A 72,089-nucleotide genomic window follows, 5' to 3' on the forward strand; every position below is an offset into this window, starting at 1 on the left:
TGCAACTAGAAACACTGGCCTGGCCTGCTTCTAAGTTCAGTGGCCTGACTGCATAAAAAGAATTAGAAAATCCTTTTTTTGCTTATTTTTTTGGAAATCATCTGGCGACCCCCCCACTTTGGGAACCACTGGAGTAGACGATAGAGCAGGGGTGTAGCTCCAGATTCTGGGCCCCATGAAAGAATGTATTTGTAGGCCCCCAGTGAATGCGAGCGCGTGTCTAAGCGCGCAAGCGAAATATTTTTTGGTCATTTTTTTATTGATGAAAACGCATAATATGGTTTTTACCTATACATTCGGATCAGCAGTTCAGCACCTGCACTGTTGGTGGGTGAGCCTAGTAAAGGATGTCGCATTGCGTTCATCTTCAATGAATGGACCAATGCAATAGTCTACCAAAGCTCCCCCTCTCTCTATATATATCTCACACACACACACACACACACACACACACACACACACACACACACACACACACACACACACACACACACACACACACACACTTCAGAAACAAACATAGTATCAATGAGAGCATCAATAATACACCTGAGTGATGTCTAGTAAAAAAAAAAAAAAAAATTGGGGGCCCCCCCCAGTGCTGGGCCCTTGGAATCATCCTAAGCTACCCCCCCCCCCCCCAGCTACACCCCTGCGACAGAGTACAGCAACTTGCAATGGGCCTGGTCTACAAGATACACTACACCACTAAGATACCCATGTACATGATGTGTGCCTGGTGCCAGTGTATGGCAGCCATTGAGCCTGCATAGCCCAAGGTTGGGTGCTACCAGTGGTGGTGAAGGAGGCAATTTCCACCCTACATTGTGGGGAGCGCTTTGAGTGTCTAGAAAAGCGCTATATAAATGTAATGAATTATTTATTAATAATTATTATAATGTCGAAATACTTCCCAAAGGTCAGTGAATTCCACGACCACAACACCAGAGGGAGTTTCACAAATCATGTTCAACCAAGATTCGGCTCGAACAAGGGACTAAACACGTTTCGCAATTATGCCACAATAATGTGGAACGCCCTACCCACAGCTGTAAAAGAATGTGAATCCCTACCCTCCTTCAAAACCGATCTCAAAGAGCACCTACGGGAGGCTGCAATTATAAACTGGCCCTGGTAAATGTCCAAAACCCCCCACCCACCCCCCTCCAATGTACAGTTTCTTCCCCTTCGAATGTATATATTTTTTATGATCTCTCTCTCTTAACACTAGCACAGCCGACAAGGGGTCAAATGACCCCTAGGCATTTTCAATAAATGTATCCTCGTCACTCGGTCGAGCTCCAGCTCTGTCACTCAATGACTTTTCCTAAAAGTACCCGTTTTATCTGGCACGGTTTCTGACATTTCTTTTTTTGTATCAACTTTTTTCTCCTTATTTTCTATTTTTCTCCCATCCCAATTTCGTATTTCCAATTCTCCCCTCCCCTGTCTTGAACGTTGCTCGACTATGCCCCCCACTGGTCGGTTGTAGGGAGGATAGAAGCCTTGCATCACGTGTCCCCTCCGGTACACAAGGAGGCAGCCTGTCGCATCTTTTCACCAGACAGCGCGGACTCTCAGTGGCGAGGTGTAACGCATGGGAGGCTCACACTACCCCCGCTACTTCCTGTCTCTGCTGTGCAGGTGTCCCTCAACCGACCTGTAGGAGTCGCTGTCCACAACGTCCAAATCCCCACCCATCGACTTCCACCCTCTAACTCTGCCAATGAGTTAGTATGATGGCTGGCCCAAGCCGGAAGCAATGCTGACACCCGGATTCGAGACCGGAGTCTCTTGCATTGGTGACGAGCGCAATCGCTGCTGCGCCACCCAGCCGCCCTGGTTTCTGAAATTTCAAAATGACTTCAGGAAAATGTAATTAGAACGTTATTCCACATAATGGGCCGTTGGAACAGACGAAAAAAATTGATAAAATAATAATAATATTTTTTTTCTTTCTTTTTCTTTTTTTAATTATGTCACTCAAACCTACATTTTATTGTGGTAAGCCTCATATTTTTATATTCAGAGGTAATTATATAGTTTACACTGTTTATTTTTCTCATATTTCTGTCCGGTCATCTGACCCGTTCCCGGCGGGAATCAGTGGCATTTTCTCCAGGGCTGTGCTAGTGTTAAACAGTACTATATATTTGTATGTCTTGTATGTCATAAATGTCTTGATGAAACAGTACTCTATATCTGTATGTCATGTATGTCATAAATGTCTTGATGAATTGAAAATGCCTGGGAGTCAGAAGTCTCAGGGAGCTCAATCTGAGAAAGAAACAACAACAAAAAACCTATGAACTATAGGCAGAGAAACTCTAAATATTTCATTAATTTAGATGAACGAATCTAAATGGACTAATTAAATTGACTATTAACATGCAAGGCAGTGGCGCCGTTAGCCCTGGGCTTCCGGGGCTTTAGCCCTGGGCTTCCGGGGCTTTAGCCCCGGATGTTTTTCTCCTAGCCCCGGATCTAAAAAAAAAAGAATTGTTAATTTTTTTTTATTTATTTGTTTTTTGATGGCAGCATCCCCATTGTCTGTGCTGAATGTTTGTTAGTGTTTGGTATTTTTCTTTGGTTTTTAGTACTTTTAAACATCGATTTTTAGCCTTGAAATCTAGTCTTGAAAGGCGCATTATAAATCAAATGCATTATTATTATTATTATTATTATCATCCAGGAGGGAAAAGACACTTTGGATAGTAGGGACTGCATCTCTGCCTGTCCTGGCCAGGAAACACTTTGCAACTGTGATCTCCTCTGGCAGTAGCTGGATATTGTAATGTGTGGCGAGGGGTTGCAGCAATTCCACTGAGAGAAACTGGTCTGAGGCTGGATAACATGCCTGTATGCCTCTCATACGTTGTTCTCCAACTCATGAGAACCTGCTCTCAAGCTCTTGCAGCATTCTGTCGAGGACTGGATAGAACAGTCTCTGTCTCAGCTGATCTCCATGAGGTCTGAGCTTGTGCCACAAGATGACTCAACTACATACTCGTTCATCCTTTTCTGCTTCCTCCTTTGGCTGGTAGTATGTTCCTCAATCCCAAGGCCATTACATATGGCCTTTGTCCTGTCATACATGTCCACTACCATCTCTGAAGTGCGATAACCTTTGAGTGTGTCCTGCACTGTGCTTTTAAATAGTACAGATAGGTATTGAAGATGTGCACTTTAACGCAGCAGCACCTGGAGCCATCCATACCCATGTCCAGTGTCTGTCACGATGGGGTTAGGTAGAATGCAATAATACAGAAAGGGAAGGAATGGAGGAGGCAGAGGCGAGGAGTGAAGCTTGGAGAATGATGTTTACTGTAGAATCCAGTGCAATACAAGGAAAATACAGAAACTAAATAACAAACTTCACAATACAAAACAACAAACACTAAGACTTACTAGAGGGAGAACGGTGCAACACGACGTGGAGGAACAGGGGGTAACTGGAGGAATGTCGCCACACAGAAGGGAGGACAGACAGAACCCTATATACCCCAACTAATTAACAATTAAGAACACCTGGCCAACACAGAATCACAACAACACCTAGACAATAAGCAAAGCACAACTAAACACAACTAAACACAAAAGCAACTCCTAACAACCCAAAACAGTGTATGACATCACACCAGGGAAGGGAAAGACAATGACAGTACACACCATGACACCACATTAATCAAACTATTAATTATAGTTAACACAGTAGTCAGGATGTCCAGTGTACTGGAGCGCACCGATTGTTTGTCACCACTAGAGGGTGGTAGGGCGCCAATGTCAGGCCGAAGGCCAATGTCAGATAGAGGGCATTGCCCAAAGTTAGGTGGAGGGTACTGCCCAGTGTTACCATCCTGCCCAGTCCAGCCAGGACCGGGCCTAGGATCCTGACAGTACCCCCCCCTCAACGGGTGGCTTCCAGACACCCGAAAACAACGTCCATAAGCAGGTGAGGGAGGAAGCCGGAACCCCGGAGAGGACCCAGGGAGAGGACCCGAAGACGAGGGACCAGGAGGCTGAACAAAAAACCCAGGAGGGGCATAGCAGCCAGGGGGGTAGAAAACGGGCGCAGATGCCCGGAGAGGGGGGGTGGGGATGGGAACAGAGGCCCGGGGAGGAGGACTGGACCTGGGAACAGAGGTCCGACGAGGGGGGGTGGGGATGGGCACCGAGACCCGGGGAGGGGGGCAGAACCTGAGAACCGAGGCCCGACGAGGAGGGCTGGACCTGGGAAGCGAGGCCCGACGAGGGGGGGTGGGTACAGGTGTAGAAGCCCGGGAAGGGGAGCTGGACCCTGGAGCCGGATCCCGGACGAGAGGCCCTCCAGCCGCCGGACTAGGGACCGGTTCAGGAGAGCCGGAATGGAGGTGCGGCGGCGACGACCCCCGGAGCAGGATCCCACGCAGGCCCCGGCGAAGACCACGGCGAAGACCACGGCGAAGACCCCGGCGGAGACCACGGCGAGGACCAGGACGGCGATCACGGCGCAGAGCTGGACCAGACGGGGAGCCAGGATCCGTCGAAGAGCCGGGAGCCGGCACGGCAGCCGGACCAGGTGGAGAGGCCGGGCAGGGCGTGGAGACCGGATCGGTCTCGGCGGCGAGGCGTGGTGTAGGATCCGGGGATGAGGAGCCAGGACCCAGAGCTGAGGCTGGACTGGCCGTGGAAGCTGGACCAGCTGTGGAGGCCTTACTAGCCATACTAGCCTCGGGGGCTAGGCTAACTGTGGGCCCTGGACTCACTGTGGGAACTGTGCTAGCTGAAAATGCCTGGCTAGCTTGGGACATCTGGTCCGTCTCAGGTACTAGGCTCACCCTGAACCTGGAGCCTAGTCTGGCAGTGGAGACTGTGCTAGCTGGAGACAGCTGGTCTGTCTCCGCTACCAGGCTCACCCTGAACCTGGAGCCTAGGTTGGCAGTGGGCGTCTGGTTAGCTACTGTAGCGGGGCTAACAGGCGGGACTGTGCTAACTGGGGACGGCCGGTTAGCTATTGGGACGGGGCTAACGGGCGGAGCTATGTTAGCTGGGGATGCCTGGCTAGCTTGGGACATCTGGTCCGTCTCCGGTACTAGGCTCACCCTCACCCTGAACCATTGCCCAAAGTTAGGTGGAGGGTACTGCCCAGTGTTACCATCCTGCCCAGTCCAGCCAGGACCGGGCCTAGGATCCTGACAGTACCCCCCCCTCAACGGGTGGCTTCCAGACACCCGAAAACAACGTCCATAAGCAGGTGAGGGAGGAAGCCGGAACCCCGGAGAGGACCCAGGGAGAGGACCCGAAGACGAGGGACCAGGAGGCTGAACAAAAAACCCAGGAGGGGCATAGCAGCCAGGGGGGTAGAAAACGGGCGCAGATGCCCGGAGAGGGGGGGTGGGGATGGGAACAGAGGCCCGGGGAGGAGGACTGGACCTGGGAACAGAGGTCCGACGAGGGGGGGTGGGGATGGGCACCGAGACCCGGGGAGGGGGGCAGAACCTGAGAACCGAGGCCCGACGAGGAGGGCTGGACCTGGGAAGCGAGGCCCGACGAGGGGGGGTGGGTACAGGTGTAGAAGCCCGGGAAGGGGAGCTGGACCCTGGAGCCGGATCCCGGACGAGAGGCCCTCCAGCCGCCGGACTAGGGACCGGTTCAGGAGAGCCGGAATGGAGGTGCGGCGGCGACGACCCCCGGAGCAGGATCCCACGCAGGCCCCGGCGAAGACCACGGCGAAGACCACGGCGAAGACCCCGGCGGAGACCACGGCGAGGACCAGGACGGCGATCACGGCGCAGAGCTGGACCAGACGGGGAGCCAGGATCCGTCGAAGAGCCGGGAGCCGGCACGGCAGCCGGACCAGGTGGAGAGGCCGGGCAGGGCGTGGAGACCGGATCGGTCTCGGCGGCGAGGCGTGGTGTAGGATCCGGGGATGAGGAGCCAGGACCCAGAGCTGAGGCTGGACTGGCCGTGGAAGCTGGACCAGCTGTGGAGGCCTTACTAGCCATACTAGCCTCGGGGGCTAGGCTAACTGTGGGCCCTGGACTCACTGTGGGAACTGTGCTAGCTGAAAATGCCTGGCTAGCTTGGGACATCTGGTCCGTCTCAGGTACTAGGCTCACCCTGAACCTGGAGCCTAGTCTGGCAGTGGAGACTGTGCTAGCTGGAGACAGCTGGTCTGTCTCCGCTACCAGGCTCACCCTGAACCTGGAGCCTAGGTTGGCAGTGGGCGTCTGGTTAGCTACTGTAGCGGGGCTAACAGGCGGGACTGTGCTAACTGGGGACGGCCGGTTAGCTATTGGGACGGGGCTAACGGGCGGAGCTATGTTAGCTGGGGATGCCTGGCTAGCTTGGGACATCTGGTCCGTCTCCGGTACTAGGCTCACCCTGAACCTGGAGCCTAGTCTGGCAGTGGAGACTGTGCTAGCTGGAGACATCTGGTCTGTCTCAGATACTAGGCTCACCCTGAACCTGGAGCCTAGTCTGGCAGTGGAGACTGTGCTAGCTTGAAACGGCCGGTTAGCTATTGAAACAGAGCTAACGGGCGGAGCTAGGTTAGCTGGGAGTGGCTGGTTAGCTCTTGACACTAAGCTAACCGGCGGAGCTATGTTAGCTGTGGACGTCTGGTTAGCTGTATGAGCGGAGCTAACGGGTAGAGCTGTACCAACTGGGGACGTCTGGCCATCTATAGTGGCGGAGCTAACAGGAGGAGCTGTGCTAACGGGGAACAGCCGGTCAGCAATTGGCACGAAGCTAACGGGCGGAGCTAGGTTAGCTGGGAGTGGCTGGTTAGCTAATGGCATGAAGCCAACGGGCGGAGCTAGGTTAGCTGGGAGTGGCTGGTTAGCTCTTGACACTAAGCTAACCGGCGGAGCTATGTTAGCTGTGGACGTCTGGTTAGCTGTATGAGCGGAGCTAACGGGTAGAGCTGTACCAACTGGGGACGTCTGGCCATCTATAGTGGCGGAGCTAACAGGAGGAGCTGTGCTAACGGGGAACAGCCGGTCAGCAATTGGCACGAAGCTAACGGGCGGAGCTAGGTTAGCTGGGAGAGGCTGGTTAGCTCTTGACACTAAGCTAACCGGCGGAGCTAGGTTAGCTGTGGACGTCCGACCGGCGATGGACATCCGAGCAACCTCAGCGGCTGTGGGAGGATCTAGGCTGACCGTAAGCCTGAGAACAGTCGGCAGGCTAGCTACACTAGCCTTCGGCTTATGCTTCTCCATGAGGACCGCAATATGTTCAGCCATCTCCCACATCGCCGTCTGCAGTGTCGGGTTCTCAGTGGCGACCTGGTCGATCTTCCGGAGTAGGAACCCCCATTTGGCCAGTGAGTAACTCTTCATGTCACCGGCCATCAGGGCCAGGACAACGGTGATGGTATCGCTTGCCTTTCCTGCTGCATTCGTTAATGTTGGTGGCGACATTCTGTCACGATGGGGTTAGGTAGAATGCAATAATACAGAAAGGGAAGGAATGGAGGAGGCAGAGGCGAGGAGTGAAGCTTGGAGAATGATGTTTACTGTAGAATCCAGTGCAATACAAGGAAAATACAGAAACTAAATAACAAACTTCACAATACAAAACAACAAACACTAAGACTTACTAGAGGGAGAACGGTGCAACACGACGTGGAGGAACAGGGGGTAACTGGAGGAATGTCGCCACACAGAAGGGAGGACAGACAGAACCCTATATACCCCAACTAATTAACAATTAAGAACACCTGGCCAACACAGAATCACAACAACACCTAGACAATAAGCAAAGCACAACTAAACACAACTAAACACAAAAGCAACTCCTAACAACCCAAAACAGTGTATGACATCACACCAGGGAAGGGAAAGACAATGACAGTACACACCATGACACCACATTAATCAAACTATTAATTATAGTTAACACAGTAGTCAGGATGTCCAGTGTACTGGAGCGCACCGATTGTTTGTCACCACTAGAGGGTGGTAGGGCGCCAATGTCAGGCCGAAGGCCAATGTCAGATAGAGGGCATTGCCCAAAGTTAGGTGGAGGGTACTGCCCAGTGTTACCATCCTGCTCAGTCCAGCCAGGACCGGGCCTAGGATCCTGACAGTGTCCACTGACAAAGACATGCTCATGATACTGTGATAAACTATAATAAGCTTTAATCGAACCCTGGTTCATTTCCTCGGATAGTCCGGTTGGTTTGGGGTGGTGTGAAAGCTCATTCACTGCAGTTCATTTGAGATGTGAATGCAAAGCGGACCAAAGGCAGGAAAAGACACCAAAATCTAATATTTTCTTTATGAGGAGAGTGAAACATTATGTATATAATTTTTTCAATCGCTTAAGCACGATTTTGAAAACAGGGCTCGGTGTTTCAAAACACTACACACAATTAGCACAACCACACACACAATTATCAGAACACCTCAGATCCTTTGCTAAATTAAACACAAACTATACACTAATTTATAAAAAACTACATTTTGTTACCATATGAAACACACGTTTCATATGACTTAATTCTGTTTGAACCAGTTACACACTGCTGTGCTTAACCTAAAACACATTTAGCAATTCTACTTCTCAGTGATTAGAGTACTGTAAGTGAAGTACACAGAGAATCAGGGGCGGATTTAGGATTGTAGGAGATCCGGGGCTTAGCCCAGATAGGTGCCCTTTTTTTGTATTTTTTTTTTATTATTTTGGGCAGCAAGGGGTGGTATGGCATTTATTTTTTTAATTTAATGAACCTGTACGTGCAATTTCCTGCAATATAGAGCCTTCAATCTTGACCAATAAAGCTGCTCTTTTCACTATAAAACTCAGTTAACCATAACGTAGTTATGGTTAGATTTATATATTGGGGGGGGATATATCATATTTTTCATATGATCAAAAAGTGGTGGAGCAAGAGCATACCTTTGCTCCCCCAAGTTCAATAGTGGGAGAGCAAAGATGCTCCGAATGCTCTTATGGCCAGGCGTCTATGATTCACTGATACAAAGTAAAATAGTGCAGTGCAATAAAATAGTTAGTAAAATAGAATAAAATAATGCAATAGTGCATTGCAATAAAATAGTTATCATCGTATTTTTTCGGGAGGCCGGTAAGGAGTGCATTACAGTAGTCGAGTTGGCTTGAGATAAAGGCATGGATCTGGTTTTCAGCGTCCTTTTGATTTATAAATGGCCGTACTTTAGCTATGTTTCTAAGGTGGAAGAATTAAGTTTTTGTCAACTTGTTGATTGTGATTTAAAGCTTAGGTCTGAGTCTACCATAACACCAAGACTTAACTCACTCAAATACAGTTAGCAGCTGGATAGACCACAGATGGAAATTAGCTTCTGCTAAATCTGGTGCAAACATATTTTCATGTAACAATGATGAATTGTCAAAAAAAAAATAAAAATAAAATATTTAAATAGATTCTGGGCTTTTCAGAAAACATTCGGGGCTTGAGCCCAAGTAGCCACCCCCTAGCCCCGCCCCTGCAGAGAATGTGCAAATATACAATAAATTCACCAAACACTACACAAGACCAATGCTGTGTAGACTGATGAAAATATTATTTATTTATCTCCATATACCCAAATCAATGATGCAGACTGATGAAAAAAAAGAAAATTTCTCTCCATATACCCAAATCAATGATGCAGACTGATGAAAATATAAATGTTCTCTCCATATAACCAAATCAGTCAACATTTCAACATGGAGAATCACAACAAGTTTTCATGCATAACACAGTAAGCTCAGCAAATATCAGACAAACATAAAATACTGTATCCAGTACAGGTTAAAATTACAGTCAAACAAAAACAAAAATAGAAAAAATTTAAATAGAATACAGAAAATACTAGACATTATCTCTTTGCCTAGCTGGATCTGGCAAGAGATTATTTTGTTGTGATTCTCCATGTTGACATGTTGACTGATTTGGGTATATGGAGAGAAAATGTATATTTGCATCAGTCTGCATCATTGGTTGTCTTGTGTAGTGTTTGGTGAATGTATTGTATATTTTCACGTTCTCTGTGTAGAGTACTTCACTCTCCTTCCATTTTGGTTGAAGGCAGGTGAACTCACCTGCTGCATTTTTATAGTGCTTAAACCTGATTGATTAAGCAATGGTGTGTTTGTGCATCTGATTGCTGTGTTTAACCAATTGGCTCATATGTGTGGTAATTTGACATTCTATGTGTAATGTAATGCAAGTGTGTTTAGTGTTTTGCAAATCACTGTGTGTATTGTTTTGCAAAAAGTGTGAGGCTGACTTTGTGCTTATAGGGGTGCAAATCTGGGCCTGTTTTGCTCATTGAGTGTAAGGTTTTGATAATTGTGTAATACTTTTGATTTGAGTGTTTATGCAATCGAAGAAAACTGTAAAGACTAGAGATGAACTGTTTATTTCTTTTGTACATAGGCTGTGCATAATGTTTGTTTGTTTATTTGCTGATTCTTAACTGTGTTTTTATTTTGTTATTGGTGTATATGTGTATGTATGTATGTATGTATGTATGTATGTATGTATGTATGTATGTATGTATGTATGTATGTATGTATGTATGTATGTATATATGTATGTATGTATGTATGTATGTATGTATGTATGTATGTATGTATGTATGTATGTATGTATGTATGTATGTATGTATGTATGTATGTATGTATGTATATGTGTATATATGTATATTTGTACCCTCGTTGGGGCCTCTTGGACCATATCAATGTTTTATCTGGCTAAATAAAGGTTAAATAAATAAATAAGAAACTGATGATTTGGTCCTGTTAACTTTGAATTTTCTATGGGGACTGCCCATATCCCTCTTATGGACCTGGACCTCACTTTAAAAAACTTGAATCTAGTTCTTCAGTATTCATCTCTAATTACTCAAAAATTGCGTATTTCTGTGTGAAAAAAAAATTACCCCCCCCCCCCCCCCCGGCTAAAGCCCCCAATGTTTTCTAACCCTAAAAACGCCCCTGATGCAAGGGGCCACATGTTTTTAGGACGATTTGCCCACCGGCACTTTGACAACCACTAGTGGCTTGGGTGTGCATATTTTGTAATACAATATATATATATCGAATTGAAGGCTTATTTGTTGCCTGTCGATAGCGACAAAATCAGACAAAATCCGTTCAGCGGTTCTCGCGTTACATGCCAGTATTTAAGGATTGTGCAAAGTACACGGTATTTACCACTCCCGACTCGTGGGGCTCTAGTTCCGTTCTGCTGGCGATCTCGAAAATGATTGTGAAGGGTTGTAGCCAATGAGTGTGGTTTTCCAATGATACCCCATCTGGTGAAGTGTGAATCAGGGATCTACGTGAAAAACTAACGAGCAAAAAACAGGAAGAGAAAAACAGCCGAATGAATTGAAGTCTATGAGAAAACTGAGTTTTTCTTTTGTACACAGTTTACCAAAATCACTCCTAATCACTCATTTCTGAATGGGTCTTTATGAGATGTGGACATGTACTACATAAGGCTTCAGGCCATACCACCTTCTGGGGAAATACTACCTCTGGTCTACTAACTACTACAGAAAAACTTGAGTAACAAGTTTTTCTACAACTCAAGTTCAGACCTATGTTACTCTATTTCATTAGCACTAAAAGTGAATTTTAACTTTCTGCAATCAGAAACTTCAGAATGTCTTCTTTCAAAAGAGACCAGGCTCATGCATGTGCTATAAGTATAAAGTATGTTGTTTTGGTTTGCAAAAAAAGTATGCAGTCCTCAAAAACTAAAACTAAAATGGCCAATTTTGGGGGCGCAGTTCTATTTCGTTATGGCTTCGCTCAGCACCAGTTGCATAATATCTCGCATCAGTGGATATGCACTGAATAAATTTCAAAATGTACCTTTACATACCAACATCCGTCTGACCACACCCCCATCTGCTGCCTACATAAGCAGGGGTGGGGCCACACACTCATCTCCTTCTCAAATTTCATCCACAATATAGTGCCTGTATACACCACTTGGCGAGGAAGAAAGTATTAGCTGGAGAAAGGAAAACAGAAGAACAAGGAGATGCGTTGACATTATATCTTTATTTTCTCTCTCACTATTTTCGAGAAAATACGGCGATATTGTCTTCGTCACTGAAGTGTCTGGAAGATGATGATCATTCTAAATCTCCACAGTTTTTTTTCGTATTAGGGGCTCGCGTCGCTGATATACTCTCCACCGGCAGTCCTCCTTGCTGCGGCTGGATAGGGAATGAACCTCCGGTTATACAGCTGGACTGTGGAAAACACTGTCTGTTGTGAGAGACTGGTTGTTTTCGAGCCTGGTGAGTAATGTTTTGCTTGCGAGCGCCAGTTGTCTGTTAGTGCTATGGGGGCTAGCTGACAATTTTTACGAAAGCCGGCCCCAGATTGAAGTCCTCTGTTCGGCCTCTTAGGCGACGGCGGAGGATCTTGGTCTGACGCCCATGATGGTCAATCTAGTGGGCCGCGACCAGGACCTGGGGATCCCAGGATTCTCGAGCGGATGCTTCTCTGTCCCGTGCAGGCCCCATCTTTCATATAAAAATGAAAGTACACCCTAAACGAGGAAATGTGGGCATAGGATCTTCTTTATCGGGAGTTCCATGCTCAAAGTCGGCTGCAGCCCGAAATGGGAACTGTGCTGGCCCCGCTGTATGTCTGGATCACCGTTGTAAACTGTGTTTTGACATTCTTTTTCTTTTCCCTCTTAGGGGAGGGACTTGGACAGCGGCCTGTCTGAAGTGTGGCTTGTTATGTCATTGTGTACAGTTCAGGTGATAGCTGCTTAGCTGGCGTGCTAGTTGTGGCTTACTGTGTTAGCCAGTCAGCTGTTAGCTGCGGCGCTAGCCCGCTGTGTTACCAGGCTAGTAAAATTAGCTTGTTACTATCAGTCGTACGGCTGTTAGCTTAATGCTACACTGTTGAACGTTTTCTATGACTATAACATGCCTTAAACACTCTGACTACGACGTCATCTTTGACAGAGGAGGATGTTAGTCGAACCTACACCGGGAGCCCTGCCAGCAAGGACTGCGTCAACATGGGGAAACGTAGCGGCTGGGTGGCGCAGCGACGTCACCCTCGTCGCCGACACAGGAGAGTGTCCCGTTAGCCAGATTGCAGTTCTCTTGGCCTGCGCTCAGGGTAGGAAGGTCCCGACCGGACTTTAAACACTTCTTCTTTCCTTCCCTTCTAAATGTTTTGTAATAACGATGTTTTCCAAAACGTGTGTTGCTGCAATACATTGAGGATACGACGCGTGTTGTGTGTGAAGTGTCTTGTCACTGGTATAGCTTCTCTCTCCATAGAAATCGGGTTGTTGTTTACATGTGTAAAAATGATCTGGTTAGTTGTGATGAGAACATGTGTGTTCATGTAACGTGAACTCACAACTAAGGGGGTTAATTAACCTATAAAGCTATGCTTAGTGACATGTGATTGAGGAATGAATTCTTTTCTCAGCCTGTAATGACAATGAACAGTGTGTTCACATATTAACAGGGTTACCTGTTCAACTTGGTCGTATCAAGGGTAAGGAAGGAGGGGTGATCCCCCCGGTTTCCCTGGGGCTTCCCCACCCTCCTCTCAGACATGTTGTTTACAATATATTGTGTCACTGTGTTTGTGGGGATACGATGTAACCCTCAGCTTAATTGCTGGGGTTGTGCTTTCCGCTTGAGAAACTATATTTTCCTAAAGAAAAGATTGTTTGGTCACTTATCATGTGTGCTTAGCAAGGCCTGTGGCCAATACATAATCGAGGATTCTGTATTCTCTCGTTATGAAAAACGGCGTTCCTCTGTAGCAAGAGTGTACTTTTGCCATTTTTTGTTGTGATGAAGGGTTGTGTGTGTCTTGTGATCTACAACTGGGTTAGGTTTGGCCACAGAAGCACATGTGTAAGTCTGGTACCGGGGCTCTTAAAGGGGGCCCTCTCTATTCTGTGTTTTTTCCTTAGATACTTCATGTAGCAGACTATGACTGTGTCATGCTCTATTTGTCATTACATCGTATCATGGGTGTGGGGTCGTAAAGGGGTGAACTGGTAATCCTTTCCTCCCCTTTTCTGATTGGTCAGGGGTTAAAACCTACTGTCCTTCAAGGTTCCTGTCACGTTGCTGTTCGGCACGTTACAGGGTAAGAGGGGGGGGGGGGGGGGAGGGAGTTTCCTGGTCCCACGCCCTGGAAGATTGGGCGTGTGCACCGCAGAAATTCCCTCGCCATAGAGTACGTCACTGAGCGCGTCTCTGCTGGTAAGACTTCCGTAAGTTGTTCAGGTCCATTATGGTTAAGGTTATGGATCTGTTTCAGGGAGTTGTCAGAGCTCCTCCTCACGAAGCTCCTCCTCGGGCCTTCTGTGAGTTCGGACTCTCCTTCCCTGTGAGGGAGCCTCCTCAGAGTTCAGAGCCTCCTCCTCAGATTGTCAAGGTGAGTAGAACTTCAAAAAGGAGTTCTGCTCTATTGTGTGTGTATTCGATTCAATTCGATTATTGATTGTGTATTGGTTCAGTGCCTCCTCCTCGGAGTGCCCTGACCCAAGTATTACATAGCTCAATGTTGCAATATATTCTTTTCAATCTATACAGCTCGCGTGTGAAGTCTCTCTGGGGTTTTCCGTCTCCTACCTATGGCGAGGGTGGTGGGATGTAAAAATGTAAAACAAATTATCCTCAGCTGCGTCACGTGGGATTCATGTCAGTCTGTGTTTCTTTCTCTTTTTTAAATAAAAAGAGGAAGGAACATGAAGCACGACGGCTCCGTGTCGTTCTCCCAGGCGACTTGGAGGAACAATGTTTGGTGTCTTGCTAGACTATCCATTGATGTGTTTGGGTCTCGACGCATACATAGTGCTGGCTCGGTGTGTTTCTGTTAAGAATCACGCAGGGGCTAAGTGCGCCTTGGTTGCTTGTTATTAAAACAGCGTTTTTATAGGGCAACTGGGATGGAGTTTTGTCTCTTCCGAGCGCCTGTTTACTAGGTTGTCTCGATGAATTCTTGTTCATATCTGGGGGATGTTAACGGAATAGATCTGAACATAGGTAGAGGGGTCTCACGCCCTTGGGGTGGGTCACCGAGCACGGTTCACACCGGCCCGTCTGGGTGGCGCCCTCTTTTCATGTTTTAGATCAACACGCATATCTGCCCCTTCTCCTGGAGTAGGCATGTCGGCGTGGTTAGGGCACGGGACTGGTTCTGGTCACGCTGGTCCAGGTCAGTTAACCCGTTTGTCCGCCGGGGATGCAGATCTGCTGTTCTGGTACCCTGAGGGACTTGGGCTTTTTTCAGGGGGAAAAATGCCGGGTCGGCCCGGGTGTCACACGGTTAGGCGTTATGGAGACCCTTGTTGGGTACATGTGGTACTCTGCACTATCATAAGGGGCTGGTTCTCTTTTCTTCACTCCTCTCTCACGCATGGCGAAGAGGAGGCTGTTGGGGTGGTTTTTTGGACCTCCTCTGGTAACCCTGTGCTTCCCGAGCCGCCGGGCCCGGTCCGAAGTAAAGTTTCGTTGATACCGTAGGCCTGGGATAACCCTTTTTTCTTGAGGGGTTATAGGAACAACCACCGTCTGTACCGAGAGGGTAGTTGATTCCCTGGTATGTTGGAGCAGTGTCAACTCCCGGGTTGCCCGGTTGAGTGTGCCCCTGCACGTTCATGACGTCTGCCAATCATGTCAGCCTTCTCTGCCTCGACCCTTCTGCGTGGGTTTTTTTTGATGGAGGCTTTGTCATGGTGATCAACAACGCCAGCATACGGCCCTTCCGCCGGAGGGGGCTGTTTTCAGCTGATTCCTTTGGCGCCTGTCTCGTCCGCAGTGCTCCAGGCTCAGGTTACAGCCTGCTGCCTGGTTTCCCCGGTGCGCTGCCTGCTTTCGTTGGTTAACCTTTTTTGAGTGCTTACGGCCATGCTGACTGCCTGTTCTGCAGGGTCAGTGTGCCAGGCGGTGTGCTATTGGGGGGAAAGGGCCCGCTCTTGGAGGGGCCTTATCCGAATACGCTGGCGATGTGGGGGGCGGTGTCACTAAGTGACCGCCTGGTGGGGTCTTGATGCCTGGCGTCATTGACCTCTCCGGGCCCCCTTTTTCCAGGGGATCCAGTCCCTTCGGTGGGTCTGGGTCTTCCTTCGCGCTCCGCTGCTACAGCCTTGCCACGGGGTTGGGTTGCTCTTGACCCCGTGATTTTGGGGGCAGTAACGAGGTTTGTTCCTCTTCGCACGGTCGGATCCGTCTCCCTCCCGTAAGCCTGCAATAGGGGGGGTATCCTCCATTAGGGAGGGTCGGGCTATGGCTCCCGCTCAGCTCCTGTTATGCAACTGGTGCTGAGCGAAGCCATAACGAAATAGAACGTAAGGTTATGTATATAACCAAGTTCTATGAGTTATGGTGCGCTCAGCACCAGGACGCCGCTGCGGCCCTTGATCTGTCATTGTGGTGAAATTTGTTGGGAAGGAGATGAGTGTGTGGCCCCACCCCTGCTTATGTAGGCAGCAGATGGGGGTGTGGTCAGATGGATGTTGGTATGTAAAGGTACATTTTGAAATGTATTCAGTGCATATCCACTGAAGCGAGATATTATGCAACTGGTGCTGAGCGCACCATAACTCATAGAACTTGGTTATATACATAACCTTACGGTAATAATCGGACTGCCGATCACTACTTTGATTATGAACCAGGCTTCTCTTTTCTCAACACCCCTGAACTGAGACACACACACCCCTGAACTGAGACACACACACCCCTGAACTGAGACACACACACCCCTAAACTGAGGCCAGGGTTACACGACAGGAAAACAGCGACGTTGCATTTTTGAATGATTTCGTGTGCACGTCCAAGTCGAATGGCAACAGCGTTTCAGCTGTGGCCCAGCGGCAACGCTAAAAAGGTACACATCTAATTATGAAAATGTACATATCTGGAATACACAGGTCCCCTATACTGTATGCGTTCAAACCAGTCATTTAGTCTAGAGGAAAGACTCTCAAGTGCCTCAAGTCAACTCAGGTCCCACTACAGTACAGCACAGACATCACGCATGGCATTTTATGAAGATTGCTAGGAGGCGCCAAGAAAACAAATGAGCAGTATTTGTACGCCTGGTTGAATAACCAAATAAAATATTTTGTTTTGTTTTTATAAGGATTTAATTTACGCCAGATGACATTACATTTATGGGAAAACAAATAAAAAGTGAGGTGCAGTAAGGGGAAGCTGACCATAGGGGGTGCTGTTGCACCCCTACTTCCAATGAGCCTGGATGTTTGACATAATGATTTTATGTTTCGAGGGGCCCTCTGATTGGCTGACTGACCTCCCTACAAGAAATTATATAATTCTTATAATAATAATTCTAATAATTCCACTACTAATGTACTAATTCAGCAGTCATAATGATATTTGTTTTTGTATCCCCATTAACTCTTTCTCTGCCAACAACGATTATATACGTTATTGCGCGCCATCCTTTGAACGCCAACCACGTATATATACGTTATTTGATCGGTTTTCCTTTTTTTCTATATTTCTATTCATTATTCATCCAGGGACCTTGGTGTTACCATAGGGAATGAGTCTGAGATTGCAAAAGTCCAATACTGCTTCCTGGTAATAATAATAATAATAATAATGACTTGGATTTATATAGCGCTCTTCATGAGACCCAGATCGCTTCACAGAGTCCATTATTCGTTCATACACAGTCATACCGGTGGTGGTAAGCTACAATTGCAGCCAGAGCTGCCCTGAGGCAGACTCACGGAAGCGTGGTGAATAATCATTGCCTACGGCCCCTCCGACCACAACCAACATTCATTCACATGCATACACATTCATACGAGGCAAGTAGGTTAAGTGTCTTGCCCAAGGACACAACGGCAGTGGGATGGACATGGGCTTGAGCGGGATTCGAACCACCAACCCTTCGATCATTGGACAACCCGCTCTACCCCTGAGCCACGCCGCCCCACATCCTTGCACATCCTTTGAAACTCTGTGTATTCGGATGTGTGTCAATTATATTGGTCCGGGCAGACATTTCTAGTAACCTAAACCTAGTGCTTCACCCGATCGCATTGAATCGTTTTCGGGACCCCTGATTCATTATGCTGTGGTGGGTTATGTCGTGGGCCAAATGGACATACGATCTACCAGATGGCAATCAAATAATTGGAATATTCTTTTTGGAATCCCACCGGCCACAGGTAAGAGCAATTTAACGTAGATTTCAGCTTGATTGTGCCTTGTTTTCATAGCCATCGCCCTGATCAGTGTATGTGGTTGTACTAACAAATGGCGTTATTGACAATCAATTAATCAGAAACGACCCCCCCCCCCCCCTTTCATGCATTCATGATGGAACATATACCGATCATATGCATTTACATTTTTTATTGTAGCGTGTGTAGGGACGAAATGCCAACATATTTAGTATAATATACTTAGGAATTACCCTAAACCGCTCTAAAACCATACTTATATTCACCACGGTATAAAACGGGAATGTATAGATGGAAAATGTATTTCTTTTTCACATCTTGAACGATAGATACTCGTTGTCAAATGGGCCATAGTATTGCATCCATAGCTATAATATAGAATATAGTTATAGCCCTGCAAACAAGGTGACTGACTCCATTGGTTTAATGCGTGGCAGCCATATCCCGGAAACAGCGTGGCAGAGAATGAGTTAAAGTTAAAATCTGTGTTTATGTAAACAAAGTGCAACAACAAGTGGGGCTTCTGTGAGGTCACTGTTTGATGGCATTACAGATTATACCTTTAAATGTAATCTCATGGGTACAATACAAAAATCCTAAGGTTAGAAGATTGTTACCACTGTCAATATGTCAGAGTTGCGGAACTACTACTATGTGATGTTTTAGCTTGCAGTGTTTGAAAGTGGAAGACAGAATTTGCAAATGCATTATGGTGGGATGCTGTATTGTCCTACAGTATGTTCATATTCATTGTATGCATTTATTATACATCACAAATCCCCCTTGATTCTCTCTATCCATCCCTCACAGGCTTATATTCTTTCCCTCAGAGGGCATCCGTCATCAGGTTTTGAGCGGTGGGCTAATTCTGTTGGCCTTTGATGCATATTTGCCTCCCCCATTGTTGCAGTATATTTCACTTAGGATTTAAGCTTGTTAGGGTGCTATTGACAGGAGCGAATTGATTTTGTTGTAGCTTTCTCCTTTCGCAGTTGCCCAATTGATTAACTTGTTTTGATGTCGGACAGCGTTGTATACAATAGGCTACCATCTCTCCACTCCGCTGTCATTCATAATGTTTATCTTCGTGGAGTGAAATGGAAAAAAGTCAGCCTGAATTTGGACATGTGCAGTAGCCTAGGCAGGCACATAACTTCAAAATGTAGTCATTAACCCTTCTTGCTGTACAATCCCCCGTGAGAGAGGATTTTGAGAGCTGTACGTCCTAATGACGATACCACAATGGCCACTGCTCATTAAAAGCTTTTTTCCCCAACAACATACAATGAAAAACAACAACAGAAAAAGGAGAGAGTGGGTGGTGCAATGGTGAAGCCCTAAACCTGCAAACACATTCAACTATTGTAAACAAAACAGGCAAGTGCATCAATTAGCATTTGGATCCTAGCATTTACATACATTACATAGAAGAAGAAGACTTTTTCTTTTAACAAATACAAATGATTGATTATTCTTCTTTGGTTGATTACAATTTAATCAAGCATAGCAATAGACACAATATTTCTGACACTAGGAATACATTCACTGAGGTCCATAGATGTCCCTAGATACCAAGAACATGCAATGTTCAGCAAGACCAAGCATTCCTCCAGCCACGAATCCCTAGAGAAACAGGCTGGTTTACGCTCCTTCCAGTTTAATAATAATTAGTCTTTTAGCACAGTAGTCTCCAGGTTGAAATGCACACCTTGATGTCAGTGTGCCTCAGAGCAACTTTTAGTGACTTTTCAAATCCAAATGCTTCAAGGACAGAACTCACCCCAGTCCTTAACCAGTTTGCTAATTAAAACAGGACAGCTGTTTCGATTGCCAATTGCTGTTGGTCGTTGCTACAAAGAACATCCCAGTGGTATAATGATCACAATTACGTGGGAAGGCACCACTCATTCTTCAACACTAGAGTGAGTGTTTGAACTGGAGACGACTGTAGATAAGCTACTATGTGTCCAGAGCTAGTTAACAGTAACTCCAACACTGGTTTCTGGCTATGGGACATTGACACTAACATACTCATTATTATGGATATTACTTCTACTTCTACTAAGTTTGTTGTCCATCTTGGATAATCGAATAGGGGTAATATATGCTCTATTCATATTCTTATATTGTATATACCCAAATATCATTGTTACTCAGCTGATAGAGTTTTTGCCCTTCCTGATGACTTGTCCTACAGAACTTGTAAGTCGCTTTGGATAAAAGCGTCAGCTAAATGACTAAATGTAAATGTAAATGTAAATGATATCACACATTTAGATGAGGTCAATCTCCAAATTGTATATATTGTATTGAGGAATATGAATTAGGGGCAGGACTAAACATTAAACTATACATATTTGAGACCTTAAGAGCTGAGCCCAATGCGACATGAGGCAGGCACATCTCCCTCATTACATTTCTTATTCATAACAGATGATAATTGTGCATAATGTTAAAAAGGAAGAGTCCAAAAGGCCAAACTGATGTGATTTGTTGGAATGAAGTTGTTGGAATGGTAAGATTGTATCGCTAAAGTTCTGTCTGACTTGTAATGCCAAGTTTGATTACTTAAAGTGCTTCCTCCGGCTGAAAGGATTGGAGTAATACCAGATGGGACTAGATGGAAGAGAAAGCCCCTTTGTGCTAAATCTCCTGTGCAACTGCTTCAAGATATAGCATGAAAAAACCTATTAATCATGTTATTCAATAGAGGTGGTGGTTTTGGACAATACCACAATGAGATCTCTTATTTCGAGATACGATGGTCTTCACTAGTCATTCACAGCTGCCTACCAGAGAGCCCAGGTTTATAGGCCCAAGTCAATGGATACTTTGCATTGTATGAAAGATAATAATGAAATATATCTCGGACTCCTAGACCAATGGTTCCAAAAGGTGGGTGCCATCAACAATGTCCCACCATGAGCTCTATGAACCCCTTCAATCCGGTTTTAGAGCAAATCACAGCACAGAGACTGCCCTAATTAAAATCACAACAACCTCCTCATTTCAGCTGACTCTGGACACATCAACATTAAAAATGTTCTCGACCTGTCTTCTGCATTTGATACAGTCTGCCACACTACCCTTCTGGACCGCATGTCTGACTACCTCAGCGTCACCGGCACAGCTCTCTTCTTTCTCCAGTCATATCTCGCAAACAGGAAACAGTTCATCACCATCAACAACTCCAGATCCCCCCTGCCCCAGTCAACCAAGGAGTACCGCAAGGTTCTGTCCTTGGCCCTTCTTTTCATAATTTACATGCTTCCCCATGGCCAGATCATCCGCCAACATGGTCTCAACTTCCACTGCTACGCTGACGACACTCAGCTCTATCTCTACACCAAACCCTCCACACAGCTCCCTCCCCATTCGCTGTTGAACTGCCTGCACAACCTCAAAACCTGGATGTCATCAAACTCTCTCAAACTCAACAGTAACAAAACAGAGCTCATGGTTGTGGCTTCCAAGGCACTGCTCAGGAAGGTTGGGGATCTAGTCCTCACCATCAATGGCTGCTCCATTCTCCCCTCCTCAGAAGTCCGCAACCTAGGTGTCATTCTGGACTCCACACTCTCATTTATCCCCCATATCAAATCTGTCAAAAAAATCTGCCTTTTTTCACCTCAAGAACATTTCAAGACTCCGGCCCTCACTTACAGACTCTGTGGCTGAGACCCTCATCCACGCCTTCATCAAGGCCAGATTAAGAATTCAGAGGCCCCCGGGCCAGATTCTTGTGGAGGCCCCACACCCACACACAGTGGCGTTTTTATATGTCACGTAAAAAAAAGAAAAAAAGCTGGATCCGTAACATTGTCCAACCAATCCTCCTGGTTTTCATGTTCAAGCACCGCCGGCGGCGGGCTGTCATCATCGCGGTCTGCCTCTGAGTCAGAGTCATTCGTGTTGGTGTTGGGGCTGGGCTGTGGAGATGCGGCAGGCGTATACGAACAGGTGGCAGCCACTGGTGGTGGTGGGCCGGCTGAACTAGAGGCTGCCGCTGCCTCTTCTCTGTCGCTAGCATCAATAATAATAACGTTAGCATTCTTGTCCTCTCTGCCCACGGCGCCTGGCTCAGCCTCTTTAACGTTGCTGCTACTACTAGTGCTAGCCAGGGGGCTATCCTCCTCCTTACCTGACGGGGTGAAAAAAGTAGAGATAGTCGGTATGCTTTGCCGAAGTAACGCGCTCTTTCTGTCCCTTTCCTGTTTAGATTTTAACTTAGCAGCTCCGCTTTCCCACCGTTTAACTTTTTTATCCATGTTTTTTGAGTCTCATATGATCATACAGTACTACTCGAGTCTTAGCCTACTTGATCAACTTGCAAGTGCAATTCTCGTGGTCAGTGGTCACCTGACCTGACCAGACAGTGACCCCTGGACCTGGACGTCAGTGTCACGTAGACTCAACGTCTCTCACCCCTCATTATCAAACAATCAATCATATTTTTATTTGCAATACAATTTTTTTTATAAAAATAGATAGAGAAGAGATGAGATGATACTAGTAGATAGATGCACTATACATGCTGTGAAAGTAAACGCTGGATGAGGATCTGATTATATATATTTTTTTTTCGTATTTCTTTTATTTTTTTTACTAGTGTGTAGTGGAGGCCCCTAGTCACTAGGGGGAGCTCGATGATATCCGCTATCAGCACCGGCGTGTCTCTGCTGTCTGTCATGAATAATGATCCCAATCTGCCTCATTCGTGTCGGTGCTGGGTCTATTCTTTTACCAACGGATTTCCAGTTCGCGCTCTGCGATCTGATTGGCCACTGACGTTTCTGGTGCGATCTGATTGGCCACTGATGTTTCTTAGGCAACTCTTTCGAAGTTGGTTAAGGTTAGAGTATGGAATCAGGGCTAGTGTTCTATCGCCCTGCTCTAAGACAAACTCTAACCTTAACCAACTTCGAAAGAGTGCCTAAGCTTAACCGGTGAAAGAAAGAGGCGTCACACGATTGGCGCTACCAGAAACGTCAGTGGCCAATCAGAGCGCAGAACGCGAACGCGGAACTGGAAATCCGTTGGTAAAAGTATTCAGGCGTCGGGGGTTGGGATGTGGAGATTTTTTTTTATTGCTGTTTTGACCTCAAACGGAAAACCTCAAACTCTTATGAAGAGGAGAAAAAATACTCAAGATTAGCCACTTGCAGACGGCAGGGTGTGACGTACTGTATATTTTAGTTGATGAAATATTTTTGTTGACTAAATATTTTAGTTGATGAAATATGTTTTCATTTCAGTGTCACAGTATGACATCGATCTCCAAAATAAGAAAAAAAAGTAAAATAAAATGTGGGGCCTCTAGTGACGAGGGGCCTCCAAAAAAATTTTAAATAAAAGTTAAAAAAAAATAAACAAATATTGCCTCTAGTGACGAGGGGCCTCAAAAAAAATAAAATAAAAGTAAAAGAAATAATTATTATAATTTGGGGCCTCTAGTGACCAGGGGCCTCCAAAAGGCCTCTAGTGACGAGGGGCCTCCAAAAGGCCTCGAGTGACGAGGGGCCTCAAAAAATAAATAAAATAAAAGCTAAAAAAAAAAAAAAATTATTTGGGGCCTCTAGTGACGAGGGGCCCCCAAATTTCTTTTTTATTTAAAATGTAAAAAAATGTATTATTATTTTTTATTTTTATTTTTTTTTGAGGCCCCTCATCACTAGAGGCCCACGGGCCACGGCCCGGACACCTGTATCAGTTCCGCAACCGTTCCTATTTCCGGGGTAGGCCTGATTGGCCCCGACAGGCACGTGACCCGCCGCGGCCACGCCCCGCGGCAGCCCCAGGACGCGGCAACGAGGCTGCCGTGGTTCACCGCCGCTTTCCGCCTTCAACGCCGCAGAGTTACCATACGCTATACAATATACTATGCAATGTACTAATATACAATACGGCTCACTTTTCCCACTTCAATGACAGAGCCGCTGTTTAATAATATTGTCGCGGCGGAGCTCCGTCGCGGCAGCATTATGTAGCAGTAATCCCCCCTTTTTTACCATCAACAACTAGCTCAATTGGTAACGCTGCTTGGATGTGGATCCTATGGTCCGCAAGTTCAATTCCCTTAATTTTTTTTTTTTTTTTACGTGCATTCTTTTGATTGTTTTGATGTGAAAAGTGATGCTGCATGTACTTTCTCAGTCAGTGCTAAGTGCAGACGCCTTATGCAGCATCACTTTTCACATCAAAACAATCAAAAGAATGCACGTTAAAAAAAAAAAAAATTATAGCACCGCCGCGACAATATTATTAAACAACGGCTCAGTCATTGAAGTGGGAATAGTGAGCCGTATTGTATATTAGTACATTGCATAGTATATTGTATAGCGTATGGTAACTCTGCGGCGTTGAAGGCGGAAAGCGGCGGTGAACCACGGCAGCCTCGTTGCCGCGTCCTGGGGCTGCCGCGGGGCGTGGCCGCGGCGGGTCACGTGCCTGTCGGGGCCAATCAGGCCTACCCCGGAAATAGGAACGGTTGCGGAACTGATACAGGCGGCCCGGACGGCCCGGTCGTTAATCCGGCCCTGGCCTTCATCACCTCCCGTTTGGACGATTGTAATGGAGTCCTATCCGGGGTGACCCACAAAGCCCTGGATAGGCTCCAGTATGTTCAGAACTCTGCCACCAGGGTTCTCACCAGCACCAAACCCTGGCAGCACATCACCCCCACCCTCATACACCTTCACTGGCTTCCCGTAAAATCTTGTGTCACTTTCAAGATCCTCCTGTTCACATATAAATTCCTACACACCACTGCCCCTCAATATCTATCCGACCTTCTCCACACCTACACCCCCTCCCGGAATCTCTGCTCCTCTGACACAGGCTTACTTACTTACCATACTACAAGCCAGGTTGCGGACCATCGGGGACAGGGCTTTTAGTGTCGCTGCCCCCACCCTTTGGAACTCCCTCCCTGCTGAAAACCCACCTCTTCACCCAGACATAAGTCTTTGATGCTCCTATTCATTCTGTTTGTTCTATTTTGTTTTGTTCTTTTGTTGTTCTGTTCTGTTTGCTCTATTCTGTTTTTGTAATTTGTTTCTCAGTGGGTTTCTCAGGCCACTATTATCCCCCCTCCCCCTTTTATTGTAAAGAGCCTTGGGTATGCGAAAGGCGCTATATAAATCCAAGCCATTATTATTATAAGGGGTGCCGTGCACAATCTGCCCATTTCACATTCTTATTATCCCTAATACATTTGACCACACAGCTTATAAAAACTTGATTTCATTACATGTTACATTACATTCAACCAAAGATGGTTTCTCAACTTCCATCAAGCACAAGTGGGCAATAGTGTTTCCCGCGCAGGTCTCTTTGTTCTAGAATATTCCCCCATATTAATGAAGACTGCAACTAGCTCCGGGATCCATTTAGCTCTCTCTCCACAGCACCAGCTGTTAGTTTGGCCGCTAAAGCCCAATATTAACTTTTTATTTTTTATTTTGTAGTATTCTATCTATTCATTATTTTTCTATATATATAATTGTGTTTTTATAGGCACATTCTTCTTGTTGTATCAATTCATTCAATGGAATTTTATTCTTAAAATGGTGTGACTCGTTAATCAGTTTGAAATATGCTACAAACAAAATTATGGTGTGTTGTTCTATATCATACTAGCTTCCGCTCAGCGTCATCTGCACTAACCTCACTTCGTGCATATGCACTGAATAAAAACTCACAATGTACCTTTACATACCAACATTCGTCTGGCCACACCCCTATCCGCTACCTTCATAAGCAGGTGTGTGGCCCCACACTCGCCTCCTTCTTCACTTTCACCACAAGGAAGTGCCTGTATATCAATCACTTGACAAGAAAGTTGAGTTACGTGTTTACATTTTTTCTTGCTTTTTTCTTTCTCTCATACTTTTTACAAAGAAAAAAGCGAAGTAATAATGTTTACCTCGGAGGGTCGCGCTAGCAACGTTACCCTTCACCAGCGGTTCTTCATTTCCTCCTCTGCCGTACGTCTTGGAGCGGGGTTGACGCCACTGTCGTGGACGGCATCCACGCCCGGTAGGTAGTTTGCCTCTCCAAGGAGATGGTGCACCAGCGCCGTCTCCTGTGAGATGGCCTGGTTCCTGCTCTGGTTCCTTTGCCGCCGGAGAGTCGTCCGCTGTTGGGCGGCCGGCTCCTCTGGTGGCGGAGGATTTGAGATGCAAACTTTTTGCGTCTGCTCGCTCCCGTCGTAAGATGGTGGCTTGTAGACGCGAACGGCCTGGTTTTGGGGAGTTGCTGGAGCCGGATGAGGATGCGTCTGCTTCTCCGTGGCCGATGGAAACAGAGGACTACATGGTAGAGGCAGACGGGTTCTTGTTTGACGCCCCGGTGGAGACATGTCCGCCTCCCGTCCAGGTTACACTGGCAGGGGGTGATAGGTCTCCTTGGGGTCCCTTGTATGCTGATGTTGGGTTAGAACCTCCGACTCAGCAGCGGGATGCCCTGCTATCAGCCACATCGGAATGTGGCTCTGTAACCAGTAGTCTGCCGCATGTGAGGGACGCGAGCTCGGTGGGGGAAAGTATGCAGGGGGAACTGCATGCTTTGTTCCCCGAGCTCATGGCGGCGGCGGCAGTCGCAAACGGCGTGCCGCTGCCGCAGCCACTGCCTGTTCCTGTCCCTGATGATCTCATAGGTCATCTATGGCAACGTCGTCCTGTGAGAGAGACGGGCGTTGTCTGCCCTTTTTTCCCCTCGATGGAGGCCTACGTCCGTCAGGGACAGGTGGTTTCCCACATCACGGGCCTCACCCCCGCCTACGTGCGAGTCACGAGGGTGGTGGGTTTGGTAGATGGTATGAAGGAGGGGGTGCCTCGGCTTGATAGGCCGATGGCAGCTCTCCTTTGTCCTGAGGTGGTGTGGGAGCCGTTATGGAAGCCGGTTCCCCAAGGGAAATCGGCGAGGCGGTTGGCTTACTGGAGTGACCAGTCATTCATCTCCGCGACTCAATCTCTGGCTGCCACGTCTAACAATGCGCAGCTGGCGAGATTCAAGTCCGAGATAATGACGGGCGGTGCGGAGCTGACCGAAGTGCAACGTGATCAGCTCGCCCAGGCGGCAGGAGCCATCCTGCATCTGATCCAGCTGCAGGCCGTCGCCGCTGGGAAAGTATGCGCCGTGGCCACTCTAGCCCAGCGCCACCTTTGGCTGGAGCAGGCGCGTGTGCCGGAAAGGAAGAGGACTCCACTTCTGACGGCACCCCTCTCCGATGCTGGGCTCTTCGGGTCGGCGTTGCAGCTGATGACCTCAACCTGCAGGGAAATGCAGGAGGAGCGTTCCATGCTCCAGCCTCATTTCCCCCCGCCCGATGTCGCCGGTGGAGTCAGACGGAAGGCTCGTCGTCAAGGTTCCGCCGCCGAAGCCGCCGCTGCTACCACCGCCACTGCTGGCCCTTCAGCGAAGAAGGCCAGGAGGAGAGAGGGCACCTCGGCCACTGCAGCCGGCCCATCCACGCTCGGAGGTGACGGTAGGGATCGTCGTGACCAGCCTCCAGTCCTTTACCGTCCCTCCGGGGTCTTTTTTTGGACTATCTTTTCATTCGGTCCGGCCAAGCTGTTAGGCAGCTTGGCACGGGGGGGGGGGAGGGTTTCCCTGACTCCGCACCTATCACGGGCGGTTGAGTCATGGGTTTCCCCCCGTCATAGAAAACGTCACTAGGCACGTTTCTATTGGACGACGGCTTCCGTGAGTTTTTTCAGACCCGTATGTAGGGTCTGTCATTGTCAAGTTGTCGGGGCAGAGCGTAGGAACTTACTGTTCTGCTACGCTCGATATACGTGTAACTTGAGTCTGTTGGTCACATGGCTCAATGTTATGGGATGGAGGTTTTCTCTTCCGAGCGCCTGTTACTAGGTCTCGACGGATTCTCGTTCATATCTGGGGGATGTTAACGGAATAGATCAAAACATAGGTAGAGGAGTCTCACGCCCTTGGGGTGGGCCACTGAGCGCGGTACGAATGGGACTGTCTGGGTGGCGCCCTCTTTTCATGTTTAAGATCGACACGCGTACCTACCCCCTCTCTTGGAGTGGGGATGTCGGCGTGGTTAGGGCACGGGACTGGTTCTGGTCATGCTGGTCCAGGTCAGTTAACCCGTTGTCCGCCGGGGACGCAGATCTGCTGTTCTGGTACCCTGAGGGACTTGTGCTTTTTTCGGGGGGAAAAATGTCGGGTCGGCCCGGGTGTCACAGGGTTGGGCGTTATGGAGACCCTTTGTTGGGTACATGTTGTACCCTGCGCTATCATGAAGGGGCTGGTTCTCCATTCTTTTCGCTCCTCTCTCACGCATGGCGAAGAGGGGACTGTTGGGGTGGTCTTATGGACCTTCTCTGGTAGCCCTGTGTGCTTCCCGAGCCGCCGGGCCCGGTCCGAAGTTGTGTTTTGTCGACCCGTAGGCCTGGAATAACCCTTTTTTGAAAACTGAAACACTACTGCGGTGTAGCCAGTGTATACCTGCAGGTGTGTTTTGGAGTTTTTTCTTGAGGGGTTATAGGAACAACCACCGCATGTGGTACCAAGAGAGTGGTTGATTCCCTGATGTGTTGGAGCAGAGTCAACTCCCGGGTTACCCGGTTGAGTGTGCCCCTGCACGTTCATGACGCCTGCCAATCGTGTCAGCTTTCTCTGCCTCGGCCCCTCTGGGTCAGGGTTTTTTGGTGGAGGCTTTGTCATGGTGCGCAACAATGCCAGCATACGCCCCTTCCACCGGGGTGCTGTTTTCAGTTGACCCCTTTGGCGCCTGTCTCGTCCACAGTGCTCCAGGCTCGGGTCAAATGCCTGCTGCCTGGTTTAAGGGATCGACCCCCTCTGGGGTCGTCTCCCCGGTGCACTGCCTGCTTCCGCTGTAGTGTAGCCTTTTGAGTGCTTCAAGTTACGGCCATGCTGACTGCCTGAGTTTGCCAGGGTCAGTGTGCCAGGCGGCGTACTAGTGGGGGGAAGGGCCCGCTCTTGGAGGGGCCCTGTCCGAATACGCTGGCGATGTGGGGGGCGGTGTCACTAAGTGACCGCCTGGTGAGGTCTTGATGCTGTGGCGTCATTGACCTCTCCGGGCCCCCTTTTTCCGGGGGATCCAGTCCCTTCAGTGGGTCTGGGTCTTCCTTCGCGCTCCGCTGCTACGGCCTTGCCACAGGGTTGAGTTTGTTCTCAACCCTGTGATTTTGGGGGCGGTAACGAGGTTTGTTCCTTCCGTTCGTTCCCTGGTGGCATGCGGGTTGTGCGTGTGCGTAGTCGTGGGGTCAAGCCACGGTCTGCTCACCCTGTGCGTTGAGTTGCTCGAGTTTCTCTTCGCACGGTCGGATCCGTCTCCCTCCCATCCTCCATTAGGGAGGGTCGGGGGGCTCGGTCCTCTCCGGTCTGATGGTTGTGGGGGGCCTCAGCGGGGTACATTTGTCGAGCTTCAGGCTCCCGCTCAGCTCCTGTAGTGCAGATGACGCTGAGCGGCAGCCAGTATGATATAGAACGTAAGGTTATGTATATAACCAAGTTCTATGAATACTGGTGACGCTCAGCGTCGGGACGCCACTGCGGCCCTTGATCTCGCCTTGTGGTGAAAGATTGGGAAGGAGGCGAGTAGGTGACCACACACCTGCTTATGAAGGTAGCGGATAGGGGTGTGGCCAGACGGATGTTGGTATGTAAAGGTACATTGTGGATTTTTATTCAGTGCATGTGCACGAAGTGAGGTTAGTGCAGATGACGCTGAGCGTCACCAGTATTCATAGAACTTGGTTATATACATAACCTTACGTTAAGTCACCTGAGGATTTAATCTAAAACCTTTATCTTGAGTTCCAAAATTGGGAGTTAATATAATTATTAAGACTAAGTATAATTTAACAGGCAAATTATACTACAGTTACCCATCATAATTGCATCTCTACCTGTTTATTTGTAACAAAGAGACAACGGCTCTGTGCATAGAGGGGGGGCATGGATTAAAATTCTAATATTTCATTAAATCACACCGTTGATTGAATTGCACTGCTATGGAGTTCTAGAATTCTGAGCTAAAACAATAATAATAATAAAAAAAAAAAAAATACGGAATCTGAACGGCTTAAATAATGAAGTAAGTCACATAATTATGGTACCGTTTTATTTATAAAATAGGGCTCACAGAAAGGTGGGTGTAAATGTGCAGAATTAAATACAAATGGTAAGGGTGAATTCTGCACACGCACCCACACACACACGGCCACACACACACCGGTACATGCACCCACACACCTACAGCGGGAAAACGAGCCCTCTCTGTGAAGTTTCACTCTCAACAGCTGAGAATGACAGTAATAATAGTGTGCAGAGGTTAAGTTAACTCCTTTGACGAGCAGCCGCATGGCAGCACACCCGCCGAGCGGGGAGACGCAGGGGCAGGTTTGAAAAGTACTTATTAGTCAAGCTGGGTAACAACGGCGGCGCTCCGCACGGTATAATCAAATCACCTCGCATACCTTCCTTCCTGCTTTCCTACACACATGCACACACACACACACACACGCATGAACACACACACACACATGCACACACGGCATCTTAGAGAGAGACAGAGAGCAGCTAAACCACGGCTCAGCAGCCCCTCTTGACAGCAGTGTTATTTTTACGAATCCGTCGCATCCACGCCTATTGTCTTACACATTTATCGAAAAATTGCTCTGTCAACAAAGGGTAATAAATACAATGTAGGGTGGCGCGGGGTGGGGGTGCAAGCAGAAGCCATCAGTTATTGTGAACATAGACTTTTCCTTGTTCCTCCTACTCTGCCCCCAAGTTAAGCATCCGATTGTTTGTGGAAAACACAAGAGCGGCCATGCAATTTTAATGACCCCGGCGATGTGTTGATTTCCTGATCCAATTTTAATGACCCCGGCAATGTGTTGATTTCTTGATTCAGCTCTCGTCAGCCAGCCCACCCCCTCCACCCCCATTCCCACTCTCAATTCTTATTCGGTGTGAACCCACACACACACACACACACACACACACACTTTCTCCTCACTTATCGATATGCGATGGTTGTGTCTTGGAATGGAGGTTGTTGTTGTTTTTTCTTTTAAATATGATTTTATGAGATCAGATAGCTCCCTTTGATCCCCTGCTGTGGCTCGTCTGATCTCTGGTATCCGACAGGCTTCAGCGTACATATGCATATTATGTCTAGGAACAAGAAATAAATAGGACGGAGAAGTGAAGAGAGGGGGGGGGGTGTATATGAGAGGGGGAAAACAACATTGTCTCTGTTCGAGGAAGTGTTTGTTGACTCGAATTAAAACAGAAACTTCCAGTTGTTATTGTTATTGTTGTTATGGTGTGGGTGTGTTTCTCTTTCTGTTTTCGCTGGCCCCGCTGCTTGTAAGAACTGCACATCAAGCAAATTAACTGGTGTAGCTTTTGTCCTTAATTGCACATAGGAGAAAACAAGTGATTTAGAGAATGGTGTATGTAAATAAGGTTTAATTTGGTTTTGTTTTTTGCCGTTGGTGCTTTATTGCAGCACGGAGGTACGCTTCCCATTGTTCCTCTGTTGAGTAATAGCCTGCTCAGTCCGGCAAATGTAATAAAATACTTCATAACTCTTTTTTTCTTCTCTTTTATTTACCCAGGGTCGATTATCGCATGTGCTGTTGTTCAGTAATCCCATGCTTCACATTCAAACTATTAACACGTTCACACTTGGGAGCTGCCCGGTACGGAGGTCTTTTCCTGCGTTTTCACAGCTCCACAGGAGCAGTTAAGTGCCTTGCGCAAGGGCACTTCAACAGTGGGTGTCGAGGGAGGGGAGAACTTGTGGTTGTTGTCGGGTTGAGAAGACACGAAACAGACGGGCGTGGCCGTGTGCATGGATCCCGGCCATCCAAAAATGTCACTGAAATTCTATTTGCATGGATTCCAATGGAGCTGTTTCAAATGTAGTTTTTGAGGTTATATCAGTGATCATCAGTTCACCTTGTTGAATGGGTTTGTCTGCAAAACAACAAAGATAAATGATAATGAAGACATCATCTGTATTGATCATTTTAAGTGGAAAGGGAGGGAGGGAGGGAGGGAAGGAAGGAAGGAAGGAAGGAAGGAAGGAAGGAAGGAAGGAAGGAAGGAAGGAAGGAAGGAAGGAAGGAAGGAAGGAAGGAAGGAAGGAAGGAAGGAAGGAAGGAAGAAAGAAAGAAAGAAAGAAAGAAAGAAAGAAAGAAAGAAAGAAAGAAAGAAAGAAAGAAAGAAAGAAAGAAAGAAAGAAAGAATTAACATTTACACACATTAAGTCATTAACACATTAACACTTTAACTGCCCAAGGTTAAATTCATGATATACCATCCCTTGCCAGCTCTATTTAACATGGAGAAGTTCCCCTTCTTTGCAGGGCTATAACTTTTTAAATTCTATTGCTAGATTGCCATTATTAGGGCCCATTCAAGGTCCTATATGTATTGTTCATGGTGTAGCAACGTTAAACTTTTTCATTCACATATTCATACTAAAATATGGTCTAAAGTATAAGTATGTTTTCATCTCTTTCTGCAGCTTTCTCCAGAACGTGATTTATAGCCCCAAATGCATTATATTGATGATGAAATACAGTTTGGTAGGAATCTGTGCGAGAAAAAAAAATTCAATTGGACGTACTTCTAGAATTTACTACACGTCATCTGATGTTGACCGGATGGGCGAGGGGGCGTTTATAATTCCGTGGGCAACGTTATACCATTCATCTAATGTGGGTCATATGTTCATCATAGCAGTTAGTATCGAACACGGTAATACTACACGCTAAAACTCACCCCAGTCTCCTCGGGCCGTTGGGCGATCAGCGTGGAGTAGACAGTTTTCAATTATGGGATGTTGGAATGCCGGATCTATTTCCAGGTTGTATAATAGTATATACGTCCAAATCATGTTGTTTTTTCGAGTTATTTCCACCGATCGATGTTCACTGTGTGAAGACGGAGTCTCTCTAATATTAGCGAGTGCCCGGACCCCATATGGAGTGAGTCCTGCCGGGTTAAAGGTTGACATCCGGTTTCGATCTGCCGATCGGCCACCAGATGGCGCTCTTGAACCGCTAGAGGGTTGAGAGGAGATCAGCACTGTGTGTCAAGGCTGCAGAGGGGAAATATGATTTCGATCACAGATTTTTGAAATATTGATATCAAAGACGAGTTACGGCGTCCTAGGCAACTTGAGCATGGCTAGGAAAGACGCCTAAACACGTTTCCGGCAGTTAAAGTGTTAACTGCCACGCAGTTTGCCCGTCTCATACCACTCTCTGCCACCACTCTAAGCCTATGGAGATGTTCGCCTTCTTTGCAGGGCTATAACTTTTTAAATTGTATTGCTAAATTGACATTACTATGGCCCATTCAACATCGATTATCTAACGTTCAGGATGTAGGAACGTTGTACTTTTTCATTCATAGATTCATACGAAAATACCGTCTAGAATATAAATATGTTTTTATTGTTTTCTGCAGTAATTCCTAGAACGTGAGTTATAGGCATAAATGCATATATAGATTATCAACTGCCGTTTGTTGCCGATACACGCTATATAAACGTTATGACTCATCATGCGCGGATGAACGGGGGGGGGGGGGGTTCGTTTATAATTCCGTGATCGTCAGTAAATGCTTTATGTAGTATGGGTGATATATTGATCAGAGCAGTTTGCATGAATAATAATAAACAATCACGCTGAAAGTAACGTTAGTGTCCTCTTACCGTTCGCCGATGAGACTGGAGGAAAAAGATCCCACTTATTTGACGGTGATCTACTACTACTACTAGAGTTTGAATGGCGAAATAAACGCCCAAATCATATCGATTATTGAGTTATGGCAGCGATCCATATACACGGATGTGTGTCTAGAGTCCCGCAACAATATGTGACTGCCAGACGCATTTCCCAGATGCACAGAGATCGACTCGATCCATTTCCGGTTTGGTAACTCGCCCGATCATCCACCAGGTGGCGGTATTGAAGCGTTGCACTGTTGTGCAGGCTCCCACTGTATCAGACCAGGCTCGGTGAGGGAATTATAAATACCATGGCGAAAAAATGAAATATGATCTCAATAACGTTGTACGCCGTGGAATGGCGGAATTCGCATGACCTTGAAACACGTCGTAAGCCGTTTCCGGCGGTGGATGTGTTAAGTGCCGATGGTGCATTTACCTATCAACAACTTCCACAGAATGACAGACACACGGCACAATGAAAACAGGGCCTTCAAGTACAGTGCAAAGTGACGGTGCCAACCTCGTTTTCTGAAAGGACACAGGTGTCTGAAGTTATTGGGGCATCCATTGTAGAGGCTTTTGCCTGAAACAACTGTGTATTAATGCTTTGTTTTGTTTTTGCTTATTTGGTTGTAAAGAAGATTTATTTATGACATTTATTGTAAATTGTCGTATTCATTTCATCAAGAAAAATACTAGTCTCAAAGTATTTTTAGAGTGGCCGACAATTATGTTCTTTTGTCCATATGGTGTCAAACTCATGGCCCGCGGGCCAAATGTGGCCCGCCACGTCATTTGATGTGGCCCCCAAAAGCTCTGGTAAAAAAAAAAAACATTTTTTTTTAAACATTAATCTTGGGTTAAAAAATAGCGGCGTTAAAAGAATTGTGGGTTAATGCGTTAATAAAGCTTTAACTTTGACAGCCTTGGTTATTACACATTCTTACACATACATGTATGTTGAACATCTGAGGTATTGATGAAGTAACAAAGGAAAAAAGCCAAAAGCACTTATTCCTCAGACATTCTTTGACAATTTTACAGCCCAAAATACAAAAAAGATCCAGGTGGAATAGGTAACAAAGGGTTGAAGAATATTGTCTGAAATGTCAGATGCAAACTGGCTGTGTGACATAACCGAGCATCTCGCTCAATTGAATAAGAAGCTGTAGGGATGCAAACAAGTCCCACCCAAAACTTGACCAATATAGTTGTGAACTGAGACAACCCTTATTTTGTTATTTTTGAGTACAGTTACAGTTGTGTGTTCATGCAGACACATAATAGCAATTTCATTACAAATTGAAAATGGGGGACCCTGATGTAAACAAGTCGAAAGTCTTTCTCTGGTCTGCATCCCCTTAACAATTGTGTGTATTGAGCTGTACTGTACTGTACCCATCTGTTAATTAAAGTTAATTAAACTATCTTCCATTAGTTGGATGTATGGCCTCTGCAAGGTTGTGTGCAGCTGCTACATCTGTCCCATGTGTTCTTTGCACCTCACAGTTGTTAGTTCTGCCCCTCTTGACTGTGACAAAAAGGTTTTGAACCAACTTAATGTCATAGCTTGTATTTGATGATATTCTTCTTTGTTATTTACTTGAATGGTTTGATCATTGATTGATGGAGTAATATGGGGTTCTGATAAACTAAAATTATTTGTTAAAATAACATAAGCTAACATATATTTTTACATCTATGCAAATGCATATGCAATATGTATAACTTGAATACGTAATAAATACAGAAACAACATGTTTAACAATATGTAAATGAGTAGCTACCTTTATTTTACATTATATTAACATTTATACGGTCTTTGGCCCTTTGAGGGCAACCATAATGCTGATGTGGCCCTCTGTGAAAATGAGTTTGACACCCCTGGTTTATTATATACACTTTAATAAACCTTTCTACTCTGCTTTGGGGTTTGAAGGGGCTTTATATTGTTACAGTCCAACTGGTAGAGACGAGCAAGACAACAGAACCCGTTCCGAGGGTGTTTAATGTAAGTGGGTCTTGGACTTCCTGACGGGCAGACCCCAGGTGGTAAGAGCAGGCAACTGCACCTCCTCATCCATCACGCTCAACATAGGGGCCCCCCAGGGCTGTGTTCTGAGCCCCCTCCTCTACTCCCTGTACACACATGACTGCGTGGCACAGCGGAACAACAACACAATCATCAAATTTGCTGATGACACAGTAGTGGTGGGCCTGATCTCTGCCAACGACGAGAGGGCCTACCTGGAAGAGGTAGAGAATCTGTCACAGTGGTGTCAGGAGAACTGCCTCTCCCTGAACGTCAGCAAAACAAAAGAGATGATTGTGGACTTCAGGAGGTCGGGGGTCAAGGACTACAGCCCCCTCAGCATCGACGGGGCACCGGTTGAGAGAGTGAACAGTTTCAAGTACCTCGGAGCCCACATATCCGAGGACTTGACATGGACCACACACATTGACAGTGTTGTGAAGAAGGCACGACAACGCCTCTACTTCCTCAGGCGCCTAAGGAAGTTCCAAGTCAGTCAGAAGATCCTTAGGAACTTCTACTCATGTACAATAGAGAGCATCCTGACTGGCAACATCACCTCCTGGTTTGGGAATAGCACTGCACAAGACCGTAGCAGACTACAAAGAGTGACACGTTCAGCCAAACGCACAATTGGATGGGGGCTTCCCACCCTCCAGAACATTTACAACAAGCGGTGCAGGGGGAAGGCGAAGAGAATCATCAAAGACTCCAGCCACCCGAACAACTGCCTCTTTGAACTGCTGCGGTCAGTCAAGCGATACCGGACTCTTAAGGCGAGCACAGAAAGACTCAGAAGAAGCTTCTATCCCCAGGCCATCAGGCTGCTAAATGAACAATAAACACTATGCAACAACCATCAAATGCACACAGCACGCACACCCACACGCACACACTCACTTAAACAAACAACACACTGCAGCACCCACTCTCCACACTTTAGAGCACACAAACACACTTTATATTTATTGATAAAGGATTTGCACTACAACTCGTACACCTACTGTAAATTGTACCTAAATTGCACCGCATCCCATTTCTGCCTTGCACTATATAGTATTGTATATTAGTACACTGCATAGTATTGTATATTATATGGTAACTCAGTTACGTCTATTCTGCATCGAACATTGTACATATGTCTATACTGAACACTGTGACCTCATTTTTTACTTCTAATTTACATGCTATACTATGTTATTTTATTTCATACTTATCTTGTCTTGCACAGTCTCTGGAGCGTAACAGTAAGAAGCATTTTGTATAAAAGTATTCTGTACTTCTGTATGACAACTATTAAAGAAACTTGAACTTGAAACTTGAAGAGGAGCAGGGGGGGTAGTTCAGGTTGAGGTAGAGTAGGACCAGACAGGGTTTCCAGGTGGGGACACCAGAGGCAGGTTTTCCAGAAGAAGACACACAAGGCAGGGTAGGAGTCAGGCAGAGGGTCTGGACATAGAGACAGGCAGATGTCAGGACAGGACAAACAGAGCAACAATGAGACGGGTAAGATATAGCATGAGGAGCAAGCACATATATAGTGACTGGGTTAGGTGGATCTACAATTGGCGAAGTCTTGTTTGAGCTGGGTATTTGTATACGGATGATTAGTTGATAGCTGGCAGCCGTGGATGCTTGGGGCCTGACTCCACACCAGGTTCCAATCCTGTAATTGCCACTCATACTCACACTCACACACACACACACACACACACACACACACACACACAGACAACGAGGAACAAGGAGACAGGGGACATGACAGTACCCCCCCATCCATCTACGAGTGCCACCTGGCACACGACAAAACCGTTCAGGGTGCAGGCGTCGGAAATCCGTGATGAGAGACGGGCCCAGGGATCCAACTGCGCTCTTCCGGCCCATAACCCTCCCAATCCACCAGGTATTAAAAGACCCGGCCGGCCGACGAACATCCAAGATCTGTCGGACAGTGTAGGCTGGGTGAGGAGGATCCACTGCAGGAGGAGAGAGAGGACTGGCCTGGACGTGTGTACCGGTTCCGCAACAGTAAGTGACTTCCGGGTAGGCCTGATTGGCCCCGACAGGCACGTGACGCGGCAAACTCAGGACGCGCAACGAGGCTGCTGAGAGCTGTCGCGCGGAAATAGGCTGTCTATTGCCATTCTCTAACACAAACTCTAACCTTAACCAGCTCCTTAACAGCGCCTAAACTTAACCGTTCTAACCTTAACCAACTCCGAAACAATGCCTAACCTTAACCTTAACCTTAACCATGCCTAACCTTAACCATAGAAAGAATATTGCCATTCTCTAACACAAACTCTAACCTTAACCAGCTCCTTAACAGCGCCTAAACTTAACCGTTATAACCTTAACCAACTCCGAAACAATGCCTAACCTTAACCTTAACCATGCCTAACCTTAACCGGCGAAAGAATACACGTTAAAAAAAAAATCACGTTAAAAAAAAAAAAATCGATGGGATTCGAACTCGTCAACAACGGACCGCAGGATCGCAGGACCGCTGCTCTGCGAGGTGAGCTAAAGCGCTGAATGAAAGACATAGCGGATTTGGACGGTTACATCATTCCGCAAGCTCTGCCGCGCGGCAGAGAAAGTTGCGCGTCACGTGCCTGTCGGGGCCAATCAGGCCTACCCCGGAAGTCACTTACTGTTGCGGAACAGTTACACGCGGCCTGGACAGGCTTCAACTGGGACACATCATGAAAGGTAGGATGGACACAGAGAGACGCAGGCAGCTTGAGACGGATGGCACAGGGGTTAATGACCTCATAAGGACCAACATAACAGGGAGAGAGTTTTCTCGACTCCACCTTGAGTGGCAGATCCTTCAAACAGAACCATACCTTCTCTCCCTGGGAAAACTGGGAGCCGGGACCGGATGACGGTTGGCCTGGACCTGAGACCTGGATGAAGATCTCCAGGTACCACGGCAATGGCATATATGGGCCTGGACCGACGGAACAGCAATCTTCCCCTCCTCAACTGGTAATAGAGGTATAGAGGAGTTGGGGAGAGTATTGTGGGCATACTCCACCCATGGCAGCTGCATGCTACAGGAGGAAGGGCTGGCAGCAGAGACACAGTGGGACACAGCCTCCATCTCCTGGTTGGCACGGTCAGTCTGGCCATTGGACTGCGGATGATACCCCGAGGAGAGGCTGACGGTTGCTCCCATGGCCGTGCAGAACGCCCTCCAGACCTGAGAGATAAACTGCGTATCCTTGTTGGAGACAATATCCTAAGGTAGACCATGGATGCGGAAAACATGTTGTAAACTCAGCTGCCAGGGTTCTCACCCACACCAAACCCTGGCAGCACATCACCCCCACCCTCATCCACCTCCACTGGCTCCCTATCAAATCCTGCATCACTACAAAACCCTCCTGCTAACTTACAAATCCCTCCACGCTCTGGCACCTCAGTACCTCACTGACCTCCTCCACCCCTACACTCAGTCACAGTTCCTGCGATCCACAGACACTGGTCAGCTCTCCATTCCCGAACCAGACTGCGGACCTTTGGGGACAGCTTTCAGTGTGGCAGCTCCCATCCTCTGGAACTCCCTCCCCGCAGAACTCCGCCCCAAACTCCTCAAAACCCCCATCTTCAACTTGGCCTTTAACCCCTAATTTCCCACTTTGTATGTTGTGTCTGTCCACTATGTTTGTTACTTTTGTTTGTTTTCTCCCCCTATATAAAGCGACCTTGGGTCTTATGAAAGGTGCTATATAAAATTAAGTTATTATTATTAATCTCGATTCCCAGCTTACCTGATCGCGCCACAAGCAGGATCGAGTTGAACCCACCCTGGAAAGCGGTGACAAGAGCGTCATTCTAGCCCGACTCGATCGCTAAACTCTGGAACAGCGTTACAAACTCACGGATAGTGAGCCTACCCTGCAGTTGAGATTTAGGAGACATCCTGTAATTGCTCATACTCACACACACAGACAACAAGGAACTAAGAGACAGGGGACATGACATATGGCCATGTGTATGTAACGGAGATATGAGGTTTCTGTACGACAGCGGTGATACATCTACATGCTCCACAGAGTACCTACACGTACCTGGAGAGGTGGTGCAGCACAGTGAGAATCATGTTCTTCGATTTCTAAAGTACCTTTAATACAATCCAGCCTCTGCGGCTAGTGGAGAAGCTCACAGCGATGCGACTGGACCACGGCCCGGTGGCCTGGATCACTGACTACCTCAACAACAGACCACAGTACATCAGACTGCAGGGCAGCCAGTCAGATGTGCTGGTGAGCAACACTCGTGCCCCCCAAGGAACTGTGCTGTCCCTCCTTCCTGTTTACCCTCTACATGACTTCTGCTACAACCCGAGTACGTTCCACCTACACAAGTTCTCTGACGATTCCTCCATCATCAGTTACATCACGGACATGGAGTACAGGGCCCTGATGGATAGCTTCGTAGGGAGATGTGACAGCAATCACCTCCAACTCAACATCAGCAAGACCAAGGAGCTGGTGGTGGACTTTCGGCAAGAAGAGACTGTACCTACTGTGCAGTAATCTGACCTGGAATGCACTACTGGACTCTCACTATACTCCTACGCCACTAGTATCAAATAATGTCAATATGGTAACAATTTGTAGTTTTGAGTATGTTGAATGTTTGTTAGACTAACTATATATCTTGCACTACTGCACCTCATGTGAGCTCATGTACACCCCTGTACTACGACCATTAATCAGAAATGTGAGATGTTTCAGCACTAAATGACTCTCACCCGAGACAATGGGTGTGTCTTAAGTCACACTTGAGAAAGTGGAGCCAGCTATAGTATATGCAGCTTTGAAGGCCAATCCCTCCCTCCCCCCCCCCCCCTCTCTCTCTCTCATTTCAGAAATTACGCTATGACGATCACCTATAGACTTACCCGCGGGCCATAAATCAAAGCCACTCGATATATGAGGTGAAAAATAGTATTAATATACAAAACTCCTCCCGAGCTCCACACTCATTTGATTAATGGCGTTGCGTGGGGCTGACAGTGATTGCATTTCAAGACATCGCCGTCCCTTCACCTTAGCAAGTACGCTGCAAAAGTCTTCATCTTAACCAGCCGTTTAAGTTAACAAGTAGTCATTTATTAAGTACATTTAAAATTTGTCTTAAAAACATATTCTCTTAAAACAAGTGGGAGAAAATTCACCAATAGGGGAGATCATTTCACTAGTTCCAATATAAATGTGCTTGTTTTGATGATTTCCTCAACAAGCACCATGATCTTGAAGCAAGAGTGACCTTTGCCCGTTACAGGGTGGCAAAGACTGTGAATGAAATCTACCGTAAGTACAGTTACTTTTGTATAATGTCCATAGCTCCGCCATTTTTCTGAGATCCATAGATGTTGCTAGATAAAAAGAACATGCAAATGGACCCTGTAGAAGTGGAGCAATCTTCCATTTACTTAGGTATGTATTTTAGGCAAGTTTTCTGAAAATATGGCTAGGGCTTAACACATCCCACGCCGGAAACGGCTTACGACGTGTTTCAAGTTCATGCAAATTCTGCCATTCCACGGCGTACGACGTTATTGAGATCATATTTCATTTTTTTGCCATGTTATTCATAATTCCCTCACGGAGCCTGGTCTGATGCAGTGGGACTCAGCACAACTCTGCAACGCTTCAATACTGCCGCCTGGTGGATGATCGGTGAGTTACCAAACCGGAAATGGACGAGTCGATCTCGGTGCGTCTGGGAAATGCCTCCGGCACTCACATATTGTCGCGGGACTCTATACACACACCGTGTATATGGATCGCTGCCATAACTCAATAATCGACATGATTTGGGCATATATTATTATTATACAAACCGGAAATGGATCGACTCGATCGCTGTCAAATAAGTGGGATATTTTTGCTCCAGTCTCATCGACCAACGGTAAGAGGACGCTGACGTCATTTTCAAGGCGATTGTACATTTATTTGTTTACAAACCAACTGATCAATAAATCAACCCATACTACATAAAGCATTTACTGATGATCACAGACTTATAAACGACCCCCCCCCCCCCGTTCATCCGCGCATGATGAGTTATAACGTTTAGGATCGTATTCAGTTGGATTTTTTAATATAGCGTGTATCACGAATAAACTGCAATCGATAATCTATATTATGCGTTTAGGCCTATAACTAGCGTTCTAGGAATTACTGCATGAAACGATAAAAACATATTTATATTCTAGACGGTATTTTCGTATGAATGTATGAATGAAAAAGTATAACGTTCCCACATCCTGAACGATAGATAATCGATGTTGAATGGGCCATAGTAATGTCAATTTAGCAATACAATTTAAAAAGTTATAGCCCTGCAAAGAAGGTGAACATCTCCATAGACTTAGAGTGGTGGCAGAGAGTGGTATATAAGATGCTCAAATTGCGTGGCAGGGAATGTGTTAAGAGGTTAAGAGATTAAAGATATTCATTCGTTTCAGAAGTGTTTAAATGAATTCAGTTGTACTCTGGAACAAGCAATATTCTTTCATCCCATTAGGAAGATTGTCCCCCATTGAAAATAAAATGTGAGGACTCAATACAAGAGTCTGAATAGTGAATACTTGGCGTTGTTTTACTCTTTTCTTTTCTTTTTTCAGCGCTTACATGCCGGACCCCTTTTTGAAAACAGTCTAATTGTCTGGCCTCGTCTAAGAGCACGGAAGGTAATGAGCAAGTGATAGCATCGGTGTCCTGAGGAGGGGATGAGAGGAAAGAGAGAGGGTGTAATAAAGAAAGGCGGGAGGCCAAAGTAGTAAATATCCTTGGGCCACACACTGCAGATACTAATTGCGTGCCCCAACTCCAGCGCTGTAAATAATGAAATTTTAATTTCTGCTCTTGCCTTTGCAACCCCCCCCCACCCCCCCCCTTTTTCCCTTCTCATGTGCACAGAGGCATGTTTCAAAGAAATTTACTGCAGCCATGGGGGTACAAAAGGCTGCAAATAGGAGGGGGCGGTTGGGGCGTAGTGGCACCAACTAGTAGAGCCTGAGAGGGAGAAAGTCACTGTAAATATGTAAAGACAAAGGAGATTGTGTGTGTATGCGTGTGTGTTTGAGACAATGAAAGGAGAGGTAGGCAGAGAGAGTAGACAGGTATGAAAGAGGGGGATGAGAAATGTATTAGGAAATTGGATTTAGTTTGTTTCAGAGGTTTGATATGCCTTTATTAAGGACACACGATTAACACTGCAATTTCAACACTTCTTTCTAGAGTGTACCTCTATCCGGGCTGTCCTGACATGTCCTGATATTTAGGTTAATAAAACAATACAATTAGTTGACAAATTTGAAAGGAAAAAGAATATTTTTTTTCAAAATGTATTGACATTCTGCAAATGAAAGAAAAAAATGCTAAATTACCCTTTTAGATATAGTGTAATCTGAGAAACTCTGAGAAACAAATTGTGTATTGTGTGAAAGGGTTGTGGCTGCAGCACTGACTCAAAGGGTTGTGGCTGCAGCACCGACTCAAAGGCAATGGCTTTAAGTGGGAGTTCTTCCTGAAATGTCAGTGATGCTCACAGACAGGCCAGTAGGTCTTTTCACATGTCATGAAATTGAACCACCTCCTCCACCGAGCTTTCAGTTAGTCTGCCATCTGTCATGGTTTTTGCTTTATTTTTCCTTTCTGTGAGGGACAGCTGTCTATTTCGTCTCCTGTGAGGGATAGCTGTCAATCACTGGGCTCTGTGGTTGATTGCCTCATGGTTCGGCACGTGTGTGGGCTTGATTGCACCTGAGTCAGTGCAGCTGTGCCTATGGCAAAGCTGAGTCTATTTAAGATTGGATCTCGCAGTGTCAACTGCTTTTTCATTTCCTTGTGTTGGTGTATTATATTGAAGTGTAGTGCTGTTCTCAGCCCTATTCAGCATTTAGCCTTCTTTGTAGCCATTCTTGTTTTGGGGCTACTGGCTTATGTTACACTTTATTTTATAGAGGCTGAGCCCTTTATGGTAGTGTTTCTTGCGTTCTTTTGGAACTGTCCTTCGCCTACTACGGCACATAAACTCCCTTGGTGGAGGTTTATTGTTTTATGTTTTCAATATAAACTCTGTTTTTAGGAGTGGCCTTTGTGGCTTATTTATTTTTCTACAATACCTCTTTATTGAGTGTCGTCCTGTTTTTTTGGACTTTACTTATTTTCTTAAATACTCACTTTGAAGCTTCCACCTGTAAAGGTTGTTTTTTGTTGTTTATTTTTCCCCTTCTCCTTAACACTTTGATCGCCATGGGTTAAATTCATAATTTACCATCCCTAGCCAGCTCTATTTGTCTATGGAGAAGTTCCCCTTCTTTGCAGGGCTATAACTTTTTAAATTCTATTGCTAGATTGCCATTATTATGGCCCATTCAATGTCCTATATCCATTGTTCAGGGTGTAGCAACGATATACTTTTTCATTCACATATTCATACTAAAATATGGTCTAAAGTATAAGTATGTTTTTATCGTTTTCTGCAGCTTTCTCCAGAACTTGATTTATAGCTCCAAATGCATTATATTGATGATGAAATACAGTTTGATAGCAATCGGCGCGAGATAAACAATTTCAACTGGACGTGGTTCTAGAAGTTACTACGTATCATCTGATATTGACCGGATGGGCGAGGGGGCGTTTATAATTCCGTGGGCAACGTTATACCATTCGTCTAGTGTGGGTCATATGGTCATCAGAGCAGTTTATATGGAATACGTTAGAAAATAACGCTGGATCTTACCGTATGTTCCTCGCGCCGTTGGACGATCAGCGTGGAGTAGACCGTTTTCGATTATGGGATGTTGATCCTGATGAACCATTTCCAGGTTGTATAATACTATATACGTCCAAATAACGTTGTTTATTGAGTTAGGGCGAGCGATTGATCATTCAGTGTGTTGAGATGGAGTCCGGCTACCGATCGCGAGTGCCCGGACGACATATGGATGAGCACTTCCTGTTTGGCGCGCCCCTCCCTCTTGGCTGCCGATCGGCCACCAGATGGCGCTCTCGAACCGTTAGACAGTTGAGTGGAGCTCACCAGTACATCTCATGGCTCCGGAGGAGAAATATGATTTCGATCACAGATTTTTGAATTATTGATATCAAAGACGAGTTACGGCGTCTTCGGCAGAATGAGCATGGCTAGGAATGACGTCTAAACACGTCATCGGCGATTAAAGTGTTAACTCAATGAGCGCCTAGGGGTCGTTGTTTACCGTCTAGTAAGAAGGCCATCGCTGTAATGCAATGGGGAGAATGGCATGTTTGTGAGTGCTAAAACTATATTAAATATTATAGCTATGGATCTAATAAACACGTCGATTGTCAGTGAGGGCCACAAAGTGAGGGCCACAAAGAATGGATTGCACGGTGCTAGTTGCACCCTATACAATTAATTATGAATTGAAAATGGGGGACCCTGGTGTAAACAAGACGAAAGTCTGTCTCTGGTCTGCATCCCCTTAACACTTTGAATGCCCATCACGAGATAACTCGGGTTATCAGCCCGCGGGTTGAATGCCCATCATGAGAATTCTCGTTTTATTTTTTTTATTAGCGATCTGAATTCATATTTCATCAACCGAGTCTACCGTTGGTAAATCAGCCCCACCAGGCGCTCGGATGTGAAAAAAGCGCCCCCTATCGTCTCCCAGATTGTAATGCACCCTTTTGGATTGCACTCGATGAAAATGGATGAGAAAAAAAAACTCCGGAATGCACTTTACTTCTCACGCATGTAACCGGAGCCGATCAGATTCATTCTGGACCCTCAGCACTGCGTGTAATATGTGTTTTACAGTATACACGTTGGATCAATAAAAGGATCGATTTTTGGAATGGCGATCAGGAATTGGAATAATCCATTTGTATACCATCTGATCTCAGGTAAGGAATCTATTTTACCAGTCTTAGGATAAACAGACCCGTTTTCACGGAGATATAAGCTTTTCCCCTATATGTTGATATGGCTGTTTGACTGTAAGAGTGATCAGGAACTGAGAGAAAGAGAAAGCTCGCGGCACCAGCGTGCACACGTACACATATACTATCGATAATCTAGCGTTTATTTGAAAACGATTCATAAATAGGCCGAAAAATGACAACGTTCTAGAATATTACAGTACAGGGCGATTATTCTTGAAAACGAGGGCTTTTCAAAATGCTATAAAACTGAAATGAACCGATAAAAACAATCCGCTTCGACAATGTTGACTGGAAATGAGTCATTGATAAGCGACGGGCAGATTAGACACATAGCCATAACATAAAACATAGATTAGGCGATATTAATGCTAACATTGGAGTGGATGGTGGCATTCAAGGGGGTAAAAAGGAAAACACGGCTGGCAATCAAAGTGTTAATCTTGAATTACTGCTTGAATGCCCACCATCCACTTCAATGTTAGCGTTAAAAACGCCTAATCTATGTTTTAAATTATGGCTATGTGTCTAATCTGCCCGTCGCTTATCAATGACTCGTTTTCCAGTCAACATTGTCGAAGCGGATTGTTTTTTTATCGGTTCATTTTCGTTGTATAGCATTTTGAAAAGCCCTCGTTTTCAAGGAAAATAAAAATATTCCATGATAAACGGAATATTCTAGAATACACAAAAACGTTGTTATTTTTCGGCCTATTTATGAATAGTTTTCAAATAAACGCTAGATTAGACCGATAGTATATGTGTACGTATGCACGCTGGGGCCGTGAGCTGAAAATCGATTATCTGATTTCCTCAACATCACACACACACACACACACACACACACACACACACATGGGGGAGACGTTGATATCTCAGTGAATACAACTCTGATTATCCCAAAACTGGTAAAATAGATTCCTTACCTCAGATCAGATGTTCTCCAAAAAGATCATTCCAATTCCTGATCGCCATTCCAAAAATCGATCACTACTGTCTACTATCGATTGGCTACTGTGAATATATGTTCCAGGCATTTTCCCGTCCCGCGATGACTTCCATGTTGAACAGACGGCTTGCCGGCTCAGGGAGCCAGCTGGGTCCGTGTACGTTTTGATAGTTCGTTTTTCGGTTCAAACGGAAAAACGAAAAAAAACGGAAATACGAGGTGTTTTCCTATTTCCGTTTGAAACCAAAATCGAAAAAACAGGGAAAAACTTAAATACGGAGCTGTTTTTCGTATTTTGGTGTCAGAATCAAATGAAAAAAAGGAGTAAATAATGGGCCGTGTACTTTTGATAGTTCCGTTTTTCGTTTTTGATGTGAAGAATGGAGAACGGAACCACGTGACAAGTAAATTTTTCAATGTAAAAGCCATTCACGATCTAACGTTAACAAATATGTATAACGTTATGAATAAATACACATGCATACAGATCTATACCAGGGTAACGTTATATACATACATTTTTTGTTTTGTGCATTTCATTTAGACATGATATTGTATGTGAAGTAATAGCCTAATAATATGGAAATAGCCTGTGTGGTCTGTCCCAAGCAGTGTTGTCTAAACGCACGTTATACAGATATCCTAGTTCAGTGCAGTGGTCGGCAATAGGCGGCTCGCAGGCCGAAATAGGTCCGCCAGCAATAATATCTGCCGGTCAGATTATTTTGAGAATATGATTTGTGATGAAGACTCGCTTTATTGTATCGGAATCGGGAGACTTAGGTAAAGTTAGAAAGATATTCACAGATTCGAATTTCCGCGTCAATAATTCTTAAGCGAAATGTTTTTAAAACACAAAGGACACCTCTTTCCTATCGTAGTAAGGTAGACAATGAGCTACAACCTTACTTTCACCTAAACGAGGCGAGCCGGCCTCGGAGCTGTACATTTAATAATTAAGTCGGCCTTGACGAGGCAAGTGCGCAGCCAGGGACCGTCTAAAAAGTGCAACACCGAAAAGAGGCACTGCAAAAAGATTCAATAACTTCACAATAACTACACTATACACAAGTGTATAGTGTCACCAAAATCACTGCACACATCATCAATGGTATCCTATTGGTTATACTACAACACTTAGATTTGAAAAAAATGCTTTTTCATAATTCTGGGGATTTTGTATTGGAAAAAAACATTAAATATCTTCACTCAGAGTGTAGTGTCACCAAACTCACTTAACAGATCAATTTTATCCTATTGGTTATACTACAACACTTAGATTAAAAAAATATATATATATCTATATCCTTTTTCATAATTTGGGGGATTTTTGATTGAGGAAAATAGTATAAAATAGTTCACTCTTGTACAGTGTAGTACCACCAAATTCAGTTAAAAAAAAGCATTGCAAAATCATCACAGTAGAAAAAAAAGATTGCACATCGGCGGAAAATATTGCACATGAACCATTATTGCATTATTGCACATGTCCCAACATCTGTCATATTGCACATACAAGTATAAATTATAGTGAGGTGGGTGTAGATGTGGTGGCAACAATAGGGGGGGGGGGGTGATTGTTCAGTTCAGTGATGGCTCTCGGCAAGAAGCTGTTCTGCAGCCTGGAGGTGGAGCTTTGAAGGCCCTGTATCGCCTCCCAGTTGAAGGCCCTGTATCGCCTCCCAGTTGAAGGCCCTGTATCGCCTCCCAGTTGAAGGCCCTGTATCGCCTCCCAGTTGAAGGCCCTGTATCGCCTCCCAGATGAAGGCCCTGTATCGCCTCCCAGATGAAGGCCCTGTATCGCCTCCCAGATGAAGGCCCTGTATCGCCTCCCAGTTGAAGGCCCTGTATCGCCTCCCAGTTGAAGGCCCTGTATCGCCTCCCAGATGAAGGCCCTGTATCGCCTCCCAGATGAAGGCCCTGTATCGCCTCCGAGATGAAGGCCCTGTATCGCCTCCCAGTTGAAGGCCCTGTATCGCCTCCCAGATGAAGGCCCTGTATCGCCTCCCAGATGAAGGCCCTGTATCGCCTCCCAGATGAAGGCCCTGTATCGCCTCCCAGTTGAAGGCCCTGTATCGCCTCCCAGATGAAGGCCCTGTATCGCCTCCCAGTTGAAGGCCCTGTATCGCCTCCCAGATGATTAGTTTGCACAGACTAAAGACAATGCCTAATTTCCTCTACGAATGGAATGTAACACATTTCATTCACAAGTTTTGTGTGAATGTATCTGAGAACGTATTTGAACACACTTGACGACCTGAGCTATTGTTATGCAAGGTAGCCAGGTGGGTACTTAGCGAGTTGGCGCATCAGTCGAGTGCAGCGCATTCCTCAGGTTTGGTGTGAACGATGGTCTGACTCAGGCAGAGCACCGTTCACACCAAACCTGTGAATGTGATTGCCATGAATTGTTATGCTTATGCAAGGTAGCCATGTCTAAATGAAATGCACAAAACAAAAAATGTATGTATCATAACGTTACCCTGGTATAGATCTGTATGTATGTATTTATGTATTTATTCATAACGTTATACATATTCGTTAACCTTAGATCGTGCATGGCTTTTACATTGAAAAATGTACTTGTCACGTGGTTCCGTTCTCCATTCTTCACATCAAAAACGAAAAACGAACTATCAAAACGTACACGGCCCATTATTGACTCCTTTTTTTCATTTGATTCTGACACCAAAATACGAAAAACAGCTCCGTATTTCAGTTTTTCCCCGTTTTTTCGATTTTGGGTTCAAACGGAAATAGGAAACGAAACGAAAAACGAACTATCAAAACGTACACGGACCCAGCTGGCCCCGCCTCCATTCTGAGCTGCTGATGGGGCTGGTTTACCAACGGGAGACTCGGTTGATGAAATATGAATTCAGATCGCTAATAAAAAAAATAAAAAGATAAAAAACGATAATTGTCGTGGTGGGCATTCAGGCATTGGGCTGATAAAAACGTCTTATCATGTGGTGGGTCTGAAAGTGTTAACAATTGTGTGTATTGAGCCTTACTGTATTGTACCCATTCTGCAATCTGTTAATAAAATGTTCAATCAATCAAATTTGTTAGTTAAATAAAAACTCCAACTGCATACTGTTTATTATCGATTATTTATTATCAATTCCTGATTGCAATTCCAAATATTGATTGCGTTTATTGATCCAAAGTTTCTCCACCAAAACACATGAATACACAGCTCCAGTGCCCCCCAAACTCTGTGTTATAACGTTACTGCATGCCCGAGAAGGAAAACCTGGACCGGACTTCTTAGATCGCTGCACAGCCCCAGCCAGAGGGATTCCAATGATGTGCAATACCGGCCGGAAGGCGTTAGGCGGCGGTATTGGCCTTTTGCGAGCTCAGACCCATTCCCAATGATAACGTCAGGCTGGATGGATGAAACATTTATGGATATAGCGAATAAAAGAAATACTGATTAAAACCCGACTTTTCTCGTGATTGGCGCTCAAGCGATGGCGAGTTAACCCGACTTTTCTCGTGATTGGCGCTGAAACAGTTAACACTTTGAATGCCACCCACGAGTTTCTCGTGTTATTACCCCCCGGGTTGAATGCCCACTCACGAGAATATTCTTTTTATTTTTTTTTTTTTTTAAATTAGCGATCTGAAATCATATTGCATCAAGCGAGCCTACCGTTGGAGATCCAGTCACCCCAGGCGCTCAGATGTGAAAAAAGCGCCCCCTATCGTCTCCCAGATGGTAAATCACCCTTTTGGATTGGACTCAATGAAAGTGAATGGAAAATGCGTCTTTGATAAGCGACGGGCAGATTAGACACATAGCCATAATTTAAAACATAGATTAGGCGATATTAACGTTAACATTGGAGTGGATTTGGGCATTCAAGGGGGTAAAAAGGAAAACACGGACTGGCTCTCAAAGTGTTAAGCAGGGGTTTCCAAACTGGGAGCGCCATGTCAGTCGTGAACATTGTTACTCAGCTGATAGAGTTGTGCCCTTCCTGATGACTTGTCGTACAGACTTTGGATAAAAGCATCAGCTAAATGACTAAATGTAAATGTAAAAAGAATTTAATAAATATTTTTTTATAAAAGGCCTTCACATGAAACCGAAACTTAGAGCCAGCATCAGGACCGACTATGAATGTCAATTACCTTTATTATCCTGTTAAAACTCATTGGATAAATACATTTGGTCAAATGTACAGGCCATATCTCATTCAGGTTTGTTTGTGCATTGTTATTTCATTTTTTACAAAGGCATTATTTTCAGCCAAAACTAAATAACATACCTATTCATAATATTGTTCATCAATAATTAAAATTAATGGTGTTGACGTTTCATTGGTAGTCTTGTTCATTCAGTTTTACAGGAATATGATTGTTTGATAAATGGATTTGAACTCTTGATTGCAATTGTAGTAACTCACTTAGCAGTTTTTTTTTGTTTTGTTATTTTGAAACCAACCAATTCATCATGATTCATTTTTAGTTTAACCCTTTCACTGCCGCACTACCAAACGGTTAACCCTTTCACTGCGACAATACACAGCAGGTTAACCCTTTCACTGACACACAACAGCCGGTTAACCCTTTCACTGCCACACTACAGAAGGTTAACCCTTTACTATCACACTACCGATGGTTACCTGGTTACCTATGGCGACCGGCGGGGCTCTGCGATTTAGGCCTCAGAGGACAGCGGATTGTAAACAAACCAATGTATATTCTAAGATATTTATATATAATTTATAGTATTGCTATCTGTCCATTCTCATTGTCACTTGAGTGCATAAACCGTGCCTTCATAATGGCTTAAAGAAAATAAAAATCCATCGGTTGGTTGTCATTTTATAGCGTCGTGAATATAAGGTATATCGCGCTTTTAGTCTAGGCTTTTCTGCAGTAGGCTGCAAAATAGGCTAAACGTTGGCGCCGTTATATCAAACGCCATTTTTGCTGTATATATACGAATGAAATAAAACAAACTGCGTAGCATCCGGACTATTACAGAGCATCTATGGATGAAATGGGGGCGGCGGGGAACGCCGATTACTATTATTGATTAGCAATACAGTGTGCGTTCAATATAGCATTTTCATTGACCGATCACGTTACGTTATAAAACAATGTCCAATCCAGCTGTAATTTTGGGTAATATTATCCTACCGTCAGGCCATGTGATCGCCGGCAGCATTTCCTCACCAGTCATCGGATTCTGGTAGATCGATATGCACATTGGCTAATCATAAATCCCATTATTCCACTCTTAAAAAAACACTCGGCAAGCTGATCCAAGATGGAGGATGTTCGGCTGGGATCAAGGATCTATGATCTGCTCACAGAACTGTACTTGCATTTATTTTTTTATTCACATAATGATACTGCAGTGGAGCGATGGCGCCCCTAAGCGGGTCTGGCCGGTACTGCATGTTTCGAAAATCAAATATGTGAAAAGATGCTGGTAGTGGATCGGGTACCTAAGAAGCGTTATAAATAAGGAATAAAACAATAACAACTCGTCACGTATATACTCGTGGCTCTGGTCCACAACGCTCTTTTTCGAAACACGTATATACTCGTTCTCGGACGCCATAGTGTTAAGGGACCACAAAGACCTATTTAAACTCTTACCATTTCCCGTACCGTAAACAGTACACAACGCGCATGCACGCATAATTCATGACTCAAGCGTCAGAATTAATGGACGTGGACGGCCATTTTGGATAATTTGGATAATTTTACCGGTACATGTTAGGAATCCAGGTAAGAAATGTTGAGTTCTTGTGTGGCACGGAAGAAGGACACGGAGAGGGTGTTGCTCTTCTCGAATATGTGTTCTTTTTATTATCAGAAACACTTTGAGCGATAATATAACTTTACGAAGTAAAGCAGGTAAATACTAATACAAAGGAAAAGTACTGAGAGAAACAATTAAGGAAAAGCAATAGAGAATAGGGCGTTGAGAGATCCGACTTCTCGACCTTAACACTTTCACTGCCACTCACGAGATATCTCGGGTTTCCGATAGTTATGTTGAAAGCCACTCACGAGATTTCTCTGAATTTTTTTTTTTTGCGATCTGAAATCATATTGCATCACGCAAGCCTACCCTAGTATACCCGAGCGCCGCCGGCGATCAGATGTGGAAAAAAGCGCCCCCTATCGTCTCCCAGATGACATAAGGGATTTTGGAATGGACTCAATGAAAATGGATGGGGGAAAAAATCCTGTACTCCACATTTTCCAGTCCACTGATGCAGCCGGGGTTATCACAGTTCATTCTGGAACCTCTGAGACCCGCGGAATCATGTACTGCACTGTACACACGTTGGATCCATACACTTATCGATTTTTTCGAATGGTGATCAGGAATTGGAATATACCAGTTGGATACCATCTGATGTCGGGTAAGGAATCTATGTTATCAGTGTTAGGATAATCAGACAAATTTTGATGAAGATATAGGCTGTTTTGTGAAATGGGCTCTTTCGGTTTCACTGTAAAAGTCCAAGAGGAAATGAACACAGCGATTATCCGTGCGCGGCTCGAATGTGCTTGCGTGCACGTATAATATTGATCATCTAGCGTTTATTTGAAAACGTTTCATAAATAGGCCGACAAATATCAACGTTCTGGAATATTCCAGTAAAAGACGATTATCATAGAATGGTCTAGAATGAACTGTTTTTTACCTCAAAACGGGTGCTTTTCAAAATGCTCTCAAATGGAAATGAAGCGATAAAAAAAAAATCTGCCTTGACAGCACTGACTGGAAAAGGATTCTTTGATAAGCGACGGGCAGATTAGACACATAGCCATAATTTAAAACATAGATTAGGCGATATTAAGCGTAACATTGGCGCCGATGGTGGCATTGAAACGCTACCTCTGGCGCCACCTCGTGGCACTCAAAGTGTTAAGCAGAGATAACTTTAAATCATAACAACGGGCGAGATATCCGACTTCTGCAGCAGAGCTTCCAATCCTGAATAGGAAGAGAACGCCCAGAGGTTACAGGTGCACACATTACAAAAACCTTTCTAAAAAACTAATTTTCTGTGGGATTTTTTATAAACTTTGGACTGTATGACTATAAGACTTCGGGCTTGGAACCGTTGTGTTTTCCAGCTCCTATTCTCATCTGGAACCCAAAAACAGGAATCTTCTCTAATACATTAGCACTCAAAGTGATTTTTCTTTATTGCTTTAGCAGAATGTTCACTTTCAAAAGAGACCAGACTCATGCATGTGTAAGTATAAAGTATAAAGCTAAGCTTTGCAAAAAAGGTATCCAAATCACTTAAATTTTCTACAAAATGGGGGGGTAAGCTTAACTCAATGGACGCCATACCCGAATAAAGTTGGGTTAACTCGCAGACGCTTGAGCGCCAAACCAGAGAAAAGTATTTTATTCGATATTTCCATTCATTATCCATCCAGGGTGCCTGGTGTTATCATAGGGAATGAGCCTGAGATCCCAAAAGTGCAATACCGGCCGCATCCTACCAGGCGGCGGTATCGAGCACCCTTTGAAACTCTGTGTCTTGGGCTGTGCGTCGATTATATAGGTTCGGGCAGACTTTTCCATGTCGGGCAAGGGGAGCAGCTTGAGGAGCGTCAAATGCTTTAGATGATGTGTGGCGGATTATGTTGGCGACACGATCAACACCAATACTGGGACTCGCGATCAGATAATTGGAATATTCTTTTTGGGGCACATCCTAGTGCGTTGATCAAAGCATGCCTTCATTGCGATCCGAGCGTATGTGTGTAACGCTAGTCCACAACGTATTCCGTTGGTGATGGACTCCCCCACCCTTTCATGCATTCATGATGGAACATAACACCTATCATATGCATTTGATTTTTTAATTGTATCATGTGTAGGGACGGAACGCCAATGCATTTAGTATAATACACGTTGGGGGCTATTACCAGCCTCCCATGAATTACCCTAGACCGCTCTAAAACCATACTTATATTCACCACGATATAAAACGGGAATGTATGGATGAAAAAATTATTTATTTTTCACATGTTGAACGATAGATACTCGATGTCAAATGGGCCATAGTTTTGTATCCATAGCTATACTATATAATATAGTTATAGCCCTGCAAACACCGCCACGTATTCATATACTTTAGAACGCTGGCCTTTTAACCACACATTAGACATATCCCTCTGGCGCTGATCGAGTTAAGGGGTTCACTTATTGAACATATGCGACCTTCCTCCTCGTTCAGCAGGTGTAGTGGCCGCTAGACTCCCTTCCCTAGAGCCTTACACACAGAAGAAGACCAGAGACAACAGGAAGTGAAAGCAAGATGCTACGCCAGTTTCATATAACCAGGGTTATAATTCATAACCTTCATTATATATCATACTGGCTTTGCATCTTCTTTGCCTATTGGACAATTGGGCAAAGGCAGCTCATAGCCCTGATCAGTGTGCCCCCTGTTGGCCCAAATAACCAAATCAGAGGGAAGAACAACAGGACCCTTGTTCTTCCAACAAGGACCCTTGTTGTTTTGGATTTATGTGAATGATCTTGCAAATGCATCCAGTTTATTGTCACCTATATTATTTGCTGATGACACAAATCTCTTCGTCACTGACAAGAATTTTGATTCCCTTATTGATGAAGCAAATTCTGGACTCATCCATTTTTCCTATTGGTTTCAGTTAAACAAGTTATCACTCAATGTCAAAAAATCTAACTTCATTATTTTTAGAAATAAGAACAAAAACATTTCAGACGGAACCAAGATTTGTATCAATAACAATGAACTTGCACAAGTTTCATCAGTGAAATTCTTAGGTGTCAATATCGATGAGAAACTTTGCTTTAAGAATCATTGTGAAATTGTTTGCAAGAAGGTTTCAAAATCGTTGGGCATTATAAAAAGGGTTAAAAAACAATTAAAAAAGAGCACATTACTAACTTTGTATTACAGTTTAATTTATCCTCACATCTCTTACTGCAATATAATTTGGGACCAGCACTTACCCATCTTACTTACAAACAACCCATAGAGCTCAGAAATCCTTTGTAAGAATTGCAACCAACTCTTCTTATTTAGCCCCAACCAAACCATTATTTAAACAACTGCAACTACTCACAATTTATGAGGTCAACAAGTATCAAACAGGGGATCTTATGTACAAAGTAATTGGTCTTCCTTTATCTTTGCCACATTTTTTTCAAACTTATTTTGAGTTGAATTCTCATTATCATGCACAACTCACAAGAAGAAATAAAGACTTACGCATTCCTTTCTGTAGGACCTCTGTTGCCAAATTCTAATTTGTTTATCAAGGTGCAGTGATGTGGAATGATATACAAAATCTAATAGTAACATGTTTCACTTTATATATTTAAAAGTAAGCTTAAAAAAAAACTACAGATCCTGTAGTCTATAGTATCCATATTTGTGTAAAGTATTTTTAATATCTTTTCCCAACATTATAATAGTTGTATAATGCTGTATTGTATGTATCCGTGTGTATGAAAGAGGGATATGCGCATGTGTGTTTGTGCATAATGTGTGTGGGGGGGGGGGGGGGATTTTTTTTGGTGTGTAGTTATCCTATATAGGTTTAAGAGGGGAGGTCGCTTATAAGCCCTTGGGTTTTTTGACCTTTCCTGCACATTTGAACTGTTCTTCTTTTACTTATTTTATTCCAGAATGTATAAAAGTGCAAATAACAATAAACAAATAAACAAACATGCCCTTGTTAACACTTTGAGTGCCACTCACGAGATTTCTCAGGTTTTTTTATAGGTGGTTGCTAGCCACTCACGAGATTTCTCGGATTTTTTTATTTTTTATTTTTTTAGCGATCTGAAAAATGATTGCATCACCCGAGCCTACCCGAGTATAGCCGAGCGGCGCCGGCGATCACTGTGGAAAAAAGCGCCCCCTGTCGTCTCCCAGATGACATAAGTGATTTTGGAATGGACTCAATGAAAATGAATGGGGGAAAAAATCCGGTACTCCACATTTTCCAGTTCACTGATCCAGCCGGGGTTACCACAGTTCATTCTGGAACCTCAGATCCCTGCGGATCATGGAGATCTACAGTATCGCGTTGGATCCATACACGTATCGATTTTTTCGAATGGTGATCAGGAATTGGAATATACCAGTTGGATACCATCTGATGTCAGGTAAGGACTCTATGTTATCAGTGTTAGGATAATCAGAGTAAGTTTGATGAAGTTATAAGCTGTTTTGTGAAATGTCTTCTTTCGGTTTCACTGTAAAAGTCCGTGAGGAAATCAACGGAGCGATTATCCGTGCGCGGCCGTAATGTGCTTGCGTGCACGTATAATATTGATCATCTAGCGTTTATTTGAAAACGATTCATAAAAAGGCAGACGAATATCAACGTTGTGGAATATTCCACTAAAAGACGATTTTCATAGAATGCTCCAGAATGAGCTGTTTTTTTATATCAAAACGGGGGCTTTTCTAACTGCTCTGAAACGGAAACGACGCGATAAAAAAACAATCTGCCTTGACAGCACTGACTGGAAAATAGTCTTTGATAATGCGATGGGCAGATTAGACACATAGCCATAATTTAAAACATAGATTAGGCGATATTAATGTTAACATTGGCGCCGATGGTGGCATTCAGCCGGTAAAACGGAAAACCAGGCGTGGCGCTCAAAGTGTTAACACTTTGATCGCCAGGGTTAAATTCATAATTTACCATCCCTCGCCAGCCCTATTTAACATGGAGAAGTTCCCCTTCTTTGCAGGGCTATAACTTTTTACATTTTATTGCTAAATTGACATTACTATGGCCCATTCAACGTCCTATATCTATTGTTCAGGGTGTAGCAACGTTATAATTTTTCATTCAAATATTCATACTAAAATACGGTCTAAAATATAAGTATGTTTTTATCGTTTTCTGCAGCTTTCTCCAGAACTTGATTTATAGCCCTAAATGCATTATATTGATGATCAAATACAGTTTGATAGGAATCTGTGCGAGATAAAAAAATTCAAATGGACGTACTTCTAGAAGTTACTACGTATGATCTGATGATGACCGGATGGGGGGGGGGACGTTTATAATTCCGTGGGCAACGTTATATCATTCATCTAGTGTGGGTGATATGATCATTAGAGCAGTTAGTATAGAAGACATTAAAAAAAAACGCTGAAACTCACCGTAGCTTCATCTCGCCGTTGGGAGATGAGCGTGGAACAGAATTTTTTCTATTATGGGATGTCGAAATATCCGATCCATTTCCAGGTTGTATAATAGTATATACGTCCAAATCATGTTGTTTATCGAGTTATTGGTAACGGATCACTATCCGTTGTGATCAGCTCGAGTCCTGGGACTATTAGCGAGTGATCGGACCGAATTGAAATGAGCATCAGCTTCCACTTCCTGTTTATGCCCTGGGCGATCCGCCGATCGGCCACCAGATGGCGCTCTTGAACCGTTGTAGAGTTGAGAGGGGCTCACCAGTACATCTCATGTCTCCGGGGGAGAAATATGATTTCGATCACAGATTTTTGAAATATTGATATCAAAGACGCTGTCCAGCGTCTTCGGCAGAATGAGCATGGCGGGGAAAGACGTGTTTCAGCCTCAACGGCGATTAAAGTGTTAAACAGAAGGATTAAGAAGAGGACAGAGATGCTCTTTGTGTGTAAAAGTGCACCAGCCATACATCCAACTTTGACAAGTCAGACCAAAAAAAAACTTTGCTCTAGCCTAAAAGGGAAGGGAAAGGGAATAGGACGGTAGGACACAACCAGACTGTTTATTTACATGTTGGGAGAGCAGGGGTTAATTTGCTCCTGTTGGGAACTGTGGGGCGGTAGAAGAGAAACCATGCAGGAGTTGCTCAATACCATACGTTGCTTGCACAAGGATAATGTGGTAAGCAGTGTTTGAGCTATAACCTGACTGTAATAACATAGGGGAAGCCGTGGTGTCTCAGTATATATATATATGCATGTAGTTGGACGTGAAGAGAGAAATGGCACTAGGGAATTGAACCACCGTTGCCAGGAAACCGCAAGCACACGGTCATGCTATTCTGCTATAGTGTGGGCCATAGTGTGGCTAAGACCATAACATTTACATTTACATTTACATTTAGTCATTTAGCTGACGCTTTTATCCAAAGCGACTTACAAGTTCTGTACGACAAGTCATCAGGAAGGGCACAACTCTATCAGCTGAGTAACAATGTTCATCAAAGTGTTGAGTGCTACAGTGTAGGTTAGTTTATTAGGACAAGTGCATGACAGTAAGGTTAGTTAGGGTTAGATTTTTATTTATAGATAATGGTTGAAGAAGTGCGTCTTTAGTCGACGGCGAAAGATTGGGCGGGTTTCGGCTGTCCTAACTGGGGTGGGTAGTTCATTCCACCATTGCCTGTGGAGCTTTTTTCCCTATTGTTAGGTTTTAGTGAGTTTTTCCTTACCTTCGCGTGGGGTATGTCTGGGAGTGCTTGCATTCTTTCATTTATTTGCATTCATCTAAAAATGTTTGGACCTTATGGTGTTCTTGTTCTGTTCTTGACTTATTGTTATGTTTTCTTCTTGACTTGTTTAAAGAAGATCTGTACGGCCCATGGGGACATTAACGTGTGTTGTCGGGCCCTATAAATAAATTTGATTTGATTTGATTTGTGGGGCAAGGACTGAGAATAGGCGACTTCTCTTTGATGACCCTCCCGGAGCTTGGATAGGAGTAGGTCTGAGGCGGACAGAAGATGCGTAGGGGTCTTGAGGGTGTGTAGTTAGAGACCATTGACCGGAGTTAGGCGGGAGCGGTTCCCTTTGCCGCACGGTATGCTAGGTCGAGGGCCTTGAAGCGGATTCGTGCAGCAATGGGGAGCCAGTGCAGGTCCCTAAGAAGTGGGGTGACATGGGCCGACTTCGGTAGGTTTGAGATCAGGCGGGCCGCTGCGTTCTGAATGAGTTAAAGAGGCTTAGTGGCAGTGGCCGGGAGGCCAATGAGCAGTGCGTTGCTCAGGAGGAATCTGCAGGTTCTGGTTGTCGCTGCAATGTGAGCAGAGAAGTTCAACTGGTCGTCGAGGACAACACCAAGGCTCTTGGCGGTCGGGGACGCGGTCACAGCTGCATTCTCGACTGTGATGGAAAGGTCGGTCAGGGGGGAGGATTTGGCCGGCAGGTGGAGCAATTCTGTTTTGCTGAGTTGATGGTTGCAGTTAGGAATTCGAGGATGTCTGGTGCTATGGTCTGGAGGAGTGGGGAGGGTAGCAGCTTAACTCATTCTGTGCCAGTCACGAGAAAAGTCGGGTTAACTCGCCAACTGTTCAGGGCCAATCACGAGAAAACTCTGGTTTTAATCGTTATTTCTTTTATTAGCTATATTCATACATTTTTCATCCATCCAGCCTGATGTTATCATTGGGAATGGGTCTGAGCTCGCAAAAGGGCAAATACCGCCACCGGTATTGCACTCCATTAGAAATGGTGTAGTTTCTTTTCTGGGCCGATCTGAGCCGTGCGGGCGGGGTTTAAATACTCCGGCAGGACTAGCGTTTACAACGATACATCTGCGATGCTGCCCCCCCCCCCCCCCCCCCCAATGTAGGACGGACCTCCATGAGCAGTATTTTTTTGGTTTTGGCGACCGGGCATTTTCACAAGCTGCACCCCGACTCTGGAACACCCTCCCTCAGACCATCAGAGACTCTCCCTCACTCTCCACCTTCAAATCCAGACTCAAAACCTACCTGTTCTCCCTAGCATTCAACCTTCCTTACCAATAACCATCCTCCTCCAACCTACCACCCCCTTTTCCCCTGCCCTACATTCTCTCCTGTCCTGCCCCCCCCACCCCCCTCGGTTTCCCTTACTCACTTCCCGACTGTCTCCCCCACTGACTCCTGTATTTGTTATCCGTTACTCGTGCTTTTATGTTCTTGTGTATTCATATTGTTCTCCGTTTCCCCGTGGTTCTATGTTTCTTTTGCCTATTGTCAGCGACTTTGGGTCATTGAAAAGCGCTATACAAAATTTATGAATTATTATTATTTGGAATGGCGATCAGATAATTGGATTATTTTGGATTATTTACATCAGAGACCAGGTAAGGACTTTATATATCCAATCTTGCATTGATCTGATATTTATTTCTACCGCGATCGAAGCTGTCTGTGTGGACTGTGTGTGCTTTTTACGGTTGGCTGCAGTGGGGGGGGGGGGGGTGAGCGCCCCGCTACGAGGGCCATTTCATGTATGCACGAGGAGACTCGATAATCGGGTGAAAAATGTCAACGTGATAAGTGTATTCCACTAAAACGCTATTATCGCCTCTTTTCCTGGGATTACTAAGAATCACCAAAACTATACTCATATTAAAAATGGTATAAAACGGAAATGTACAGATGAAAAAACAATCTGTTTTGTGCATGTTGACTGGAAGCAACTCACTGACGATAGCTATAATAAGATATATTTTAAGCACTCGCAAATTTCGCAGTCTCCCCATTGATTAAAGCGATGGCGTTCTAGCACCCCCTGGCACCCCGCCCCCTGGCGCTGATTGAGTTAAAGGACCATACCAGTCTAATTTTGACTTCTCGTCATTACCGGAGATTGCCCCTGTCTTCAACTCTTTGACTGCCACGCTGTTTTCCCATCTCTAATCCCTGGCGCCAGCGTTTCAGACCGTTTCAGAAGTTCTACTTTTTCATTCACATTCATACTAAAATATGGTCTAAAGTATAAATATGTTTTTATCGTTTTCTGCAGCATTCTGCACAACGTGAGTTATAGCCATAAATGCATTATATTGATGATCAAATACAGTTTGATAGCGATCGGCGCCAGATAAGAAATTTCAAATGTACGTGCTTCTAGAAGTTACTACTCATCATCTGATGTTGACCGGATGGGGGGGGGGGTCGTTTATAATTCCGTGGCCAACGTTAGATGATTCATGTAGTGTGGGTGATATGATCGTCAGAGCAGTTTGTATCGAACACGGTAATAATAAACGCTGAAACTTACCCCAGTCTCCTCGGGCCGTTGGGCGATCAGCTTGGAGTAGAACGTTTTCTATTATAAGATGTTGATCTAGATCAGGGGTGGGCAATTATTTCTCCCGGGGGGCAGAATGAGCAACTGAAAATATGTTGGGGGACCGGGCCAAAATTCCAAACTCAATTATGCATAATATACATTTTATTTCTATATAAAAAGCAGTAAATGGCATTGTTTTGACCCCTGGTAAGAGTGTATGTTATTATTTGGCAATTAAAAGGTGAGGTTAGCTTTCAAAAATATCATTTATTCAAATAGAATTTATTTCCAAAATGATAAACAAAATGTGAAACATTAATAACAAAGGGCATTTTGAGTTTCATATACTATTGAAACAAGGATTTTCTTAGCTTTCTAAAGACATCACATCATCTTATAGCAAAAATAAACAAGACATGTCACTGAACTGTGTAAAGAAAAGTGTCCCAGTTTTGAAGCCTTTTTTACTTTACATGCCTATATTAAACATTTAATGTTTTCAGAACTGTGCAAAAAAAAGAAAAAAATATATCAAGTGTCCCATTTCACTTGTTATATTTCCACATTTTAGTGTTCTTCATTTCTTTTTTTTTCATTCAGTGTGAGAAATCCAGTCTCTGTTGAGCTTTAACAAGTCCATCAAAGTCAAGTTGCATGTCTGAGGTGGAGATGTGAAGCACAGCTGCCAGATGTTCATCAGTGAGAGGATCTGTACCATGACTTGGTAAACGTCATGACTGAGAATGTCTGTTCACATATGTAGGTGGATCCAAAGAGAACCAACATCTTCTGAGCATGTCTCCTAAGCATTGTGCATGTGAATGTTGACATGAAAAAAAAAAGAAAAAAAAAAATGTATTATCATGTAATCTTTCGCGGGCCGGTCAGAATCATCCCGCGATGCCCAGGTCTGATCTAGATGAACCATTTCCAGGTTGTATAATACTATATACGTCCAAATAACGTTGTTTATTGAGTTAGGGCGAGCGATTGATTATCCAGTGTGTCGAGATGGAGCCCCGGGAGCTATAGCGAGTGGCCGGTCCGAATTTGGATGAGCACCACTTTAGGTTTCCGGTTTGCTGTTTGGGCGATCCGCCGATCGGCCACCAGATGGCGCTCTTGAACCGTTGGAGAGTTGAGAGGAGATCAACAGGAGATCTCAAGTCTCCGCGGGTGAAATATGATTGCCATCACAGATTTTTGAAAAATTGATCTCAATGACGTGTTACAGCGTCATTGGCAGATTACGCATGGTGGAGAATGACGTGTTAACTCGTCCTTGGCGATTAAAGGGTTAAAACACATACAAATAAAAGTGTCACCACATTGAAAGTTCTAACATGACTACTCACATCATTAGACATTAACACTTTGAGTGCCAGCGACGAGATTTATCGTTAGTTCATGCCGACCGTTGAGTGCCGGCGACAATAAATCTCGCTTATTTTTTTATTAGCGATTTAAATTCATATTTCATCAATCTAGTCTCACGTTAGTGCTGCAAACTCTCTCTGAGCTCCATTGGGAAAATACAGCCCCCTATCGTCTCTCCCTGTTGTACTGCACCCCTTTGGAATGAATTGAACTAAACACATGGGGGGGGGGGGGGGGGGGGGGGGGCGAATCCAGCTTCCTCATTTGACTTCTCAGACAAGTCACCCGAGAGGATCAGATTCATTGCCGAGCCCCAAAACAGCGTGGAATACATATTTCCAGTACCCAGCCTTGGATCAATAAACGCGATCGATATTTGGAATGGCGATCAGGAATTGGAATAATCTTTTTGGAGAACATCTGATCTGAGGTAAGGAATCTATTTTACCAGTCTTAGGATAATCAGAACTTTTTTCACAGAGATATCAACGTGTGCCCTGTGTGTGTGTGTTGATTGATTTTTCAGCTCGCTTCTCTAGCGTGCATAAGTACACATAAACGATCGATAATCTAGTGTTTATTTGAAAACTATTCATAAATATGCAGAAAAATGACAAACATTTTTGTGTATTCCAGAATATTCCAGTAAAGGGCGATTATCACAGAATCTTTATATTTTCCTGAAACTTAAAAAAAAGCGACGGCCAGATTAGACACAGCCATAATTTAAGACATAGTTTATGAGTTTGCAAATATGAGAGCTCTATCATTGAAGTGGACGCTGGCATACGGAGCCCTTTAGTGCTCCGCATGGATGGCTGTCAAAGTGTTAATACAATTGTGCTCATTGGACTCACAACCTGATATCTACATCTTCCCTCTAGCTTTAGAATTGAGCCTGCAAAAACCTCAGAAAAACAATAATGTCGGTTGCATTACCAGTGTTACAGCTACAGGTTTATAGGGTTAAAATTTGGAGCAGAATTTACCAGCCAAGTACATTCCATCCCTGTCGATGTTGGGTCCAAGGGTTGGGAACCTGGGACACAGGAACAGCTGTCGAGTTGTCGGTTGCTGGCGGTAGAACTAGCCTACCATACCATGAGGTTCAGGGAGGGGCAGTTGAAGGTCTGATAGCTGCGACCTCGGCCTGAATGGGCCTTGGGCCTGGTGAAGCCGGCTCCTGTGTCATCCTCGACATCGCCATGCCCCCGGATTAAATTGTTAAGCCCTATTTTCTGAAAACCCGCCTAAAAATATATACATAAGTAAATGGAAGATTGCTCCACTTCTACAAGGTCCATTGCATGTTCTTGGTATCTAGGGACATCTATGGATCTCATGGAATGTATTCTCACTGTCCGAAATATTGTGTCTGTTACTAGGCTTGAGTAAATTGTGATGAAACAAAGGAGAATATAAATTATGATTTTTTTTGCATCTTTGACAGTGAATAACACCATGCTAAAAATGACCAGACATGAAAAACTGCCACTGAGCTCGTTCAGCGCCTTCTTGAGATTTGATTTTGATTTTATTTTATTAGGGATCCCCATTAGCTGGTGCGATAGCAACCAGCTAGTCTTCCTGGGGTCCACGCACAAAAAAACACAAAAACAATCACCATTGCAAAAAAACAAAATTATTAAAAGTCAGTACACACAATGCATAATGAACCTACTGTAACAATTAATAGCTAAAATTACATTAGTGTAAAACAAAAACAAAAAACCACTTTACAGTGTTAAAAACAATTTAAAAACTATTTAAGATTATTTTTAAAAGTGAATCTACTGTAAATGCAGCAGAGGTTCCGAGGCAGGCCATTCCACAGAGTTAATGCTCTAAAAATAAAAGATCTCCCCAGAGCGCTGGTTCTAGGACCTGGCAATTCAAGCTGCCCACTACTGGAACCTCTAGTGTAATGCTCGTGCACAGTATTACTAAAAACAATCTGATTATGTATAAAAACAGGAGTCTTACTGCTCATGACCAACTTGAACAGCACAAGTATATTAAAAGACAATCTATTTTCAACAGATCATGTGTACAAAAAATCTAAGCAAATGAATAAAGGGAAGATGATTAAACAGAATGTTTTGTAGATACAGTACTGAATTCTGCCATCCGGACACATGCAATTTGAAATATTATTATAGAATATAGAATACCAGGTCTATAAATGACCTTATTATAGCCAACTCGCACATCTATGGATCGGGCCAAATCTCCTCTTTCAAATGGCAAAGTTCAATTTGGATTTAGTATCACCAGGCGTGCAGGAAGAACCATGAATGAAATCTACTGTATGTACAGTACCATTCTTATAATCATAGCTGTCAACATTGGGATTTTAAAATAAGGGAGATTTCCCAGCGAGGGAGGGTGAATGGGGGTTTCCCCCCACTTGGTGGATTTTTTTTTGTCAAATCAGTTGTGCAATAGTCACTTTTGGTGAGTTGGTTCTATACAATTCACTTCTATGACATTTAGGTATGACACAGGACTACAAAAGCATTTAGTATAGAAATATGTCAACAGACTAAAGCAGGGAACCACAATATTTTGCATACAAATTATGCTGAGCAGAATGTAATATCATAACTGTCTATTATTTTTCTTGCAATTGAGCCAATTTTCCTTAGGTACGGTTCTGAGGTGTGTTCAACAGAATGTAGTATCAAAAACACATTCACAAAAAGTATGGGTTACTGAATGCTGAACTGCACTGTTATAATCACTAAGCCATTGTAAGACCTTACCTGTGTCACATAGTAAAAGTGAGATAATTGACCATATCAAAACATGCTAGGGCTGTACCGAATAGTTCTGTTGTGGAATATTTAAAATGACCGTAAGCTGTAGAAATTGAGATCGAGTCAGTTGTTATAGAAATATAGAAAACATAGTTTATTAACACTTTCAGTGCCAACAACGATATTTCTCGTTAGTTCATGCCAACCGTAATCGTATTTTTTTTTATTAGCGATTTCCATTCATATTTCATCAATCTAGCCTCATGTTACCAGTGGGGATCTGTCTGAGCTCGAACAGGGAAAATACCGCCCCCCTATCATCCCCCTAAAAATAAAAAAAATGTCAGCCCGCTTCTATAGCGTGCATAAGTACACATGTACTATCGATAATCTAGTGTTTATTTGAAAACTATTCATAAATAGGCCGAAACATTTCGTGTTTTGTGTATTACAGTAAAGCACGATTCCTGCAGAATCTCTTTTTTTTTATAAAAATTAAAAAAAACTAGCGTTTTTCAAAATGGTATAAAACGGAAATGAACCGATTAAAAAACAATCCGTTTCGACAATGTTGACTGCAAACAAGTCATTGATAAGCGACGGTCGTATTAGACACATAGCCATAATTTAAGATAGAGTTTATGCGTTCACAAATGTGAGAGCTCTGTCATTGAATAGAGCGGTGGCATTCAGCGGGGTAAATAGGACACGGAGGCTGGCACGGAAAGTGTTAACAGAGCTCAGGTTATAATCAGACATGCTAACGTTTGACCAGAAAGTGAGCGTGATCAGTTTATAATCAGAGACATCATGTTGTACACACAAAGCACATTGTTGGGTATGGCCTATGATACTTGGCCATAATGCAGGGTCTTGTGAGGTCAAACCTTTAGTGGTGGTGGTGATACTGCTGCTTGTAGAGGTGGGTGGGTGACACGGCATCTTCATGATGGGCAGGTGTTATGGTCTCACTGAGGGTGGATGTTGACGGACAGGGTTCCTGCAGGTTTCAACAGGTTACATTTAACACTTTGAGTGCCAGCCACGGCATAATTTGTTATTTCATGCCAACCGTTGAGTACCAGAAACTAGATATGCCGTTTTTTTATCGTTATTCCTTTTATTAGCGATTTCTATTAATATTTCATCAATCTAGCCTCACGTTATCACTGGGACTCTCTCTCAGCTCGAATTGGGAAAATACCGCCCCCTATCGTCTCCCGGATGGTAATGCACCCTTTAGATTGGATTGAATGAAAATGCATGGGGAAAAGAAAGTCCGGATTCCACATTGTACTTCTCAGGCATGTAACCAGAGACGATCCCAGTCATCGCCCACCGTCAGAACAGTGTGGAATATGTCTTTCGACCACCCAGCGTTGGATCAATAAACACGCTCGATATTTGGAATGGCGATCAGGAATTGGAATAATCTTTTTGGAGAACATCTGATCTGAGGTAAGGAATCTATTTTACCAGTATTGGGATAATCAGAGCTGTTTTCACCTATATATCAACCTGTCCCAGATGTGTGTGTGTGGCTGTGAGTGTGTGTAGCTGATCAGGAAATAAGATAATCAATTTTTCAGCCCGATTCTATAGCGTGCAAGTACACATATGTGACATGCTCTCACAGAATCAGTCGGATGTCGCAATTGCTCATTTACATAGAATACACCTTTTTCTGTCAAACCGCGGATTTTTTTCACCTTTTTTTTCTTTCTTTTTTAACATTATTCTAATCAAACAACACCTTGGCTTTCATAATATGTATATATTATTTCTCATTTCGACTGGGAAATATGATTTTGAAGCGTAGCAATGAGAGATGGGGGGAATAATAATAATCAGGTCGCAGTTTTACTCAAGCGTCTCCTCCCGTCTCCTCCCGACTCGTCAATCGCCCTGCCAATCTTCTCTGACACATGACACAGCATGGCAACAAGAATAACTATGAATGATAGGCTTGTTTGTTTGTTTGTGTGTCTCTTGATTGTCCAATCAATGAGTGTTGCTATACAAGTCGCGCGAAGGAGGCGACGCACCTGTCACTTCTGTCAGAGCTCACGGTCAAGTCAACGTTATGCTTATGCTGGCCCAGCCAACACGTTAACGCTGGTATCGATCGGTCTACACTCTACATCTGTATCATCTGTTTTCTTTTTAGATTTGTATTCTATTTTAGTTCATAATGGCATCCCGCGATCCGGACCGGGGTGAAGAAGATGTAATCGCTCGGCTGTTAAACAGCAATGCGGTGCTGTCTGCAGAGTCTGGTGATAGATGGCGCCAGCTTATTAGTGATTACTTTTTTGCACCGGGACCTGATCAAACTATTAATAAATCAGACTCGGACTCGGACTCATCCAGTGACACTGAGACAACCTCAGATTCAGACTCTGTGGGACCGCTGCAGCTCTCGGTCTCGGATAGTGATGAAGAAGAGACGAGCGAGATGGAGCGAGATGGAGAACCTCTTTTTTTAATAGACCCGACAGCTGGAGTGCTTCAAAGACTACAGGGCGAATACGCAACCCAGGTGGCCAGCATACTCGGCCCAATTCCGGCTACCGGTCGGCACACTCGGCATATGTCCGGCACGGCACGCCAACGATGAGCCGGATCTGGCGCGGTAATGGTTGCCGGGGCAGAGCTGACTCGCGCTCGCCAAAGATAAACCGGCTCTGGCCCGGCAATGGTTGCCGGGGAGGAGCCGACTCGGGCTCGCCAAAGATAAACCGGCTCTGGCCCGGCAATGGTTGCCGGGGCAGAGCCGACTCGGGCTCGCCAAAGATTAACCGGCTCTGGCCCGGCTCGGCTTGCCGTGCCAGAGCCGACTCGGGCTCGCCAAAGATAAACCGGCTCTGGCACGGCAATGGTTGCCGAAGCAGAGCCGACTCGGGCTCACCAAAGATAAACCGGCTCTGGCCCGGCTCGGCTTGCCGTGCCAGAGCCGACTCGGGCTCGCCAAAGATAAACCGGCTCTGGCACGGCAATGGTTGCCGAAGCAGAGCCGACTCGGGCTCACCAAAGATAAACCGGCTCTGGCCCGGCTCGGCTTGCCGTGCCAGAGCCGACTCGGGCTCGCCAAAGATAAACCGGCTCTGGCACGGCAATGGTTGCCGGGGCAGAGCCGACTCGGGCTCGCCAAAGATAAACCGGCTCTGGCTCGGCAATGGTTTGCGGCGTCGTTTCTTGCGCTAGCCTCTTGTTAGCCAGCATTAGCCTTAATAGCTTTGAGCTAAGGATCTTTGCTGATGCATAAAGTATTGTTTATAGTGCATTTCTTGCCACCTTATAGCATTTGTACATTTGTATGACCGTCTATAATGCTCCCGTTAGGTTTTTCCGGACGTTTTGGTAATGATTTTCACTATAAAATCATATTTCTAAATGACAGGAAGTTGATAAACTGGCCGGAATAGCTTTGAGCTAACGGATCTTTGCCAATGCATTCCATTCTAAACGTAACGTTAGTTGTTCAAAACATTACCCGTCTATATAATTTGTTCCTCAACGTTATATAGACGGGTCATGTTTTGTAAACTAACGTTATGTTTAGAATGGAATGAATACATGGGTCGGGAAAGATAGTTAGCTCAAAGCTAATCCGGAAGGACAGCTAACAGTAGCTACTGTCTAACTGTGATGCATTTTCTGTTTGCAGTCCAATGTTCACCAAAACACACACCCACACACTTATAATTTGTTCCTCAACGTTATATAGACAGGTCATGTTTTGTAAACTAACGTTATGTTTAGAATGGAATGAATACATGGGTCGGGAAAGATAGTTAGCTCAAAGCTAATCCGGAAGGACAGCTAACAGTAGCTACTGTCTAACTGTGATGCATTTTCTGTTTGCAGTCCAATGTTCACCAAAACACACACCCACACACTTATAATTTGTTCCTCAACGTTATATAGACAGGTCATGTTTTGTAAACTAACGTTATTTTTAGAATGGAATGAATACATGGGTCGGGAAAGATAGTTAGCTCAAAGCTAATCCGGCCTGTTTAACCACTAGCTTCTGTTAGCTAATGCTGGCTGAGCAAGGAAACTAACAGTAAGCGTTTTTACATGAAATACAGCCCAAAAACCCTGCTGACAAACGTTTGTTTATTAAATACATTCTATACTATAATAATACAAACGTTTCATTGCCTCTGTGACGACAAAGTTGTTTAAATAAGGGGAGAAAAGTAGCTAAAACCAATGTATTTGGATGGGACAGGAAGTGCTATTGGCAACCGGAAGTCAGCCGGAAGTCCCTATATTCAGGTTGTGCAAGTGGAGAATTATTTTAATGGCAACAAATAAATAATAATAATAAAATTAATAAATAAAATGTTAGAGGAGTGGAGGGGGGGGCAGAGCGAGGTGGGTGTTAGAGGAGTGGAGGGGGGGCAGAGCCTCATAACATTAGCTGCACTCATAGGAGCCTGCATGTTGATGTAGCCTCATAAAACTAACATTATAGCTGCACTCATAGGATGTTGATGTAGCCTCATAAAGCTAATATGCTGCACTCATAGGAGCGTGTTGATGTAGCCTCATAAAGCTAACAAGAGTATATGTAATACTGTGGTTATGGCCTCTATAGTTAGCAGCTCCCCAAGCTAACACAACATGGACCGCAGCTCCCCAAGCTAACACAACACAGACTGCAGCTCCCCAATCTAACACAACACAGACTGCAGCTCCCCAAGCTAACACAAGCTAACACAACATGGACCGCAGCTCCCCAAGCTAACACAAGCTAACACAACACAGACTGCAGCTCCCCAAGCTAACACAAGTTAACACAACATGGACCGCAGCTCCCCAAGCTAACACAACATGGACCGCAGCTCCCCAAGCTAACACAAGCTAACACAACACAGACTGCAGCTCCCCAAGCTAACACAAGCTAACACAACACAGACTGCAGCTCCCCAAGCTAACACAAGCTAACACAACATGGACTGCAGCTCCCCAAGCTAACACAAGATAACACAACACAGACTGCAGCTCCCCAAGCTAACACAAGCTAACACAACACAGACTGCAGCTCCCCAAGCTAACACAAGCTAACACAACATGGACTGCAGCTCCCCAAGCTAACAGAAGCTAACACAACACAGACTGCAGCTCCCCAAGCTAACAGAAGCTAACACAACACAGACTGCAGCTCCCCAAGCTAACACAAGCTAACACAACACAGACTGCAGCTCCCCAAGCTAACACAAGCTAACACAACATGGACTGCAGCTCCCCAAGCTAACACAAGCTAACACAACACAGACTGCAGCTCCCCAAGCTAACACAAGCTAACAGAACATGGACTGCAGCTCCCCAAGCTAACACAAGCTAACACAACACAGACTGCAGCTCCCCAAGCTAACACAAGCTAACACAACACAGACTGCAGCTCCCCAAGCTAACACAAGCTAACACAACACAGACTGCAGCTCCCCAAGCTAACACAAGCTAACACAACACAGGTCATTTGGACATTCTTTCGATGCCATTATGAATGACTAGCAATCTGTCGGAGTCGATGAGAGCTTTCATTTATGTCATTTAGTCATTTATTCAAAATGCCATTCCAGAATCCGTTCATATGATACAGTTTTAGTTCAATTCTGCACTAATGCCAACTGTTTAACATGAGTATGCAACAAGTTCATACTGGCTGCATATCTGTTCTACTGTCTATCTAGAAGCTCATACTGGCTGCATATCTCTTCTACTGTCTTATCTAGAAGCTCATACTGGCTGCATATCTCTTCTACTGTCTTATCTAGAAGCTCATACTGGCTGCATATCTCTTCTACTGTCTTATCTAGAAGCTCATCTGGCTGCATATCTCTTCTACTGTCTTATCTAGAAGCTCATACTGGCTGCATATCTCTTCTACTGTCTTATCTAGAAGCTCATCTGGCTGCATATCTCTTCTACTGTCTTATCTAGAAGCTCATACTGGCTGCATATCTGTTCTACTGTATCTAGAAGCTCATACTGGCTGCATATCTGTTCTACTGTCTCTAGAAGATCATACTGGCTGCATATCTGTTCTACTGTATCTAGAAGCTCATAC

Source organism: Notolepis coatsorum (genome assembly GCF_963971535.1).
Source record: "Notolepis coatsorum genome assembly, chromosome: 4".
NCBI lineage: Eukaryota > Metazoa > Chordata > Actinopteri > Aulopiformes > Paralepididae > Notolepis > Notolepis coatsorum.